General features: G+C 37.1%; 4 protein-coding genes and 1 pseudogene across 4 annotated transcripts; 4 read left to right on the forward strand and 1 right to left on the reverse strand.

The window, feature by feature from the left end:
* Positions 1–6977: 6977 nt before the first annotated feature.
* LOC127215519 (olfactory receptor 2H2) lies at positions 6978–7919 on the forward strand. Its single transcript, XM_051175935.1, has one exon. It carries the CDS (start codon positions 6978–6980, stop codon positions 7917–7919), a length of 942 nt encoding a protein of 313 aa, XP_051031892.1.
* A 5662-nt stretch (positions 7920–13581) lies between these two features.
* LOC127215517 (olfactory receptor 2B6-like) lies at positions 13582–14532 on the forward strand. The gene has a single exon (XM_051175933.1). It carries the CDS (start codon positions 13582–13584, stop codon positions 14530–14532), a length of 951 nt encoding a protein of 316 aa, XP_051031890.1.
* A 12120-nt stretch (positions 14533–26652) lies between these two features.
* LOC127215518 (olfactory receptor 2G3-like) lies at positions 26653–27603 on the reverse strand. The gene has a single exon (XM_051175934.1). It carries the CDS (start codon positions 27601–27603, stop codon positions 26653–26655), a length of 951 nt encoding a protein of 316 aa, XP_051031891.1.
* A 9319-nt stretch (positions 27604–36922) lies between these two features.
* On the forward strand, positions 36923–37891 carry LOC127215522 (olfactory receptor 10C1-like). Its single transcript, XM_051175938.1, has one exon. It carries the CDS (start codon positions 36926–36928, stop codon positions 37889–37891), a length of 966 nt encoding a protein of 321 aa, XP_051031895.1. The 5' UTR covers positions 36923–36925.
* A 13612-nt stretch (positions 37892–51503) lies between these two features.
* Positions 51504–52469, forward strand: LOC127215524 (olfactory receptor 10C1-like; annotated as a pseudogene).
* The last annotated feature ends 9232 nt before the right edge of the window (positions 52470–61701 follow it).

Here is a 61701-nt window from a genome sequence, read left to right on the forward strand (position 1 = left end):
AATAAATAGGACCTCCTGAAACTGAGAAGCTTCTGTAAGGCAAAAGACACAGTCAATAAGACAAAATGGCAGCTAACAGAATGGGAAAAGATCTTCACCAACCCCATATCTGATAGAGAGCTGATTTCCAAACTATACAAACAACTCAAGAACCTAGTCACCAAAACACCAAATAATTCAATTAAAAATTGGGGTATAGAACTAAACAGTGAATTCTCAATAGAAGAATCTAAAATGTCTGAAAGACACTTAAGAAATTGCTCAACATCCTTAGCCATAAGGGAAATGAAAATCAAAATAACTCTGAGATACCTGTCAGAAGGGCTAAAGTAAAAAATACTGACAATATTTTATGCTGGAGAGGATGTGGAGAAAGGGGAATGCTCCTCCATTGCTGGTGGGAGTGCAAACTTGTACAGACACTTGGGAAATCAGTACGGTGATTACTCAGGAAAATGGGAACCAGTCTATCTCAAGATCCAGCAATTCCACTCTTAGGCTTATATCCAAAGGATACACATTCATACAACAAGGATATCTATTTAATTATGTTCATAGCAACATTATTTGTAATAGCCAGAACCTGGAAACAACCTAGATGCCCCTGAACTGAAGAATGGATACAGAAAATATAGAACATTTAAACAATGGACTACTACTCAGCAGAAAAAAACAATGGAATCTTGAAATTCTCAGACAAATGGATGGAACTGGAAAAAAATATCCTGAGTGAGGTAACACATTCACAGAAGGACAAGCATGGTATATACTCACTCATACATGGATATTAGACATAGAGCAAAGGTTTATCAGATTACAATCCACGCCTCCAGAGAAGCTAGGAAATAAGGAGGTCCTCCGGAGAAAGGAAAAGAGACAAGAGCCCTTGAACAAATTGGGATCGTGGGAGGAGTGGGAAGGAGGTAAGATAAAAAGGAGGGGAGAAGAAGAGGGGGGAAACATGAGGAATCAGGAAGATTGAGTATGGAAATGAATAGAGGAGAGCCAGAAAAGAGACACATCAATAGAAGGAGTCATTATAGTTTTGTCGAAAATCAGGTGTTCATATGTGTGTGGGTTTATATCAGGATTTTCCATTTGATTCCATTCTTTCTTGTCTCTCTACATCTTGATTCTCTCTCTCCTACATCTCCCAGAATCCTCCTTGTCTCCTAGTCCCACCTATCTTGCCTTCCTATTTGCCAACAGTGCTTTATTCATTAACCAATAAGAGAAACATATATACAGAATGACATCTCCCATCAAGGAAGGTGTGACAAAGGGGTGGTGGGAGATGTCATTCTGTATATGTTTCTCATACTGGTTGCTCTCGGTAAGACCACATGGATATACATAAAAATGGGTTAATAATTAAGACAGAGCTAGCCAATAAGAAAGTAGTAACTGGCCAACAATATAATATCAAATACAGAGTCTCTGTGTGTTATTTGGGGCTGGCTCAGCAGTGGGACAAGACCAGGTGGCAGGCGAAAAAACCCATACTCCTTACAAAGGGGTCAAGACCACGATGGGAAAATCCACAGAAACAGATGACCTGAGCAAGTGGGAACTCATAGACCACAGTCTGACAGCTGGGGAACCAACATAGGAGCAAATCAGACCCCATGAAAGTGGATGTCAGCAAGGAGGACTGGGCAGTCTATGGGGCCTCTGGCAAAAAAAAAAAAAAAAAAAAAAACAGGATGTATCCCTTGTGCATGAATGGACTACAGGAGCCCATTCCCCATGGAGGGATACTTCCTTAGCCTAGATACACTGGAGAGGGCCTAGGCCCTGCCCCAAATAACTTGACAGATTTTGATTACCCTTCACAGAAGGCATCACCCTCCCTGGGGAGTGGATGGGGGATGTGGGGGGGGGCATGGGAGGATGTGAGGGATAGGAAACTGGGACTGATTTGTAAAATAAGATGATTTATAATAAAATAAAAAATTATTCATAAAAGAGACAAATGTTTTAGATAAGTCTATATTGTAGAAAGAGCAGTAGGTTTATGTCTTTGAGTCAGTATAAAAGTTTGGGGATTGAAACAACCAGTAGAAGGTATTAGGGTCATTAGTAAGCTGGGAGTTAAGGGAGACAGTGATTGGAATAGATTGGTATTGTGAAGGGAAATCCCAGAGTTAATTTGTCAGATTTAGAGATGAACAGAGAGGCTATAGCAAGAGTTTGTAGACAAGGAGGCCAACTGGGGACAGTGTTTTCTAGAGTTTTAGAAAGTCAGGTGAGAGGGACAAATGTCAGTCCTACACAATGTTTATGTGTCCTGGAAATGTTAAGCTGGAAAAGTTTGTATAGTTTTGGGAGGCAGAGGGCAGGTGTCAAAAGGAAAATATTTTAAATTTAAGGAATTGTTTATGGATAGGAGGACAATGGTCAATGAGGGAGATCCAGAAATGACTTGGAATACATAATCTATTAGAACTGAGTATTTAGGGATCCATGAGTGAAAGAAGTTCATCATGAAGGCAATGGTAAAGAGTGGAGATGGGCAAGGTGGTCTAAAATGAGGTTTTTTAGTGTTGGAGTAAGAGAGAATCCTAGATAGATGACTTGGGGAGAGGAGAATTGAGTTTTAGAATGTGAAATCTGGTAACCTCTGAAGCTGAGGAAATTGAGGAGTGAGGTGGTATCAGATTGGCTATAAGAGAGGGAAGGTCTGCAGAGGAGAAGATCATATATATACTGAGGGAGGCAGGAGGAAAAAGAAGACAGTCAGGCCACGTCTGTAGGGCCTGGAAGGGGTAAGGAGAGATAATGGCAGTGTTTATGAACTGAAGGTTCTGGACCAGGAGGAAGGTATTGTTGTTTGTTTTTGTTTAATATGGGAGTACTGTAGGGTGAGGAGGTGGAGTTTGAGGCCTATGCATAAGCTGGTTAAAGGTACAAAGTATTGGGTTTGGACATATGAACAGAAATGGCTTTGGGTGTGGTATGAAGCAAAGGAAGAAGAGGTGGTATAAGAATACAGTGGGATTGATTATAGAAGTGGGCAGAGGGCAAGAGAGGCTTGATATGAGAAGTAGTGAGAACCTAGGCTCTTGGGAGTGCTTGGGATGGACTTGAACTGTTGAGTCAATATCAGCAGAGATCTAAGAAGGATAAATTATAGTAGGGAGTATGACATAAATGGGAGGGTGTATCAATTAAAATGACAGAGTCTTTTTCATTACCTAGACAGTAGTCTTAATTTCTGATGGTCTTGATGACTGTGCAGTTGTTGTAGGTCTTTGGTTGTCGTACAGAGCAGTAGACCTTTGGCTATAAGATTCAGGTCTAAGAGAAGTAGGCAGGGACAGGCAGAGGCACAGGATATCTCAAAGAGGGAAGGCAGGGACAGTTGAAGTTGTGGAATGTCTCAGAGAGTGGAGGGGTATATATCCTTCCTTCAGTCTATGCCCACCCACAAAATTGTAAAGAGTTGTCATTTGGGGGGATGAGGAGTACAAGGGCTATTTTTTAATATTATGATGGGCCTTGAGCTAGGATGGAGATCTGAGGACCTCCCCTGGCTTCAAGTGGATCTTAGGGGCCTCTGTGAAGAAGTGGTTATCACCCAAGCTCCATCACTAAGAGGGAACACAATGAGTCCAAGGAAAAATCTGAGACCGTCAACAGGATTTTTGGACTATTTGAACAGACAGATACTGGCAGGACAGCCACCAAAAATGAAAGGAAAACTGCCAACCAAACCAAGCTGGCCATCCAAGGGTTTCCACCTTGGCCACTGAAGGCCAAAGACAGAGAAGAAATGCCAGACATTTGCCAGTCACCACCCAATGTCTTGCAGAATGTTCGGGATGGGTGGTACAGGAATACTCATCAACTGGCCACTGTTGGATTTAGTCAAAGAGAACTGACTGTCCAGAAAGTGCAAGACCTGGTTTGTGAGTCCTGTAGACATACTTTGAGTTATGATCCAAGTCACAGAATTATAAAGGAAGGTTGGTTCCCTGGAATCAGTAAAGAAACCAAATTCTCAGCACAAAAAGATTTATTGCTAGGAAGGGGAAAGGTGGGGGAGGCAAAGCAGCTGCAGCAGCAGCAAACAAGAAACACAAGATGCAAGAGCACAAGAGAGAGTGTTTCTATAGGAGAGTCTGTGCTAGGGTGAGTAGGGTAATTGGCCATATTAGGCAAATAATAAATTTTGGTTGTTGGTCTTGGTGCTTTGTTTCAGTAATGAGTTGGTGGTCAAATATGGGAATACCCCTTAGAGGATAGTTTTAGCAAGAAAGAAGAGAAGGGATAAAAAGGCAAAACCTGTCTACAATATTTGCCATGCTTGGGCCTGCTAGAGTCCCTTCAAGTTTCTCATCTAAATCCATAAGTAAGAGAGAATATGAGTGATGGTGATGCTGGTATATGCCAGAAGTTATCGTGATTATTCAACAGTTCAGAATCCTTGGTAATCTGACTGATGGAAAATTTATTTCCCAGATATTCTTCTAAGGTATTTGCTTCTGAGTCAATTTCTAGCAATCACTTAAAAAAAGATTTATCTATTTATTATATATACAGTATTCTATCTGCATGTTTGCCTGCCCACCAAAAGAGACCAACAGATCTCATTACAGATGGTTGTGCAACCACTCAGGACCCTTGAAAAAGCAGCCAGTGCTGTTAACCCCTTGAGCCATCTCTCCAGCTCTCCTAGCAATCACTTTTTATTTAGGTGTTTCTAAAAGCAGGAATTTAGCAAAAGAAGTAGGTGAAGTTAAATAACTTGGCAGTGATACCAAGTCAAATGTAAGTGGAAAAAGGAGAATGAAATAAGTAAATAGGAAACACAATATAGAATTTTGATAGTCAGGTTTTATGGAATGGTTATATATTTTCTCAGGACCATCCAGAAAAAGAACTTATGTACCTGAAGGAAAACTGGCTAATACATTTATCCACTTGCCACCATCTTCAGTTGAGAATTTCCCTTGGGTCATTAAGTCTCAGTGCTTCTGGAAAACTCTTGTTCGCAAAATGGTCTCTCATGGTTTGAGACCTCAAGACACAGAAAGGAGTATATACTGGGTCCCTAAAGCAGACCACTGTCAGTGTGCCTGCAATGAATGTGAGTTCACAGAGGATTCAGTAGTTCTGCTAAAGTAAGACCATGACTCAAACAATGAGCTACATCTGAACCAGAGACATCAACTTCAAGAGAAATGTACAAATGCCATCTTTTACATTTATTACCTTAATGGTGAGAAGGACTATATAAACTCCCTGGATAATTCTAAGAAAAGTCAAAAAGGTGAGTTGAAAAGGCAATCAATAGATAATTGATAATTTCTGGAAAATAATCTGAACAGGAACAGATACAGAAAACTCTTGAATTTTGCATAATGAAAACAGTTAGGCTAAGACTGTCTACTAATGAAAATTACATTATATAAATAGTTGTTCCTGGGAAAATATATTTACTGGAATGATTAATAATTAATTAGGAAATTGGAAAGAGAAAGTAGATAAATTGATATATAGTATGCAAGAAATGCAGAAATAGAGACACCTACTCAACAGAGGAAATAAAGACAGAATTTGGATAAAACAGAGACTAGTAGTCAGTTATTATTAAAAAAAATAACAGAACCCAAAGAATAAAATGAGACTGTGGATGTGGATACGGGAAACAAAATTCCTCAAAACAACAATTAACCTATGACTATGTTACACTTAACAAGGAAAGTACTAAACTACATCACCACTGTTCAAAAATTCTAGATAATATAAAGGATAAATGACACTAGAAAGACGACAGTAACAAAGACAGTATATAAACTTTCAAGAATGCATGGAAGGGTAAAAACTATGAATAAAGTAAATAAATTATGATAAAATTTGAATTATGCATGTAAGTGCTCTAGAAAAAAAGAAACTTGTTCTGGGGGCAGCCTGCGCTTTAATCTTTTTAATTATGACAAATACTAACTAGAAGCTAATTCTGCTTCTAGTATAGGGATAAAGTTAAAAATATGACTGTAACATAGTTTAAATACTAAACCATACAACAGTCTTTCCCAGAAGCAAGGCCCAAATGCATATGTGGTATTAAGTTACTTGTACCAAATTGCTTTTTATTGATTTAAAATGTTTTAATACTAATTCCAAGTTTTGGTTTATCAAGTTTGCTTTTATCATTCTTTATCATCACCATGTAAAATATATGAATACTCTACTATATAAAATTTAGAAATTACTATTTCAGTGTCAAATTTGCTCCCAAATGGAGAATGAGGAATAATTATATAGATGGCCAAGTGCCAATCTTCATGAATTGAAAGGACATTAAATACAAGTATATCTGATTATATTGCAGACACTCAGTTACTTGGATGTTGAGTTCATTTATTTGAAGGGTTTTTTGGTTTTCTCTAAGGAGACAGTGAAAATATGAAGCAGACAATCAAATCCAATCACAAGATCACACAGCATAAAAGTGACTAAGTGATGACTCAAGCTTGGAAATTAAAAAATAAAGTGAAAAGGAGGAATTAAAAAGGCAAAAGAGATGTGAGGAGAAGAAGCCAAGGAAAAGGAGATGAAAAGTACAGAGCAGAGATACAAACAAGAGGAAGTAAAATGATAATAAGCACTGTATAGTTTGTATATTCAGTAAATGTAGTAAACACTGAGTCTTAAATAACAAATTTGCAGCATATTTAATATTTATCAAAGTGGTTTTATTAGGAAGTAAGTATATTTTACAGTTTATCTTGAGGAACTACAGATACAAATTATCAAGTATTTTTTTAAAAAAAAAATGAATGGTAGATATCAAATAAACTATTCACTCAATCTATTATTTCTCCCCTAAGTATTACAGGCTAACTTCATATTTTTAGTAAAAAGGAATAAAACAATTTGCACTGACTTGCTTCCTGCTTGCTAGAATTTTCACAAGCTTTTGAGCAACCACTTTTGTGTCATCTATTGAAGAGGCAATTGTCCCGGAAAACATGGCCACAGTCTGCAATGACAGCCATGGCAATTTCATCCTCTATGGCTTCTCAGACAGACCATATTTAGAGAAGATACTTTTTGGGGTCATTTTGGTCTTTTATTGTTTGACTCTAGCTGGAAATACAGTTATAATTCTTGTTTCCTTGATGGACCCCAAACTCCAGACACCTATGTATTTCTTCCTTTCCAATCTTTCCTTATTAGATATTTGTTTCACCAGCAGCTGTGTTCCTCAGATGTTGGTTAATTTGGGAGATCCAGATAAGATTATCACCTATTATGGCTGTGCCACTCAGCTCTACATCTTCCTGTGGCTTGGTGCCACCGAATGTGTTCTTCTTGTTGTCATGGCTTTGGACCGCTATGTAGCAGTGTGTCATCCTCTGAGATATACAACTATCATGCACCCCAAAGTTTGTCTGCAACTGGCTATGCTTGCTTGGGGTTCTGGCCTGATTCAGTCTCTGATCCAGTCTTCTGCTACCCTCCGATTGCCCTTTTGCTCCCACCGGGTAATAGATGACATTGTGTGTGAAGTTCCAGCTCTGATTCAGCTCTCCAGTGCAGATACTACCTACAATGAAGTCCAGATGTCCATAGCTAGTGTTATTCTCCTAGTGTTACCTTTGGCCATTATCCTTTCCTCCTATGGTGCTATTGTGAAGTCTGTGCTGAAAATAAAATCAACTACAGGACAGAAGAAAGCATTTGGCACCTGCACTTCTCACCTTCTTGTTGTCTCTCTCTTCTATGGTACTGTCACAGGTGTCTATCTGCAACCCAAGACTCAATATGCTCATGAACAGGGCAAGTTTCTCACCCTTTTCTACACTGTAATAACTCCAACTCTTAACCCCCTCATTTATACACTGAGGAACAAGGAGGTAAAAGAAGCAGTGATAAGATTGGGGTGGAAAACTTGGAGTTCCCACAGATAACTGAAAAAGACTGCATATGATTTTCTGTTTCTTTACTTAACAAGACAGAACAATCATAACTAAAAACTCTTGAGGTAGCTCCCCTACCATGTCAAGAATAGTTTCATTTTATTTGTGGTGGTGTTGGCTTTATTCATCAGTTACTGGCTAGACCCTCAATTTCTTCAAGGTGCTGATTCAGGCACGATATAAATTATTTTAATAGTTATTTTCTTGCAAAATATAATGTAGTTGATTTGTGAAAAAGAACCACAATACTTACAGAATAAAGCATCAAGTAATATGTTTCATACCTTTCCACTCTTCCTGTTGTACCTGGAGTTGAAACCAGAGCAAACACTTTCTTTGACCTACACCACTGGTCTCTTTTTATTTACTTTAAAAACATTAAAGATCTATTTTTATTCATGTGAATGAATCTGTGTGAGTATGTCATGTGTGCACATGTGTCTACAGATGCCAACAGAATGTTGGATCACCTAAACCCAGAATGACAGGATTACATGAACTCAGGTCCTTGGAAGAACAGTAAGTACTCTTAACCACTGATCCATCTATTTATCTCCTCCTACTTAATTTAACACATTTCACTAAGTTGCCTAGACAGGCCTTGAATTTGCTGTCCTTAACCAGCCTCTCAAGTAGATGGAGGTCAAACACCTGTGCTATTAGGACAATTTCTTTTTTTATTCTAATTTTCTGATGTTCAAGTAATCCTTTCAACCAATCAATCCCTAAAGGTTTCTATGTTTTTGGTAGAGACTTAAAAGATATGTGCATCTACTTCTGTACTTTGAATTAATGGTATGTGTTCTGAGTTATGTCTGCCTCATTACCAATGTTGATATATTGTACACCTGTCACTACTCAACCCAGAACTGTTGTCCAAGACTAACCATGCCAACATGGATTTCTTGTGCTGTTACTCTAAGGCACTATGTCCTCATTCCTCAATTTGAGTTTTGGCCTTTTTTGACACCAGTTATGGGGTTAGAGTTAGATATTTTCCTCCCTTGTAAAGTCCATATTTTAATGAAATAGGTGAATTATCCAATTCTTATTTTATATGTTACAGATATTTATGTGCTACGTACTTAGTGACAATGACACATAAAGTATAAAACATCAATGTTACAGAGGTTGTCACCTTCAAAGGCAATGATAAATATTAGACAAAAATCATTACCCTTTTGGGTGGAAGTCTTGTTTACTAATACTACATGAAACTTGACTTTTATTTGTCATCCTACAACACAAATCTATATGTTGTTCTTTTGTCACTCTTAATATCTGCTAGTTCGGTTTAACTAAAATCATGCTGAAACTGAATACTCTCTTGTACAGAGTTTTAAAACTTGTCCTGTCCTCAAATGCACTGGTGATGAGGTATGTGCAGATAGAACTTGAATAGCCACCAATCCCATGATTTCCCAAATGACCTGCACCAATTTCAGATTGATAATTGTTGGAGCATGAATAATTTCAATCCCTTTATAACTTGGTTAGCAATCTTTATTAAAGATGGCTATGCTCTCACAGTTAGATGATAAATCACATTCCTAGATTTAGCAAAACAAAATTGTTCATTTGTTCACTGAAAGATATATACAAGTCCTTTCAACAACATGTGCTCCTAAATGTAACTAAAAGTATAATTGTTATTGTACATCTTCTGTTCATACATGGAGAGAATAAATGCTATGTGAAAAAGCATGAATGTTAGACAGAAACCAGTCACACATAGTAAGAATTACATGCTGCTTATAGCCAAAATTTCAAAAAAAAAAATTTCAAAAGAGGGCAACCTGACTGGAAAGAATATCAGGGAGCACTGAGAGTCAATGACAGCAGCTAGGGGGCATCTTCAGATTTAAATTTACCCTTAAATCTGGAATTGCCTTCAGTGTGTATTACACACACACAAAAAAGTTAGATTAGCCAATAGAAGAGTCACACAGACTTCAATAGCTTTCTAAATAACCCATGCTGCTATTCTTCATATTTTCCCCCATGGCCAAATTTCTTATTTCCATGAATTCTGCTTAATTGCAACAGAGGGACTGGCTCCCTAAGGTCAAAATTTCTAACATATAATGCACTAGTCTGCAAGTGTTAAAAGATAGATTATAGGCAAACATGACTTACAAAATAAGAAGAGTCGATTTTGTGGTGAGAGATACAACTAAGGTTCAGAGCTACAAGGAACTACAGAAAAATCATTGACTTAAAAGAGAAAAATGAAGCCAGCCTAAGAAGTGAGGTACTCAAGGAACCCTAGACACACCTCCCATTAGGATGAAGAGCCACTATTCTAAAAGAGGTGATCTTATTTTTATTTATGTTTTTCAAAGTACTGCTTAGTGAACTGTAATGATAGTAAAAACATTTATTTTGCAAGTAGTGGGTATAGGCAACATGGGAGAGAGGAACAACAGGGATTAGGATTACAATAAATTAAAACAAAATCATCTTAAATTTGAATGTCATGACTATGATATTGAGTTTAGATTGATTATTAGTTTCACTCATCAGGAATAGCCAAATGAACAAGAAAGTTATGCCTGGTATTTCTCCTAAAGTATTATTTCATAAGAAACCAACATATACTTGGGAAATGATTAAAATAATCAAGAAATTGGATCCCTCTTTACCACAGTCATAATTCTATATGTGTTTTAATTCAGAAAGAATGTCCATTGGGCTTTAAGGATTCTACATTTTTTATTTGCACCACTTACCCCTTGTAAATGCTCTGTGAGTTTATTAGCACTCTAGTCATTTGGCAAAAAGCAAAACATTGAAAAGACAGGTTACTAGGAGCTTCCTACCCAGAGAAATACGACCAACCACCTGACACACAACTAAGTCCTTTTCTGCTTGAAAGTGAAAAAAAAAAAACTCATTTTTTTTTTCTATGAAAGAAAGCATAAGGGAAACTTTTTTGAATGATTTATGTCAACTCTTCATTTAAAGTAGACCTAATTATTATTTTCTAAGTAAACATTCAAACATACCTATCTTAGAAACTGGCTCTGAACAATAAAAGCCATTTTAAAATTTTTCTCAGGAAACACCATTGAATTTAGAATATCTTAAAATGTCTTTTTGCTTTGCCTTAAAATTAGTACTGGATCATAACCTTTAAAGAGGTAAAAGTCATGTTTGGCTAAGAATAAAATGTTGCCATTTCCAGATATTCTATATTGTCCAAAGACCATCCATGGAGACTATATGTCTTACACCTCTCCTTTTATGAAATATTAGCTCTCATGCTTAACTCAGCCAAATCTGAAGGGAATGTTTATTGGTATATGCAAAAGAAATACTTGTTTTATCACCATATAATCTGGTAACTCAAATTATACTTAGAATTTTCATCTCCTCAATTTATCAAATAGTTCTACTTTTATCTATTATGAAAGTGATGAACCACAAGGAAACTGGTGACCAAAACATTCTTTGCCATTATGGGATAGTAATCAGTTTAAAAATTTTTACTTTGAAAATTTTGTTTTGTTCTGTCTCTACTATCTCATCAAGCGATTGAATTTTTACAATATCCTTCCTAGGCAGTTTTTCAGTTATGAGGGTTATAAAGTTACTAAGATGCAATGCATGAATGCTTTCTCAAATCCAACCAACAGCTCCCCTGATGACTTCATCATGGTTCCTGACAGAAAAAATTTAGACTACATTGCCAAGCATTACAAACATCAGTAATAAGGACTACAATGATTCTTGGAGAAGAACTATGATTAATCACAACTATTGTAATTGATTAATAGTAAAAATATATAATCAGTAAATGAAAAGTGGAAAAGAGGAACATAGTTATAAAATAAAATTGTTAATAATATGAAAGGCAAAGAACACATCATTTTTTTCATATTTGTGTTTTCCTCATGCTTTCTATTGCATATATCTCAAAAACATGAGATCCCTTCATCTTTTATGTGCTGTCTGCTTCATATAATAAGATATTCTGAGATAATTATTTTTTGTTGGATGTACAATAACAGCATGTAAGATCTGACAGAACTAGAGTGGAACAAGTTTATTGGGGTTCTGGAGAGGTGGGAAGAGAACTCAGGAGATAATGAGTAAAGGGTGAGAAATTTCAGTGAAACAAGAGAGATAAGCATGAGCTCTATCATAGAAAAGGGGTGCCTATGGGTGAAAAGATACCCTCTATTATTGAAAAATGCTAACAGAGCTGATATAACATGTTTTCAACAAAGTTATAAGGATATAGGGTCATATGAATAAGTCACTATATTTAGTCATAATGCAACATAGTTTTTAATTATTTTATAGACAATATGTACAATGTTGTCAAAAATAAAATAATAATAATAAAGAAATTCACTTAAACCTGTCCAAAATTCTACAGTAAATGAAGGGATAAAATTATACATATCATTACCTTGAGATAAAAACTATTCCTAAATTACATTAAATATTATCTCTACAAAAAACTTTTACCAAGAGTTACTTTTGTATGATAATTATTGATATCTTAACAGTAATACTGCATTTATATAAACTTACACTTAAAGTGTGTGATTTGAGTAATTTTTTTCATATTAAACCATGTGTTTATTTTATGAAAAGGAGAATGAACCACACAAAGAACACAATGTGAAATCAATTGTGTATGTGTATATAGTCAAAATTTTGGTGACTCTCACAGCACAGACAAGCATAAGAGTTTTTAAAAATATTCTTCACAACTTTTCCCACTTTGCTGCATAAGGCTGAATATACAAGCATACATTCTAGCTTTGAGAAGAATAAATGAAAGTAAAGCATAATTGTAAGAAATTATGTGAGAACTTCCTCATGTGGGAGTGTGACTAAATGGGAAATAATGAGACCATCTCTGGAAACTTACTTTTGTAGTTTCAGTTATTTGACTGCCTGTGTATGTGTGTATTTACATGAATAACAAACGACATATTTTATACTATCAGTCTTAGTGACATTAACTCCTAATTATCCTGTGACTAAACATCACTGTGGATTAATTCCACATACACATTGTCCTGGGTCCTTGAAGTTTTATCCATTGTTTTAATTATAATAAGCAAAACCTCTTTAACTGATATGCCATTCATAGGTAGCAATTTCCACCTTAAATAATACAAATTATTATGAACCTGAAGGAAAATAGGCTCAATTAAGAGAAATAACAGTCAAAAATATCTTGATTAAATTACAAATTTAATGAACCTTCAGTGAGGTTTTCATTTTCGTCTGTCTTAATAGGTCCAACACCTGAAAACAAGTACCTTATAATATTTATAATACTATATTTACTTTTCATAATTTTTTGTTTTGCTTGGGAGCTTGGGGGAAGCAATGAAGAGAGACAGAGTTTCACTCTGCAGTCCATGCTGGATTCAACCTTTCACGTCACCATACCTTGTTCTAATTTGACTTTCTAAAACCATTTACTTCTAAAACTTGTGGATAAAAGTACAGCTGACAGACTATACAAGCAAGATGTTAATACTTTTTTCTTGTGGAGGAAATAAAATGAAATTATTCATGATCTTATTTGTTTCAGAAGTGCCTATCCAGTTTCTTTACTACATGAAACATTAAGGATAACCAGGACCTCAAAACTCTACTATTGATATTTTCAGTAAATGGAGTTCCAACAATGAGAAGGCTCAATAGCACCTCTCATCACACAAATGGCTTTGTTCTGGTAGGCTTTTCTGAATGGCCCCGACTGGAAATGGCTCTCCTTGTGGTAGTTTCCATCTTCTATATACTGACCCTCTTTGGGAATTCAGCTATTATCATTCTGTCCCGCATGGATCCTAAACTTCACACCCCCATGTATTTTTTCCTGGCTAATCTTTCCTTTTTAGATCTCTGCTATACTACTTCCACTGTTCCCCAGATGCTGATAAACATACAGAGCCATAAGAGAAGCATCAGCTATGTGGGATGCATAGCACAGCTGTTCATCTTCCTCAGCCTGGGATCTACAGAATGTGTGCTTCTCTCCATCATGGCCTTTGATCGCTATGTGGCTATTTGCCAGCCTCTACGTTATACAGTTATCATGCATTCTCAGCTATGCCAACAGCTGGCAGCAGTAGCCTGGATAACTGGTTTCAGCAACTCCTTGGTGCAGACAGTGTTGACTTCTTTGTTGCCTCGTTGTGGCCAATTCCAGATAGAGAATTTCTTCTGTGAGGTACCTGCCATGCTTCAGTTATCATGTGTTGACACCTGGGTCAATGAGGTAGAGATGTATGCTGCTGTGGTTGTCATAAAAGTTATCCCCCTTGGGTTAATTCTTTTCTCTTACATCAATATTGTCAGAGCAGTCATAAGAATACAATCTTCTGAAGGTAGGAAGAAGGCCTTTCAAACATGTGGGTCTCATCTTCTGGTGGTCATCATGTTCTATGGCTCTGCCATCAGTGGATATGCATACATGGCACCCAGGAGCAGCTCAGCTAAACTGAAGGGCAAGCTTTTGGCACTCTTCTATGGACTCATAACACCAATGCTGAACCCACTTATCTATACCTTGAGGAACAAGGATGTCAAGACAGCTGTGAAAAAGATACTTGGAAGAGAACAAGAGCTTAGGTGAAAGCAGGTCCTATTGAAATCCTTGGTTCCACAGTAGAATTACAAACAACCATCATTCCTCCAGCCAGAAAAATTGAGCCTGAGGAGGTGACTACTTGTTATTGCTTATGTGTAATAGTCAAATAGTTCAACAAGTATGGGAAATAATACATACAGGTTTGAGGAAATACTAAGTTTTGTTAGTAAATATTGTCCTGGAAAATGATTGTTTTTTAAATATTCTTTCTTAATACCTAACACATTAAATTGATGGGAGGAGTATTTTAGCAACCTTTTTAAAAATGTACAAAGGCACCTACTTGAAATTTAGTCATTTTGAGCCATAAACAACCAAAGTGAAACTATCATTTCCTACTTCCAAATATTTTTATTTATTATTAAATATTTTATTTATTTATTAAATATTTGTATTTAATAAATATCAAATATTTATATTTAATCTTTTAATCAGTATTTTGAGGTTATCTTCTTAATGAATGAGTGGCTATGGTAATGATCTGCATTGTTGTGGAACACAATAATAAAAACAGGATCCCATTAAATCCTTCTGACTATGCTACTTGCCTGATCTACTAACAGTCTCCCACAGAATATATTTTTAATTTCATGTTGCAATATGTAATAGATTTACTTCCATTGTGATTTTTCTGTGTGTAAGGAACAGAGCACAATAGACTGAAGAATATAATTGTTTACATGCTCAAATGATTTTTTATTCCATTTCTTAATAATACATAGCAATTATCACTCTATGTAATTACCATTATAATATTTGTTATTCAACAATACCATGGTTATTATTAGGCTAAAGTTAGTACCTTTTTTCCAATATCTTTGGGGGAAATATTGCATTTATTTTATTTATGAGGAAGTTATGAGGAAGTTTTTAAAATTTTTTATTATTATTTTTCATACAATATATTTTGAGCATATTCTTTGCCTTCTCCCAACTCCTTCTAGGTCATCTCCACCTCCTTATCCACCCAACTCTCAAAAGGGATGAAGCCAACTAGATCACATTGGATGAGCTTTTGATATGTTTTTTAACTTTCTTCTTATTTACTCTTTGTCTTTTACAACATGCGTCTCAATGCCATTCATTTCCCCATCCCTTCGTATCTACCCTCTGCCTTTGCATCTCCTCCCACCAAAATAATATTTAAAAGAAAGAAAAAAATGAAAACTCAATCTTGTCATGGAAGCTATAGTGTGACATAGAGAGTCATATAGTAAACCCTTTTATCTATACATCTTTACTTATAAGTATTTATTCTTCATTACAAAGACTCATTGGTCTCGCTTGAGACCTCCAATTTTTGCTATACTAAAGATGCTGTGCCCTCACTGGGACTCCTCTTGGATATTCTATTGTGGAGATCCTGCAGCTTTGAGTATGCAGGACCAGCCCCTGCAGTACTCCAGCAGTGAAGGGTGGAAGTTGCAGTGTGGTCTTGAATTCAATTTGCAACTATTTTTTTTTCTGTTTCATTTATATTTATTTATTTTAATTTATTATTTTATATGTCGATCCCAGTTTTCTCTCTCTTCCTCCCTCCTTTCCTCCCTCCCTCACTTTTACCCTCTCTGCCCTCTCACATGCACCTTAACCCCCTCCCCTCCCATCCCCCCACCCCAATTCCATATGTAGGGGAATGCCATCCAGTTGGGGTCATGTAGATCTGACAGGTCATTTGAAGTAGGGACTAGGGCTTCTCTCCTGTCTATAGATTAAGACGGTAATCCCTCCATGGGGGATGGGTTCTCAAGGTCCTTTTGGGCACCAGGGATACATCCTGGTTCCACTGTCTGAGGTCCCTTAGACTGCTCAGTCCTTCTGGCTGAGACCCATATTCAGGGGGCCTGAGTCAGTCCCATGCTGGCTTCCCAGCTATCAGTCTGGGGGCCCGTTAGCTCCTCCTTGTTCAGGTCAGCTGTCTCTATGTGTTTCCGCAGCCTGGTCTTGTCCTCCTCATCTGCATCTGGGTTCTAGTTCGACTCAGTGTTTATGTATGGGTGTTTGCTTGTTTCCAACAAGTATTAGATGAGGGCTCCATGGATAAGTTAGTGTTGATCTCACTATCTGGGAAGGGCATTTATGGTAGCCTTTCCACGAAAGTCAGATTGTTAGTTGGCAGCAGTCTTTTAGGTCTCTAGACCTTTCTTTGGGTTCAATTTTCTCTTCAAGCCAATATTGGCTCCCTCTTTTATGTTCTCTCTGTCTCTCTGTCTCTCTCTGTCTCTCTCTGTCTCTCTCTGTCTCTCTGTCTCTCTCTGTCTCTGTCTCTGTCTCTCTCTCTCTCTCTCTCTCCTGCACTTGAAGAAACCATCCTGAATGTGGTAACCCAGTCACAAAAAGAGGAACATAGTATGTACTCACTCATATATGAATTTTAGACCTAGAGCAAAGGATCACCAGCCTATAATTCACACCACCAGAGGAACTAGGATACAAGGTGTATTTTAAGAGATTCATATAAAGTCCCTCAAGGAAGCGGGAAGGGACAAGTCCCCCCAGAGCACAGAGGAAGTGGGGGGGGGGAGTTAATGGAGAGAGAAGTAGGAGAAAGAGAGGGGGAGGAGAGGAAAACACGTGTGAATTTGCAACTATTTTATTGAGAACTTTTGCATCTATTCATAAGGGATGTTGCTCTGTAATTTTCTCTTTTTGAGGGATCTTTGTGTGGCTTCAGCACCACACAATAGTGGCTTAAGAAAAAGAATTAAGGAATGTTTCTTCAGTTTCTATTTTGTTCAATAATTTAAGGATTCTTGGCATTAGTTATTTTTCTAGAGTCTGGTTTTGAATTCTATTCTGAATTCATGTGGCCCTGGGTTTTGTTTTGTTTTGATTTTGATTGCTTTACTTTTGTAAGTTTGTTTTGTGGTTGGTTTTACTCTTTGGGGTTTTTCTTTTGTTTGGGAGACATTTAGTTACTGCTTCTATTATAGTAGGAGGCATAAGTCTGTTTAAATTGTTTACTTCTTGATTTAGCATTGGCATGATATATAATACATTCATTTTTTTAGGTTTTCAAATTTGGTGGAATACAGATTTTAAAAGTATATTTTATGAGTCTCTGTGATGGGAGATGTACTTCCATATGGTATGAATTTATGTTTCTTTTATTGGTTGGTGAATAAAGCTGTTTTTTTTTATTTTTATATTTTCTTATTATCTTTTTATTATATTTAAATTAGAAACAATCTTATTTTACATATCAATCTAATTCCCTCTCCCTTCCATTCTCCCATACCCCCATCCACCATTCCATCCCATCCTCCATCTATTCTCCAGGGAGGATGAGACCTTCCAAGAGGAATCATCAAAATCTGTCAAATCATTTGGGGCAGGGCCTAGGCCCTCCTCCATGTATCTAGGCTAAGGGAGTATAGCTCCATTGGAAATTGGCTCCCAAAGTCCATTCATGCACTAGGGATACATTCTGGTTCCACTGCCAGAAGACCCATAGACTTCCCAGTCCTTCTAGCTGACACCCATGTTCAAAGGGCCTGGTTTGGTCCTTTGGTAGTTCTCCATCAGTCAGATTGGGAGTTTCTGCTTGCTCAGGTCAGCTGTTTCTGTGGGTTTTCCCAGGGTGATCTTGACCCCTTCCTTTAGCACCCCTTCCTCTCTGAAACTGAATTCCAGGAGTTTGGCTATGGATCTCTGTCTCTGCTTTCATCAGCTACTGGATGAAGGCTCTAGGATAGCATATAAGGCAGTCATCATTCTCTTATAGGATAAGGGCATTTAAGGTAGCCTCTACACTATTGCTTAGATTCCTAGTTAACATCATCCTTGTGGACCTCTGTACAATTCCCTAGTGCCAGATTTCTCTTTAAACTTATAATGACTCCCTCTATTGATGTGTCTCTTTTCTTGCTCTCCTCTATTCATCTCTCCATTCAATTTTCATGATCCCTCATGTTCTCCTTCCTCCCACTCCTCTTCTTCCCTCCTCTTTCTCCTACCCACTCCCCTCCATGCTCCCAATTTGTTCAGGGGCTCTTATCCCCTTCCCATTCACCTGGGGACCATGTATGTTTCTCTACAGCCCTCCTTGTTTCCAAGCTTTTCTGGAGGTATGGATTGTAAACTGGTAATCCTTTTCTCTGTGTTTAATATCCATATATGAGTGAGTACATACCATGCTTGCCTTTCTGTGACTGTGTTGTCTCACTTAGGGTGGTTCCTTCACGTTCTACACATTTGCCTGAGAATTTCAAGAGCCCATTGTTTTTTGTTTGTTTTTTGTTTTGTTTTGTTTTTTTATTTTTTTCTGCTGAGTAGTACTCCATTATGAAAATGTATCACATTTTCTGCATCCATTCATCAACTGAGGGGCATCTAGGTTGCTTCCATGTTCTGGTTATTACAAATAATGCTGCTATGGACATAGTTGTACAGATGTTCTTGTATGAATGTGAATTGTTTTATTATTATTATTTTTAACTTTTTTCATTTACATTAGAAACAATCTTATTTTACATATCAATCCCATTTTCCTCTCCCTCCCATTCTCCCATACCCCCACTGACTCCCCTCTCCCATCTCTCACTGCCCCACTCCCCATCCACTCCCCAGGGAGAGTGAGACCTTCCATGGAGGATCATCTGTCTGTCAAATCATTTGGGACAGGACCTAGGCACTGTCCCTTGTATTTAGGCTGAGAGATTATCACTCCACTGTGGGATGAGCTCCCGAAGTCCATTCATGCACTAGGATAAACTCTGGTTCCACTGCAAGAGGCCCCATAGACTTCCCAGGCCTCCTAACTATCACGCAAACTCACGACCCTTAGTTCAGTCCTATGCTGCTTCCCTAGCTGTCTGGATGGGGTCCATGAGCTCCCACTTGCTCAGGTCAGCTGTTTCTGTGGGTTTCTCCAGACTAGTCTTGACCCCTTTGTTCATCACTTCTCTTTTTCTACAACTGGATTTCAGGAGTTCAGCTCAGTGCTCAGTGTGAATCTCTGCTTCTGCTTCCATCAGCTATTGGATGAAGGTTCTAGGATGGCATCAATCTCAGTCTAATTATCGGGAAAGGGCATTTAAGGTAGCCCCTTCACTACTGCTTAGATTGTTAGTTGGGGTCATCCTTATAGATCTCTGAATATTTCCCTAGTGCAAGATTTCTATTTAAAACTCTAATGGCTCTCTCTATTATGGTGTCTCTTTTCTTGCTATCATCTACTCTTCCCCTGACTCAACCTTCCTCCTCCCTCATGTCCTGCTTCTCCCCTTCTCTTTTCCCCTTCTCAGGTACACTGATGATCAAGGTTGTTGAGTACTTGCTTAAATGTCTTTTGGTCATTTGAAATTCTTCTGGTGAGAATTCTCTTTTAGTTCTGTGTCCCATTTTTCAATTGGGTTATTTTATATTTTGATGTCTAGTTTCTTGAATTCTTTATAAATTTTGGAGGTCAGCTATCTATCACATTTGGGATTGATGAAGATCTTTTCTCATTCTAAAGGCTGTTGTTTTGTTTTATTGATAGTGTCCTTTGCTTAGGGTGAACTAGCATGGGTAGGCAGGGGAGGAATTCTGGAGAGCTTGCTCTGATGATGAGGGTGAGGCAGATCTGGTGGGCTGACCAACCCTGCTACCATCCAGGCCCAGGACCAGGGCTATGAGTTGGAACACCCCAACATCCACCCCATCTATGATCTGCTGGAGCACATGAAGGGGCTGGTCCTGCATCTCCAAAGCTGCAGGACCTCCATGACATAAGCAACAGTAGGATGTCCAAGAGGATTCTCAGTGAGGGCGCAGAAGAAGCCAGAGGCCTCGAACCAGACCAATGACTCATTGCAGTAAACACTTGCAAGTACAGCTGTGTGGACGAAAGGGCACACTGTGTGACTCGCTGATTCATACTTAGCCTTTTGCATTGAGACTTTCCCCCTTTATTTTAAATTTTATTTTGTTTGGTTTTGAGATTGAAGAGGCAAATGGCAGATGCAAACTGATGGGGAAATAAATGGGATTGGGATGATTATGTGAAATCTACAATGAATTAATAAAAACATCTATACATGGGCAATCTCCATTTGCTACAGTATATGTAATTCAACTACCTGTGTGTATGTAATTTGGATTCAACTATCATTGAAAACATAGAGATCTAGGAAAACATGTTTTTAAATAGCAACCATGTACCTCTCCTCCATTTTGGCTAATGACCTCATCAAGATGGAAGCAACCATATGACTGGTCATCACCTTTACTAAGGTTAAAGAGTACATGCCATGTGACTTAACCACCATCTTAAGTTGAGCTCATGAGATAAACAATTATAAAATTTTCTAGACCTACTGGGTTCTCTGCTTGTCATTGTCTCTCCTTTTTAGACTACAGAAGCAACAGTTCTCCAACATATTTTAGATTGCTATGAATTTTTTAAGATGACAAAAATTTAAGGTTATATTTGCTACAGCATGCTATGTATGTGATTCAACTCTGCTTTATAGTACAGAATCTGTCCTATAGAACGATAAAAAATTTGTAAGGTTATAAAGGTCTATTCAGATTAACAAAAGATTTAGAGATTTAAACCTAACTACTTATGTCTTTGCTAATTGTTCAACACTGGTCTTCTAGAAAATTTAGATGAGTAATGATGTATATTTGACAAATAGGATATATTTGATAAATAAGATTTATAAATTCCTAAGGTATACTCAAGTTCACAGTAATTATAGTAATAGCTTTTTTACTTTGCTCACTTTGTTAAGCTTTAGATATTTGGATAAACTAAGTCATATAAAAACTGTAATATTTTATAAGGTACACTATAAAAAGATCAGTAAAGTTGCCAGTCTCCCTATGAACTGTATTTATAATTAAAAGTTTTACTTTGTAATTAATATAGCTTCAATTGGAAACTGTTATTTTTTTAATGTTCAGTCTTAGCGAGAATAAAGCTGTAAAACTCCTAATCTTATTTTTTAAAAAACTAGAAATGTATTATAACATGTTAAAGATAGTTAAGACATGCAAGTTGATAGTTCACTTTATAAATGATCAAATTCTTTAATGTGCTCAGAATTATATTTGTAGCCATGCTAAGTGCTAAAGTAATTAACTACAGGAATAAGCTTTATTTAGCCTCCTGTATATGTTTTCAACATGAAACCTAAAACAAGTAACTAAAAGCAAGCAAAGTTTGTTTAGTTTAGATATACTTAATAAATAATGGTCCTCAAAACTTTCAGAGATCTATTGGATATGGCATTTAAAATGTTTAATGGGAAAAGTGTCCTGTAACTTGCAGATACCAAAGTCTCCAAAGATGATGGGGCACAATGAGTCAAACTGGACTGTGGTAAGAGTAACTATTGAGAAAACCTTTCCCATGCCTTGCATGCAGCCAAAGCTCCACAAAACTGCACATACTGGGGTTGATTGCTCTATTCTGCCTGTTCAAAGTAAGGTCAGTCCCCCAAGTGTCTCCTCTACATAAAATATCTCTCAGATCAGGGTTTAACAGCCAAAGGCCTGTGCTATTATGTATGACAGCTAAAGATTAAATACTATCCTGTATGACAGCTGAAGACTGGCCACTTCTGCCCCCAACAAACCCATGGAAGCCTTGGGCAACAGGTCTAGATAAGTCTCTCTTATTTTAATTGACACATAGGTCATTTGGATTATACATCAGCTATAATTTATCTTTCTCAGATCTCTCGTGGTATTGACGACTAGGCTAATGATAGCTTTCTACTTTAACAGCATCAAGCATTCTAGCTCCTCCCTCAAGGCTTTTGGCTGCCTTCTTAGTTCTTTTTATAAGTAAAAATCAGGCCGGCCTCACTGGAGAGCTAGCTACTACTAGGTCTCTGGTTGATAAAGGCATAGTTTATCTTGCCAGCAGACTCTGAAAAGAGATAAGCTTACAAAACAGGTTTCAAAGTAACTTTCTTCCTGTTCCTTTGTGACACAGTTTGTTTGTTGAGTCGTTGACTGTTTATAACTGTGGCAATGAGAACATTTTCTGTAGAGATTTAAATGCAGATTTAAATTTGCCACATAAGAGTTTTCTTGCTTTCCCCTCCACTTACACTCTACTTTTTTAATTACTCTTTAAGATATTTCCAACTAAATCTTCTTATAGATCACTGGTAGTATCCATGAACTAATATTACTACTTATATGATAGAAAATAATCTCATAGAAAATAATATAGCTGACAGTAAAAGAATGATCCATTGTCCCAGCTAAGATTTCAACAGAATCTAGCACCTGTCTGTATAACAGTGACACAAATGTTATGAGAGTAACCAACCACTTTTAAAAATTAGATTATGGAACCCACACCCAACAGTGCTAAAGAACATAGAAATAAAATTACTCTTAATGACAAAATACAAAGGAAAAAAAAAAGAAAGAAAGAAAGAAAATTTGACCCACCAAACCTGTTCTCCTGAAGTCGTGATGCGATGGATATTTCCCAAGTCAGACAAGCCAGGGTAGCTCATCATCACCAGATCAACCAGATTTTTAAAAAAATAATTATTCATTCATTCATTCACTAATTATGTATACAATCTTCTGTCCACATGTATGCTTGCAGGCCAGAAGAGGGCACCAGATCTTGTTACAGAAGATTGTGAACCACCATGTGGCTTCTGGGAATTAAACTCAGGACATCTGGAAGAGCAGCCAGTGTTCTTAACCTCTAAGTCATCTCTCCAGCCCAATACTTTTATTGCTAATATATACTCAAACCCAGAATATGCTAATATTTAATGCTGATATGTAAATCATCAAAGTTAAAATATAACACTATTAAAAGTTATGTGATTATTTTAATGTAAATGTAATATAAAGAAGTGAATTATAATAAGAAAATCTAAAATCTGACAGCTATATCGATTTAAAATATATCTGTTTTTTGCAATCAAATTAACTTAGCTTAAAGTCATCTTTTATAATTAGTTACAGGTTACTTGAACAATTATCAAAATGGCTTTCATGTCAGTAATTACCTAGAATGCAAACAGATAAAATTATTTGCTATATCTGTTAGATGGGTAACTGAAGGGATTCATCTGTAAACTGCAAGGACTCTCTTGATTTGTTGGGACATTTGGACATTAAAAATGAAGTGTTAGAAGAATATATTCCTTGAAAGAGGAAGCAAAAACATAGCTGCAGTAGCTAAACTTCAGACTTTATACTTAAAACAGACTTTAATTTTTTGAAACTGTAAAAGAGAGTCATTATTTAATATTAAACAGTCAATTCAATAAGAACAGTGGAAGCATAAGGTACCTAGGCTTAGAGCATCTAAATATATAACTATGAATGGATTTTAATGAAGAGAGGGACTGGAACACAGAGATAAAATAGCAGGATCTTTAACCATCCTGGACAGATTATACAGAAGAAAGGAAAAGGCAGATTTAAATCATGTTGCATACCATGATACTAGTTAGCATCTAAAAAGCAATCCTTCCCTCGACTTGAGAATACACATGGACCTCAAGTGTCCACGACATGCTGTCTTAGTTTGCTTTCTTTTGCTCTGATAGAACACTGAGAAAAACAGCTTAGAGGGAAAGACTTTTATTTAATCTTATACTTCCAATTAACAGTCAATCATCAAGGGAAGTCAGAGCAGGAATCTAGACACAGGAACTGAAACAAAAACCACAAAAAGCATGGTGCTTGCTGGCTTCCTTCTTGGCTCATGTTCAACTATCTTTTTTTTATAAAACACAGGCTCATCTGACTAGGATCAATACCACCTGTGTACTCTTGTCCCTCTTTCATGAATTAAAATCAAGAAAATTCTCCACACATGTGCCTACAGGCAAATACAATGGAGGCAATTTCTCTATTGAGGTTCCTTCTTCTCAGATGTCTGCTTCTACTTTGTTTCAATTTGTCAAAAACTAACTAGTACAAACATTATCCAGTATAAACAAAGTTTAGGACAGAAACTGTCTTAAGTAATAAAAACAATGTCAAAATTATTTAAGTATCTTCTCTGATCACCATGGCACAACACTTAGAATTAGTAATAGGAGAATCTTTGTAACAGTCACAAACAAGGAAATTAAACTGCATATTCCTTCACCTACCCATTAGCCAGCAGAAAAATTACAATAAAAATTTTAATAAAAGGAATGAGAGTAATAAGTGTGCATTAATACATGTGCCAAGTAGTCTAAAACAAATTTAATAACAATTTTTTGAACCCACAACAACAACAACACAGGGAAACATAACATAACAAAACCCTAAGAATACACCAAAAAGCAGGTCTGAGAAGGAAGTTAATAGTACCAAATATCATCAAGGGGCTGCAAAAAGGTGCCTCAACTGTGAAGGGTGCATACAATCTTTGCAGAGGACCTGAGTTTTATTTACTTTATTCTCAGTTCCCACCTGGGCAACACCAGCTCTGCTGAATCCAATAACTTGCTGGCTTCCTTGGGCATCTGCATGCATTTGCACACAGACACATATATGCATTAATAAAATACAATAAAAGGGTTTGTCAAAAACTAGAGAAACAATCACTAGAGAAACAATCAAGCAAAGATGCTGCAAATGTTAAGAATTATGGTTGAGTCTTCTATTTTGGTCTGCTGGTCTGTCATGCTTTTTGAATACTGAATACTTCATACTGTCTCAATTCTTACATCTTTGTATTAATTTTAAATTAAAAATTAAAGTGCTGTAATTTTGTTTGAAAAGTGTTTATCTATTGAACTCTTGGCTCATTATCCTCCCTTTGATTTTAGTTAATAATGTTGGCTATGTAACCACATCCAGCCTCTTGGAATCAGATACAAAGGGAAGGACCTAGACCCTGCTCCAAATGATATGACAGACTTTGAAGACTCCCTGTGAAGTCTTCTCCCTGGGGAGCAGAAAGGGGATGAAATGGGGGTTGGTTGGAGGAACAGGTGAGGACAGGAATGTGCAGGAACTGGGATTGACATGTAAAACATGCTTGCTTCAAATTTTAAAAAATTACAAAAAAAATTAAAAAATAAAAAAAGGAAGAGAAGCAGTGAATAGTTTGTAAAATCTATTGTAAATGTAAGTGTGTAATACCAGCAAGTTAGCAATCTAACTTTAAACAGGGCAGTCCTGTGAAAATTTACTTCAATCAATTTCAGTAATCAAGCTTACTTTTTAATGTTATTAATGGATTGTGTAATTTGACATTTGGTTAAAGATAATTAGGGTGACTTTTACATTTAGATTTATATGGCTTTAAGAAACACACTTTCTCCTCAATCTGCCAAATTTATAATTTTATAAGGTCTTTTACCTCTAAGTATCCTAGTTATAGAAATGCAAGTGAACATCATTTCACATTATTTAAACATTTAAAGAATATTATAAACTAACTAGAGAAGGATGAATCTGAGAACCTAGGAATTCACTATCATTTTATACTTCCACAAATTTCCTGTCTGATTCTTCCTGGAAGGGAATGGATTTCTAAGATCACCTGATTTTTAAAAAAAATCACCTAATATTCTGAATACAAATGTCAAATCTCAGGAATCACCATCTAATGGACATAACTTGATATGTAAAATTGAAATTTTAGTGAAAAATCTCATTTAGCAAAAACACAGGTTGTAAAAAAAAAAAAAATCCACTATCAGACCCACTGGAGCCGACCAGTAAGGAGGGAAAAACCCAGGTGTTTGGCTTAGACTAGGGCATTACCAGGAGACCTTGGTTCAAGGATAGAGGAAATCATATTTCACTAGGTACACATGAACACACTACTAAAGAATGGCTCAAAGACTTATAGCTAGCTGTAAACACACTTTATACAAAAGAGACCAACCAATAGACATATTTATTCTAATAAAACAAATCCAGAATTCTTAATAAACGAGTAGCTATAAAAAAAATTGTAGGAGTCTTGATAACAGCAAATGTCTTCAGTTTATTAGATAATGTGATTATCAGGAAGAAAACATCTGTCTAGATGGTACATCTCTGAGTGTGATAACTACAGGAGTGGTTTTATTGCTGGTAGGCTCCAGAGAGGTCTGTGAGTTTGGTTTTGGATCATCTCTGTCAGGGTGACCTTGGATAATGTATCTGGACCAGCACCTTCATATTAGTGAGAGCAGATTGATATCTCTACTTCACAAGAATTTTCTCTCTGGCACCATCTTTTCTCACTAGCCTTTTCAAAGCCCCCTTCACGTCTTTGTTTCTTAAAGTGTAAATGAGGGGGTTTAGAGTAGGAATAACCACAGTGTACAAAAGGGTGATAAACTTCCCCTGACTATGTGCATAGGAGCTGTTAGGCTGGATATAGACAGCGGTGATTGTGCCATAAAATAGCACTACTACCAGCAGGTGGGATCCACAGGTTCCAAGAGCTTTACCCCACGTGAGAGCTGACTTTAACCTCATCAGTACTTGGGCAATGTACCCATATGATACCAAGATGAGTGACAGGGGAAGGAGGAGCAGCACCAAGGAAGCCATGAACAGCTGCACTTCATTGGCATGAATGTTTACACAGGCCAACTTGATCATGGCAGGAACTTCACAGATGAAATGATAAATCCTGTGGTTCCCACAGCGAGGCAGGCGGAGAGTGATGGTACCCTGAATCAGTGTGTTTCCCACACCACTCAGCCATGCTATTCCTGCAAGAGACTGGCAGAGGCGCGGGTGCATAACAGTGTTATAATGAAGTGGCCGGCAAACAGCAGCATAGCGATCAAATGCCATAACTGCAAGGAGGACACACTCAGTGGACCCCAGAGCCAGAGACACATAGAGCTGAATAGCGCAGCCTGTGGAAGTTATTGTCTTGGCTGGACCATGGAGGTTCCACAGCAGCTGAGGAACAATGCTGGTGGAAAAGCAGATATCCACAAAAGAGAGGTTGGTAAGGAAGTAGTACATGGGTGTTTGGAGCACGGAATCCAAACAGGAGGCAAGGATTATTGCTGTGTTGCCTATCAGTGTCAGGAGGTAGGAGATTAACACCACCACAAAGAGGATCTTTTCGAGCTGTGGCTGATCAGAGAAGCCCACCAGGATGAAATCGCCATCTGAGCTCTTGTTAACTGTCATCACTGTGCTCAGAAAAATGAGGGTGACAAGTGCAGAAATGCACATTAGATAGAAAGAAAATGGAAAGCGATCAGAAATCTGCTTGAGAGACATGGACCCTACTGGTGGAAGATTGGCTATGTTCTGTATAAGAGATAGGCAGGAAATAGATGGAGGAGAGATAGACAGACAGACAGGCAGGCAATAGATAGATAGGAGGTAAGTAGAAGATGATAGATAGATAGATAGATAAATAGATAGATAGATAGAAGATGGATGGATGATAGATAGACAGACCCATGTTTCCAGGAGGAAAGTCAAAGAATACAGAGTACACTGAGAACTTAAAGGTACAGAGGTACACAAAGAACTACAAACAACAAAGAAATGAGAGTGAGAGAATTAGTCTTACCCAGGGAAGAGTACACCAATATGTTAACCAATCACAAATGGTCAGCCCTGAAAATACATACAAGTAACATTATACAGTCTGACCAGCATAAATACAAGTGGATATAGATATTCCTAAATGCATGTATGCATATATAACAATTATTGAAAAATTAGGACATAAATTTGAAAGAGAGCAAGGAGGGAGTTTGGAGGAAGGAGAAGAAAGGAAGAAATGACATAATTATATTACAATCTTAAAAAGAAAAGTGAAAAGAAACTCAGTTTTTCCAAGTTGTCTCATTTGTTCTTTCAGGAAATCTATTCTTTCCTTCCCTCGCTTATAAGATTACCCACAGAAACTAGAAAGAGAGTTGTCAAATATATAAATAGGTTCTTGGTAAGTATCCCACTGTGTCAGTAGGAACAGTAAAAAAGATGCAGTAGGGGAGAAAAAGTAAAAGGAAGTGATACTGCACTTCTCTACCTGAAATGTGTATTTGCAAACACCATACTAAGAACAAACTATACAACCATAGTGATTTAATTGCTTGTTAGACATCATGTATGGGCTAGTCTTCTGCAAGTGTTTTTATTATAATATGAAAGTATGGAGTCTGGAATATTTTAGAAGTTAATATAGAGTACTCTTATTAGTTCCGGATAATTTTAGAGTCATTTTATACTTGAGTGTTTTATTTTTATGTTATGGTAACTAAGACTCAATTTTCACTTTCAATAGCCACCTTTGAACTTGTGTTTTATAAACTATTTTCCTTGTTGTACTTCATAGTATACAAACAATAGAGAATACAAGTTCAATTGATTTATTGCTGTATTTATATTTTTTAAATCTTCCTTTGTGTATATACATTGAACATATATATTGAACATGCTACTGTGCTACATAATGTCATTTTCATATAAATGTGTATTGTATATTGAGCAAAAACCTTCATTTTTCCATTTCATTTAGTTTTTAATCAAAGACTTTTTATGAATATCCTACATAGAAAGCCTTATAGCTGACCACTTATCTTTTGTCTGTAACCCTTCATTACTTAAACTCATATGGCCATAAAAATAAGATAAAAGTATGATTTCATCAAGGTAAAGTTATTTTTCTAAAAATGCCAATTTCCCATGCTATCATTTAATTCAAACTCTGCATAATTTTCATTCTCCTTTCTGTTTTCAGAATTGCATAGAATATAACAATATGCTACTTCTCACCTAATCAAGTTTTAATTTCTTTATTCATCCTCTGTCTCTTCCTAAGATTATTTTTATTATGCTTACCAACTTCTACCTACCTGTCAGTTCTATTTCCTTGGCATCCTTCCTGAAGCCCTGAGTTACTTTGTTTGTAACCATGTAAATTTACACATGTGCCCATTTAACAGAGCAGGCCGCATGTCCTAAAAGGGAAATGAAATGCTCAATGAATATAAATGTTTCTTTTAAATACCTTTTAGTGTTTAAAATGAACAACTACTTTTAAAAAACAGGATAGACATAAATGTTCTTTTAATAACATGCTACCTTATCATCCTATTAAATTATTACTCTTACTTTTCTCTCTTTTAACTAGCAAAACTTGTTTAAAGAATCTATTAAATAGTATGGTAAAATAGTATAATGTTTCTAAAAATAATTAATTAAAAATTAACATTTGTGTTTATTTATATAACTATTACCATTCATATGTATTGAAAATATAATTTTTCTAGATTTGTGAATCCACATTGTTCATTCATGGTACTTGAATGTCCTTAAGAATTTTGTGAAACCATATTTTAACATTATAATGGTGTAAAATGAAATTTCCAGAAATGTATTTTTGCTAAGGTAGCTGCTGTATATTGTTTTCAAGTTTTTCCTCTATTAGCCATTGTGTCCAACTGTACTTACATAATTCAACCTTGTTGAGGAAATAGAAAACATAATAATTTTAATTTATTCACATTTTAAGTGTAAGCATTTATTATGAAAACAATGCTTTTAATTCCCTATAATTTTTCAGAAAAAAAAAAAAACCAGTGATTTAGAGTCAAGAGAGCATGAGTAGTTACCATGCATACACCTAAAAACAGAGACATGTAGACTGTTTCCTCAGCAGCACATGTACATCCAACACTATTACCATGTTAGGAAGGACTTCATATTTTTAAGAAATCTAAGTCATAAGGAAATTCTTCCAAATATAGAAGCAATTTTTCTGTTTTTCTCTATCTTTGTTTTTTATTTCTGAATGTATATTCTTCAAATTTAAGGTGACTGCAAAATATAAATTATTTCAAATCCAATCTTATAGTGAAATTTAATTTACTATATTATTTAGAAAATTTTTAAATTGCTTAACATGCCAAGAGATATGTGAATTATTAGTTGAGTTATTTAGAGAAAGCTGACTTTACAGTTTATGAAAGTAATAATATTACATTCTTAGCTAGATATTGTGCTTTGGAGAAATGAGGAAAAGAAAAAAAAACTGTGGTTATTATTTCTTCACCTCTGAAAATGTTGTCTCCTCATCTTCCAATTAATTTCATTGGCTGAAAGCATGTTGCTTTCCAGAAACTCAAGATTCTGAAAATGAATCTTTGAAACCAAGACCAAATATCAAATATGAGTGCTTTGTCCAGAGCCAGGGGATACTGAAGCATGTTACCACAGCAGCACAACCTGGATCCTAGGGATCCCTATATTCCTAATAGGGCAATTACCAACAGGCACAATTTTGACCAAGAGCAAAATCTTCTGGGAAAATGTATTGCAGTCACTGTTTCCACACATTTAGGTCTTTAATATGAGATGTTTCCAGGCTGTCAAGTTACATGCTAGTCTAAGATTGTGAGGAAAGTGAGAATAAATTTCACTCTGAGCAAGTTTCTAGATGAAATACCTGATTCTCATGGAATAATCTCCTTTATTAACATTATCAATATTCTCTGTATAATCAGAACATAATCTTGGAGATCCCCTAACCTGGATACAGGCAAATATATGACATGTCAACCATTGTACTAGGGATGGATTTTTCATATGTGGATTCTGTTGGAGATAAATGAGTTATCCACATTATTTAATTTTTATGAAAAGGTTCTGTGATCAATAAATTTGAGAGGCCTCACATACAAACCTCTTAAAAACTCACAAAGTTCATTGGTACTTTTTTCAAATTCACAAAGCAAAGCACATTGGCTAGAGTTGCTTGAGACTACTTTGTTCCAAATCATTTGCTTAAAACTATTTTCTTAAGTAATCTTGAGTAACACATATTAAGAACCCATATAAAACATATATTAAGACAAGTGTAGAGAGATGTCATCACAGAAACATGCTTTTAGAAATTGAGGGAGTACTGTCTTATTGACACCAGCCATAAATCAAGGCTAATAAACATACAAACAGCACAGATTTCATGAAGAACATGAACACAGAGATAATTCTTCTCTGTGATAACTTTCAGAATATTCTAAAGAGAAGACTCGGTTCATTCAATATCGTATCTTAAAACAAACTGGAAACAGGCATATGCATTAGAGAAAAGAAAGATGACCATTCCACAAAAGAAGCTGTCATTTTGAGACATATTTAAGGAATATACCTCTCTCAAGGTCTTCAGAGCAGGAACGGGACATCATTTGATCACTGTTGAATAGGGTCTAAATTAGCAGAAACTCTCTAATGCAAACACACTTTTAGATAAGCTATTAGGCACTGGGAAATGTTGATTCATTAATTAATACCTGTTAGATATGCCTCTGGTACCCTGGGTTCCTTGAGTGAAAAACCAAGGTGGCTAATTTTGTGTCAACTTGATACAAGCTACCATTGTCTGAGAAGAGGGAACCTCAATTGAGAAAATGTACCCACCGTATTAGCCAGCAAAAAAAAAAAAAAAAAAAAAAAAAAAAAAAAGCCTGTTGTGCATTTTCTTGATTGGTAATTAATGTAGGAGGATCCAGCACATTGTGGGTAGCGTTATCCCTTGACTGGTGGTGCTCTAAGAAAGCACACTTAACATACCATGGTCAAGCAAGCAGGTTTGCAGCACTTCTCCATTGCCCTGGCATCAATTTTTGCTTCCAGGTTCCTGCTTTGAATTCCTTCCCTGACTTCTCTAGATGATGAGCTGACTAAAAATTGTAAGATGAAATAAACCACCTCTTTCCCAAGTTATTTATGTTCATGATGTTTGAACTCAGCAATAGAAGCCCTTAGACACAGAACCTAAGCCAGGCAGCCAACTGGATGGCTCCCATGTCAAAATTGTCAGCTTCAAACATTGAAGTCTTGAGAAAGTCACAGAAAAACTACATTTGCTTGCTGCTGAAGCATAATGTCAGCTCCAGAAGGTACTATTGTAGCCATGGCTGCCTCATACAATTTGAGCCGGACCTTGCCATCACAAGCTCTGATAAACTTCAGATACTACTCATTCTTAGATATTCTTAACTCAGGCCACAGCAGGGAGAACTGTGGTAATAGCTTGCTTATACTCTAGCATGTAAAGCTTGCCTAAAAACCAGAGGGCAGAGATAGTCACTAATTAATAATAGATGCCTGGAGGAGTGTAGAGACAGGTAAGAAGTGATATGTCTAGGCCAAGAGAGGGAAGGGATAAGGCAGAAAGGAGACAGAAGCTCAGTCTCTTTTTGGCTGGGAAGTTGGGTAGATAAGGTGGCTGTGGTTTTGCTCCTTCGTCTCTCTGATATCTCAGTATTTTCTCCTACATCTGATTCCACACTTTTATTATTAAGACTTATCAGAACTCGTGATACAGAGCACTTCTCTGCCAGCCCAACAGCAGGCCCATGATTGATTCAAAGTAAGTTCTTTCTATGTAAGGTCCATCTCAGAATTTCCTCTCAGAACTCTTTTGCTGTATCATAAAGATTCTGCAAGTTGTGTGTTCACTTGAATTTGATTCCAGGAACTTTCAAATTTCCTCCCTGATACCTTGAATGGTTCAATAGTCTTTCAAAAGTATCTTGTTCTATTCAAGGTGGATTTGTAGTTTCTGTGTGTTCTATTTATTTCTAGTTTTATTGTACTATAATATGGCATAATAAGAGGAAATAACTTTATTCTTTTGTTTTTATATTTCCATTGTTTTAAGATGCCCAAAGACCTAGAAACAAATGCTACCAAAACTGTTTAATGTAGAAACAAGATCTGAATTTACCTATAATGGTTCCATAGACTAAATCGGTGCTCATTTATAAGAGAAATAAGTCCTTGAACAGATGAGTTCTTTGATGTATTCTGCCAACCATTTAATAAAGGATAAATACTAACATTCAAACTCCTCCAAAAGATAGTAGAACATGGACTATGGCCCTCTCTTTTTTGTTGCCCAAATCAGGTCAATAGTACGTCCTTTCATGAAGCCAAACAGATCTCTCATGGAACTAAAACTAAAACTAACATTGCTTGTAACAAGAATAAATTAATAACAATAACCTACCACACAATACTAGAGACCAAGGCAGCAGAGTAAAACAATTTACCCACTATATGATTTTTCTAAGTTATCAATAGGTGTATGATATCAGTAACATAATTATTGCAAATGATGTTTTCATTTCATAAAATGTTCCAAAATGTTTTCAGGATTTAAACAAAAGCAGATGATAAATTAGTTACAGAAGGGAATAACCAACATCTATGGCCACAGTCAACTCACTATGATGAGACGAAATCTTTATTCAGCTACCACTAACAAGATAAGAACATAATATTCATCAACGTAACTCTAAACTGAAAGTGCCAAGGTATGAATAAATGCTCTTGTTTGTGAGACTTGTTCTCCAGGAGATGTGGCAATGCTGTTACAGTAGAAAGATGATTAGGTTATTGGGACACTCCCCTTGTGGATAGAGTGACTCAGATGTTCTGCAATAGAACTATTTCTCAGGAGAAAGGGCTGTTGCAGAGTGAGGCTCCTCTGCACAGAGCTGTTGCCCGATCTGTAAAGACTCTCAGGAGGGCAATGAGATGCCTCCTGAAACTCACCAGTGAGAAGAGATTCTGAGTCTCCTGGGGAAAGTAAAATGAAAAGGACTCAGAACACAGAAAAATTTTAGTATAATATGCTTAGGGTTCATTATTTCTCAGGAAAGGAGAAAGTGGAGAAGTGTCTTTGGAGTAGCAAGGCATGAACACACACACACAAACACACACACGTGTGTGTGTTTGTGTGTGTGTGTGTGTGTGAGAGAGAGAGAGAGAGAGAGAGAGAGAGAGAGAGAGAGAGAGAGAGAGAGAGATACTGGGGTATGACCTTGAAGGATATGGTGCTCTCTCCTGAGGCACTATCTTCTTGACATCAGACATGGTTTCTTACCTTAACATTTCAGTACAATGTAGAGATAAGGATGGGGATGGTGTCTGTCTCCTGTATGTTATAAGGAAAGGATGGCAAGAAAACCAGGAGTGGCTAATCAGAAGCAGATACCACCTAATTATTTCGTCAAGTACTGTAATTGGAGGTACGTGGCACAGTTAATTTATCAAGACTAGGCTTGGGAATAGTGAATTAAAATATATAAAAGATATCTGATACTCAAAACACTTTCTGTACTTGTTATTCTATATGGTTATTGTTTCCTTCTGTTAAGGCTAATAAAATTTGTGCACACTTGAACATTCATCTCAGAAAACAGCTGTCTATTGTTAGTTGCTTTTTAGTGATAAATTAGAATTCACTTGTCACTGTGATACTCATGTTATGTGGTAAACTATAATCAAATGATCCCACTATTAGACTAAAGTATCATTCAGCTGTATAAATGGTCCATGGTGAGTAAATGTGGTGAAACAGGGAAGCCAGGAATGAACTTCCTAATAATCTTTTCCTGATCAATCTACAGAAGTTGTGTGTGCTATTATAGAATTTTAGAAATATTCACTACACTATAGTGAAACTTTCACTTCCTGATAGTTTCTACATACAGACACTGCAGTGTTTCAGAAACAGTATCTAACACTGTGTTGTGACTTTAAAGATCAGATAAGGGACCAAACCCACCAATGAAAGTTCTAACCTCATGACACCAGATAAAATGAGATTTTTCACCTGCGCCATTCACAAAGCAGAACCATGTAGGATGAGCTTGACTTGGATCTCTGAGATATGTAAAGTATCATGCCAAACCAAGACTGTAATAGATAAAGATCCTCTCATCTCATGCACCATCTCTTGTATATATCCAGTTATCAAAAAGAAAAAAAGAAAAAGAAAGAAAGGAAGGAAGGAAGGAAGGAAGGAAGGAAGGAAGGAAGAAATGAAGGAAGGAAGGAACACAATTGTTGGTATCAATCTCCAGACTTTACCAATGTTTAGTGCATACTTTATAACACTGAAGGTTGATGTATAAAAGAGAGCTGAGTATTGGTAGGAAACAACTTCAAACCACTTCGCTGGAAAGATGGGGAAAATTATATCTTGCAGTGTTTACAAGGAGCTAATGAATCCAAAATTTATGTCAAGAAAATGTACAAGATGAGAGGAAGATGGGATATTTGTATCAAAGTGTTCTGAATCTTATTTATTTATCAAGAATCTTGTTACTCCTTCTGAGTAACTCCACAGATTGAGATGAAAATATATCATTTTAGTTGTGTTTCCTAAGTTGAGTCCCTGAAAATTTAACTAAGATTCAAGACCACACTCTTCATATGGCAGGCTCTCCATACAAATACAGAAACCATTACTAAAAGGTAGGGTGTTTAAGAAAATATTTCAGATTAAAAATTAGCCATTTTCTTTGTTGACTTTTTGGTCTTCTGCTTTGTTCGATCATACACACATTTTGTTAGTACATAATAAATGAGAAATGTGAATATTTGCGCTAATATAGCATAGCTAAATGTTTATAATACTTTAAAGTCAGTGTAAAATGTATCACATCAGAGTATTCAGGGTTTCTGCAATTTTTACAAGAGCTGAGTCCCCTGAAAGTCCAAGTAATCAAAGACTTCCTGCTTCATGCTCATCAGAACTTTAAGTCAACCCATGTGTTTTCTATCCTTAAGTTTTTAGAACTTCTGCATGTAAGGGTAAATGTACTCTAACAGATTCAATAATGTATTATACACAAATATATCCCCTCAGAATAGAAGATTTGGGCACCATTTTTATATATGTATGCATGTTCTAATTTTTTTCTTTTCCATTATCCACAATATAAAAAATACAACATAAAGAACAATTAATAAATAGGAACAAAGTTTATGGATTATGGCATGAAATTCCCCCAAATAGCTGTGCACCAAAAGTAAACATATGTGGCTGTGTGTAGGTATACAACCATGTTCATGTCCTGTGTAGCTGAGAAGCATTCAACACCTGACCAACTGTTTTATTTTTTTATTTAATATTTTTTCTTATTTTACATATCAATCCCAGTTCCCCCCTACCAGCCTTCCATCCCCCTGACAGACTCCCCCATCCCATCTTCCATCCACTCCCCAGGAAGGGTGAGGCCTTCCATGAAGGATCATCAAAGTCTGACCTGACCAACTATTTAAGTGATTTGGGGAATTAACTTAATTCTCATTGCAGGAACCTCATGGGAAATATTATTTTTCTCCACCCCTTTTATAAGTGGTCAATTTGAGGAAGAGAGTTTGAGCAAATAATGTTATGCAGCATTGTTACCAACACTAAGATTTTAACTCATACACAACATCCCCCAGAGTGATCTCTTGTTCTAAACCCTTGGACACTTGGTATAATGCTCAGTAAACTTTGGAAAATCACATGATGTGGTAAACAAAGAGTGAGATATGAAAATCTGTGAGAGTAATTACTTCTCAACTTTACTTTTATGACTGCAGGTAAAGATTCTGCCGCTGACTTAACTGGCTCTAAAAGTATTAAATTGAATTATTTCCCTCATCTTAAAGAATCATTCTGGTGACTTGTTGCTCTCTCTTCCAGGAGATGAATGTCAGTTGCTCTCTGTGGCAGGAGAACAGCTTGTCTGTCAAACGCTTTGTGTTTGCCAAGTTCTCTGAGGACCCTGGAGAATGCTTCCTCCTATTCACCCTCATCCTCCTCATGTTCCTGGCATCCCTGACAGGCAATGCACTCATAACCCTTGCCATTTGCACCAATCCAGCCCTACACACTCCCATGTACTTTTTCCTGGCCAACTTGTCTCTCTTGGAGATTGGCTACACTTGCTCTGTCATACCCAAGATGCTACAGAGCCTTGTGACTGAGGCCCGAGGGATTTCTCGAGAGGGTTGTGCCACACAGATGTTTTTCTTCACATTATTTGGAATAACTGAGTGCTGCCTGTTGGCAGCCATGGCCTTTGACCGCTGCATGGCCATATGCTCCCCACTCCACTATGCAACCCGAATGAGTCGTGGAGTATGTGCGCATTTGGCAATGGTTTCCTGGGGAATGGGATGCACAGTAGGGTTGGGACAGACCAATTTTATCTTTTCTTTGGACTTCTGTGGACCCTGTGAGATAGACCACTTCTTCTGTGACCTTCCACCTCTCCTGGCACTTGCCTGTGGAGATACATCCCATAATGAGGCTGCAGTCTTTGTGGTAGCAGTCCTGTGTATATCCAGCCCATTTTTACTCATCATTTCTTCCTATGTCAGAATACTGGTTGCTGTGCTGGTGATGCCTTCACCTGAGGGACGCCATAAAGCTCTCTCTACCTGTTCTTCCCACCTGCTTGTAGTCACACTCTTCTATGGATCAGGGTCTATTACCTATTTGAGGCCCAAGTCTAGCCACTCACCAGGAATGGATAAACTCTTAGCTCTCTTCTATACAGCAGTTACATCCATGCTGAACCCTATCATCTATAGTTTACGCAACAAGGAAGTCAAAGCAGCACTGAGGAGAACTCTGGGCCTGAGAAATATTATAACAATTAATAAGTAACAGGACTATGCAAAATTGTTCACTAATAAGAATTCACAAAGATCCAGAGTAAACAAACAAACTGATACATTTTTCTATCTGATTTATATTGAGTATCTTTGTAATTTTGAAGGTAGTTCTGTACTTAGTGTTATTTTCTAATTACTAATTCTGAAATGATGTTAAATGATTGGGGATGTCCTTCTGTATATATGTTTCTCTTATTGGTTGATGAATAAAACACTGATTGGCCAGTAGCCAGGAAGAAAGTATAGGCAGGGCTACCAAGCTAGGAGAATTCTGGGGAGAGGAAGGCAGAGAGAGGTCTTGAGGGGTATACCATATAGCAGCCAAGAAAACAAGAGGTCTGGGCATCATCAAGTAAGCCAAGAGCTCATGGAGATATACAGATTAATAGAAATGGGTTAATGGGGGAGGGCCTAGGCCCTGCCCCAAATGATGTGACTGACTTTGATGATTCCCCCATAAAAGGCCTCACCATTTCTATGGATCTGAAGATGGATGGTATGAGGGTCAGTGGGGGGGGCATGGGAGAATGGGAGGGAGAGGAAACTGTGATTGATATATAAAATAAGATTGTTTCTAATTTAAATAAAAAAAGAAAAATAGAATGGTTTAATAATTAATAGAGAGCGAGCCAGTAAGTAAGCCTAAGCCATCAGCCAATTAATGTAAGTCTCTTATCTGGGTCTAAACATCTATAGGACCTGATGGGACAGAAACCCCATGCACAGTCAAATACTAAGAAATACAAGTAAAGATTCAATACAGTAGAGAATATTCTATTACATTTTAATTCAGGATGACAATCTAAATTGACTAGTTATATCTCAGAAGTCTTGCAAACTCTAGCCCTTGGTGCCCCTATGACTTCTGCTTTCTATCCAGACATATCTCACATGACTGTTTATTACATAGTCTCTGTATGCATGGTCTTGTTTCAGTCTGTATCTCTATTTTTATAGTGCCACATACTATAAGTCCATGAATTCTTTTGTAAATTATATACACCAAAGTGTGTAAACATTACAATAAACTGTGCTATTAATATTTGAAACTATTTACTTTAAAATATTAAAGAAAACATGAGAAATATTTTCAAGAGTTTCCATGACAGTTTTTAAATGTTAAAAGTATCATTACCCTGGAACCACAGGCCAGTCAGGATAGGTAAGCAGGTCAGTTAACTGCATATCGTCACTTCTCCCTCATTTCTCCAAGTCCCATGCTCAGTCTCATTCCCAGCTCTGCAACAGAACACCTACTGTAATCTCCCCTTCCTCTCTGACTCCCAACCCCAACAATTCTCCTACAATATTTCTTCACCCAACTCATCCCACTATCCCTGCCTCCTAACATCAAAAGGCATTCCCTGAGAGGAACTGGTCCTGGCTGTCAGGGAAACAGATAGGGTAACTATAGATCTTCACCTCTCCATCCTGTCTTTCAAATCAAGCCCCCTTTCACACCCCCAGCTCTACAGTAGACCACCTGCTTCAGCTTCTTCTCCATACCTATCCCCAAATCCATTGGAACACATAGCTCTTCCTCTCCAATACTTCTTCCCTCACTCATCACTTTATCCCTGTCCCCAAATCCAGCAGGCATTCTCTGGGAACTCACATGCTATTCTTGCCAGGGAAAAAGTAATCTAAATGTGGATCTTCAATGCTCCCTCCTCTCCAGTAAATATAATCCTCCAGTCTCACATCTCTGTAGCAGATCATCTGATAAGGCTTCCCCCCCCCTCTCTCTGTCTGTCTCTTTCTCTGTCTCTCTCTCTGTCTGTCTCTCCCTCTGTCTGTTTCTCTCTCTCTGTCTCTCTCTGTCTCTCTCTCTCTCTCTCTCTCTCTCTCTCTCTCTCTCTTTCTGTCCCTATCTCCAGTGGATCATGCAGAGCTTCTCCAAACTTCCTCCTCCACTCGTTCTCTTATCCCAGACCCAACTCCAGCTGGCCTTCTCTGGGAACCTGTCAGCCAAGCCTGACTGGGAAGCAAGTAGTCTAGTGAAGAAGGCAAGTGAGCTTCAGGCTTTTACTCGGCCTTCATCTTCCCCATATCTAATCCCCCATCTCATCCCCAGATCTGTAGCAGACTACCTGTTGTAGCCTCTCCTCACTCCTTGCCCCTATTCCTAGAGGACTGAGTAGATCCTGGTAGAACTCACTGCTTTCCTCATTCTAGTGGGTTCTCTCTGCCCCTCTATCTTAACCTATCCCCATTCATTAATGTTAGCTCCAAAAAACTAGAAACACATTTTACCTGGAACACCCAATGACAACATTTATCAGGATCCCAGAAGAATTTCTTACTAGGCAACACACAGCCACCACACTTTCCTAAGAACGAGAGAGGGCAACAGTAACCAAGGAATAAAACATCCATCTTTAAAATATATATATATGTGTGTGTGTGTGTGTGTGTGTGTGTGTGTGTGTGTGTGTACATATATATATATATTTATCAGCATCTATAATCGCAATCTTTCCCCACTATAAAATATAATCAATAAAAGTCAGGACACTATATCTCCTAATAGACCCCAGCAACTCTACCATAGAAGTCTCTGAGCATTGCAACATAGTTGAAGCACAAGAAAAAGAATTTAAAATAGCCTTAATGAATATGACAGAGGTCCTTAAAGAGTAAATGAATTAATCCCTTAAACCCAGTCACAAAAGAGGAACATGGTATGTACTTGCTCATATATGGATTTTAGACCTAGAGCAAAGGATCACCAGCCTATAATTCACACCACCAGAGGTGAAAGATTTTAGTTTGGAGAGCAAGGAATTAGGAAAGGGGCAGAAGAATAATTCTTGCAAGTGAAATATAGAAAATCATAAAGAATGGACGTTGACAAGGGAGGAAAAAATCAGGAATTATGAGAACAAGAAAGGTTACTATGGTGATGGGGCTAGTGGTTATATGCTAGACTGATCTCGTTAAATAGGGCTAGTGACAGCCAAGAAAAAGCCAGAGTATGAAAGAAGTTTCTCACAGGTCTTGGCCCACAACAAGGAAATAGGTCCCTAACCCTGGAACAAATGATTCCAGATGAACAGCCCTGTCTGGGTCACTCCTGGCCAACAGTCTAGGGACTTTCCAAGTCATTCTATGGTTTATCCTTTGAATAAGAACAGGTCATACCTGGGTGATCTCTCAAACATGAGATCATACTTTGTAATCAGTCACCTTGTGCCCCATGCATGTATGCTGATTTGCGGCTTGTCTCTATAAAAAGAGCCTGGAACCTTTGAGGTGTGTGCATCTTTCCCCGAGATTGCTGACACCCGAGTGCACTCATTCAATAAACACCTCTTGCTTGTTGCATCTCCTGGTTTTGGTGTTTGTGTCATGGGGCTCTCCCACCCGCCCACCAGGACCCCGGAATTAGGGTCCAACATTGGAACTCGGATACAAAGTGTATTCTAAGAGATTCATATAAGGTCTCTCACAGAAGGGGGAAGGGACAAGTCCCCCAGAGCACATGGGAAGGGGGGGCAGTGAATGGAGAGAGAAGTAGGACAAAGAAGGGGAGGAGAGGAAAGCATATATGACTAGGAAGATTGAGTCAGGGTAGGAATAGAAGACAGGAGAGAGAGAGAGAGAGATATGGAGGGAGAGAGAGAGAGAGAGAGAGAGAGAGAGAGAGAGAGAGAGAGAGAGAATGAACATAAAGGAGAGAGCCATTATTGGTTTGAAGAGAAAACTGAACCTAAAGAAAGGTCTAGAGACCTACAGGACTGTCACCAACTAACAATTTGAGCAACCGTGGAAAGGCTACCATAAATGCCCTTCCCAGATTGTGAGATCAACAACTAACTTATCCACCATCATGGAGCCCTCACCTAGTACCTGTCGGAAACAGAAGCAAACACCCACAACTAAACACAGAGTCGAACTAGAATCCAGATGCAGATAGAGAGGACAAGACTAGGTTGCACAAACACATAGAGACAGCTGACCTGAACAAGGAGGAGCTAACGGGCCCCCAGAGTGATAGCTGGGAAGCCAGCATGGGACTGACTCAGACCCCCTGACTATGGGTCTCAGCCAGAAGGACTGAGCAGTCTAAGGGACCTCAGACAGTGGAACCAGGATGTATTCCTGGTGCACAAAAGGACCCTGCAGACACATCCCCCATGGAGGGATACTGCCTTAACCTAGAGACAGGAGAGAAGTCCTAGTCCCTACTTCAAATGACCTGACAGATCTACAGGAGCCCACCTGGATGGCATTGCACTACATGTGGAATTGGGGTGGGGGGATGGGAGGGGAGGGTGGTCAGAGTGCATGTGAGGGGGGAGAGAGGGTAAGAGGGAGGGAGGGAGAGGAAGCTGGGATTGACATGCAAAATTAAATAAATAATAAATAAATAAATTTTAAAAACACAAACACTGGGAGAAAATGAGTGAAACTGTTCAAGACCTGAAAGTGGAATAGAGTCAATAAAGAAAACCCCAAATGAGAGAAATGTGGAAACAAAAAATTTAGAGACTCAAAGTAGAACTTCAGAGATAAGCATCACCAACAAAATACAAAATATGGAAGATATTAAGTATTAATCTAAATATTAAGTAAAAAAAATACTAGTACAAAACAATGGATACCCTAGCTTGTAGAGTTCCAGAAAGTCACTTAAAGACTCTATCAAGGCTAATGCATATTATGAATTAATAATCTGTGGTTCTGGTTCCTGGGGGCTGAAAAAAATCAGTTGTGATTAATATAAGATCAGAACCACTAAAGTAGAACCTTTGCTTTACTCAGGCAGCTGATGCTGGTCAGCTGAAATGGAAAAATTAGCAATGATTAAGAAAAGGCCAGCATCAGAGGAGTAATAAGAAAAGAGGTCAAGACCAGGCTACAGAAACCCACAGAGACAGCTGACCTGAACAAGGAGGAGCTAATGGATCCCCAGACTGAGAGCTGGGAAACCTGCGTTGGACCGACTCCAGACCCCGTGAACGCAGGTCTCAGTTAGAAGGCCTAGGCAGTCTAAGGGACCTCTGACGTGGAACCAGGATGTATCCCTGGTACTCAGAAGGACTTGGGGGCACATTCCTCATGGAGGGATACTCCCTTAGCCTAGAGGCAGGAGGGAGGGCCTAGTCCCTACTCCAAATGACTTGACAGATTGAGGTGACCCCTCCTGGAAGGCATCATCCTCCCTGTGCAGTGGGGGGGGGGCGGATGGGGTGGAAGAAGGGTGGGGAGGCATGGGAGGGATAGGGAACTGGGATCAATATGTAAAATAAGAAAAAATAAGAAAAAAAATAACCAAGAAAGAAAAAAAAAAAAAAAAAGGAAAGATTAAATCTCCTGGGAATTTTTTTCTCAGAGCCAGTGTAGTAATGATGGCACAAAGCTTGTGGTACAAACCAATATATGATTTGACTTAAGGCTGATTCCACAAGATGAAACCCATATCAGACACTTCTTGTGAAACCAGATAGCCCAGAGATAGCCCAAAGACTACTGGTCTTTTTAAAAAGTGGCAATAAAATGACTCCTAATGAAATTCTGCTACACTCATAGGTCAGGGCCTTGCTCAGCCATCGTCAGAGATGCTTCCTCCTGCAGCAGATGGGAACAAATACAGACCCACAGCCAGACATCATGCATAGACTAAGAAACCTTAGGACACTCAGCTCTAAACGGGATGTCTCCATCAAATGCTCCCTTAGAGTGCAGGGAACCCAGAGGAAGAGGAGAAAGAAACAGTATGAGAGCCAGAGGCGATAAAAGACATCAATAAAACAAGGCTCTCTAAATCATTCTGAGCAAAGCTTGTATGAACTAAGAGAGACTGAAGCAACATATGTAGACCCTACATGAACTACACCAGAGGCAAAAGCTCTCAGTTCCTGTCTCCTCCTTTTATTCCTTTCTCTACCCAGCCGTATAAGTTGTCTCCTCCTTAGTGCTGGGATTAAAGGCTGGTGATCCCAGGTGCTGGAATTAAAGGCATGAACACTGTTACTCTTTTAGACTGATTCAATCTCATGTAGCCTTGGGTGGCCTGGAACTCAGAGCCATCTGCCTTGTATCCTGACTCCTGGGATTAAAGGTGTGTGCCACCACTGCCTGGCTTCTACAACTAACTAGTATCTCTGCTTTGCTATTTTGGTCTTCAGTGACTTTAATAAATCATAAACAATATATCACCACAGACACTTTCCAAGCATTGCTGCTGGAACAGATAATGATTCAACTACTGCCCACAGAAAAAATTTAGAGATGTAGATTGTTAGAAAAGTTAGAATAAGATATTGTTAATGGCTTTGATAAAGAAAATCTTGGGAAGTAATTTGAAGTTTAGAAAAGCACACTTTTAATAGTTAAGTGAGGGACTCATTGAGGTCAGGGAAGAACAATGGTAGCCAGTTTATTACTAGCTGACATGCCTTTCTTGCTAGGACTGGATGGTGATCAAAGGTGATGATTAGTTTCCTGATATGATTTAATATTGCACCAATGGCACATCATGCCTGGGATTGCAGCATGTGGGGTCCAGCACTAGATAAGACCATTAAAGTATTTTATCTCTAAGCAACCACCATAGCACCACTTGTCTTTATCAAGAAGGAGTTTCATAGTCAGCTTAAAATTACTTTCTCTAGGTCTTGCAAAGACCATCTCCAGAAATATGCTATTATCATGTATGTATGAAGGGCAACCAGAGTGATGGCACTAGCTTGTGTTATTTTGGGGGACTCCCACGGCCCCTCCCACGGTCTATTAATATGTAGGGAGGTGTCCTATACATTGCACTGTAATTTTTAGTTAATAATTTATATTTTCTGAAAGTGAAATTGTGTACCATGCAGTATAATTCCATTTCATTTCTTTCATTTAAATTTGTATTTTGAAATTAAAATACTAACTAGTGGTCTTTTGAAAGGGTTTTCTTCATCTGTAGTTTCAGTTAATACACACCCTCTACCCTCTCAACTTTCCCACCCCACCTCCATCTACATTTAAACCTTTAACCCCAGAATTTCATCTCTTCTTTCACATTCAATGATACCTCGTCATTTTTAATTGGGTTGCTAAATAGCAGACTTCCATGTGTCTTTATGTCTTTTCATATGAACTTTCTTCTTGTTAGCTCTCTTGTCCACCCATTTTCTTTAGACTTCCATACTCCTTCCTGCTTAACCCTCTCTACCTTTCTGCTTTCATGTTATATCTAGTATTCTCCTCCCTGAAATGATCTCCCCACAAAAAAAGGCCCCTTTATATTTTCTTGGATTCTATGTGTGCCCCAAGTTAAATTCACAAGACAAAAGATTTTAAGCTAGACTCCATCAATGAGAGAAATTGCAGACTTCTTTTTTTTAAATTTGTGCTTGAGTTAATCTCACTCAATATTATCTTTCCTGTTCCATCTATTTACTTGCTTTTTTTAATGATTTTATTTTTCTTCATAGCTGAATGATGGTCTTCTAGGTTGATTGCATTTTTAGAGCATTAAACAACATATATATATATATGTATATATATATATATATATATATATATATATCACACACACACACACACACACACACACATATATGAATGCCTCTGTGGTGGTATATAAAGCCCATTAGACATATGCTTGGAGTGTTTATATCTAGGTCATATGGCAGAGCTATTGTCAGTTTTTTGAGAAAACTCTGGGCTTCAACGTGGCTTCACTAGTTTATATTCTTACCATTGGGATATAAAAGCCCCACTTTTGTCATATTAATGCCAGGATATTGAAGATGTGGTAAAGGAAGTCCACAAACAGCTGAATAAAAGAATAATAAATATTTACTTGGGGAGCACTCATACAATGGAGGTAAATAGCCACCATAATTTTCTGTCCCTGGAGGCACAGGATGCTGCCATGCCCAGACCACAACCCAGAGAGAGAGAGCAAGGCCCCTGCTCTTCCTTATAAGGGATCATATCTATACACCGAAGTTACACTGTAAGGTCAGTACCTCAACTATATTGTCAGAACAAGATGCCACCAAACTTCCCCTTTTTGTCTAAAAAAGAGAGTTTTAAACTTGATACATAAAACTATACACAGGGCTGGAGAGATGGCTCAGCCGTTAAAGCTAGGCTCACAACAAAAAAAAAAAAAAAAAAAAAAAAAAAACTATATACAATGATAAGAAATACCAAGTATAGTCCATGAGAAATAAAGGTAAAAACATATACAAATTTAGAACTACAACCAGCAAGAGCAACATTAAGCAAGAAACACATACAAAATGTCTAGGGCAAGGGTAATGGCACATTACAGAGATTACTACAGAGATTACTCCAATAGCTGTCCTATTCTGGAAAGTCTAAGTCTTGAACCTAATATGTTCTAGCTAAAATAAAAGATGATATTAGCATTGACTATCTAGTCTTCAACCTCATCAAAGACCTGAAAAAGAATATATTATTATTTGGGTAAGCAGAAAATTCAAGCAGGTAACTTCCTAAAGGTGCAAGAAATGCCAGAAATATTAGCTACCTAGACTGTCACCTGAGGTCTCACAGTAATGTCAGGGCAAACAACTTTGCCTAAGGCCTAGAGTATCTGACAGATCATTATCAGAAACAGGAAAATTCAAAAGACTCCCCTGTCTTGGCAAGGTTCAGCAGTCTGTCTTTGCTTGTATCTTGCATGTTGAGTTAGGACAACATGGCCACTGTCAGCAGTCAAGGCAAGGGCAGTTCTTTGTCCAATAGGTCAGTTTTGCCAAGAATAAAATGAACTCCAAATGGAGTGTCACCAGTACCCATTATAGTCTCTGGAATAGCTCAGTGCTGCCAGGAGAAATTGTGTCTCATGTCAATAGAGTCCTAAATTATTAAAACATTTAAATGCCATATTCTGTAGGTCTGAAGATCATATGCCATATTCTGAAGATCAAATATCTATGTTTCATACATCTCTGAGCATTTAGAAAACCTGACTAATTCTCAAAAACATATATCGCTTACTGACTGAAGGTTCCCATATATAATCTTTAAAAAGATGTGCAGCATGAGGAGAATGACCTCAAAACTGTAACTATACACACACACACACACACACACACACACACACACACACACACATATATATATATATATACACACACACATATATATATATATAAAATATCAGTGGTAGAACTGTATAGTGCAATATGACAAAATATTCTTAAATTGGAACAATATACAAAATATTTTCATTTTCAGCATATGTAGAAACATACATATATACAATATGATAAAAATAACTTTACACTTGTGTGCAAAAACATTGTAAACAGAACAAGGAACCTACACAATATGACAAATATAATTTCAAGTTTAAAACAATGTACAAATTATCTAAGACAGTATACAAAATTAATTTTATAGACTATGCTGTCATTTGTATTATTGAAATTGGCCATTATGACTGGGTAAGGTCAGCTCATGAACTGGTTAACTAATTAATTAAACCTAATTGAACTTTTTAAATGTTTCTTAGAAATTCACATTTCTTCCTTTGAGAATTTTCTATTTGGTTCTATACTCCTCGCCTTTTAAAATTGCATTATCTCTTAATATTTAGGCTTCAAAAATTTCTTTGTATATTCCAGACCAGTATTTCTCAACCTGTGGATCATGACCCACTTAGAAGGAGCACATCAGATATCCAGAATATCAGATTTGTAACATTAGCAAAATTACAGTTATGAAGTAATAATGAAATAATTTTATGATTGGGGATCTCCACAACATGTGGGACTGTATTAAAGGGTCACAGCATTAGGATGGTTATGAACCACTGTTTTATATAGTAATCATCTACTTATTAATAACTGACAAAGGTTTTTTTTTTCCATTACTCTGTGGGCTACATATTCACTTGCTTCATAGTTTCCTTTGCTTTATAGCAGCTTTCCACCAAAAAACCCCCTACAGTTTTTAAATACATTCAACAAAGTTGCAGAGCACAAAATTAACATACAAATCAATAGCTTACTTAAAGAAAAATAGACTTAAAGAGAAGTCGTGGAAATAATCTTATTCCCAAAATCCCCCAAAACATCTGGAAATAAACTTAACCAATAAAATGAAAGCCCTGTACAATAAAAATTTAAGGCACTGAAGTAAGAAATTGAAGAAGACACTAGAAGATAGAAGGGGCTTTCCATGCTCGTTGATTCAAAGAACCAATATTTTGAAAATGATTACCTGCCAAAAGCATTCAACAAACCCAATGCAATCATAATCAAAATCCCAACTCCATTTTTTACAGACAGAAAAAATCCAAAAGTTTATGTAATGGTACAAAATACTGAGGTTAGCCAAAGAAATCCTTAAAAAAAATTAAAGGCACTGCATGAGGCATCATCATAACTGAGTTCAAATTACACAATAGCATGGTACTGTCACAAAAACAGATAACAGTGAAATAGGAACTGAGGACTCAGCTATAAACACATGCTTAATTTTTTACAAAGAAGAAAAACTGACAAAAAGACAGACTCTTTAACAAACATATTGGAAAAACTGGACTTTATAATGCAGAAAAATGGAATTCAGTTCTTATCTTTCATGCTGCACAAAATCCGATTCCATATGGATCAAGGACCTCAACATAAGACTTGATACCCTGATACTATAAGAAGAAAAAGTATGTCATTTACTTCAACTTATAGACATAGTTGAAGACTTTCTGAATAATACTCTAGTAGCCCAGCAAATGAGATCAACAATAAACAAATATGATCTAATTTAACTAAATGTACTTTGCAGCCTATTGGCCATAATTAGTTATGGATGCCCTTAGATGTGCAAGAGAAAAAAATAACTTCATTGTTCAATTCCCCATAAAACTAAGAGAATTCCTCTTGGTTTTATATCTCTTTTTCAAAATAGTAACTGCCAAGATCTAAACCATAATTAAATTCAAGAGATTACTGTTTCCAATCAGGAAAAGTATATGTAAAAGTATGAACACTAATGTTTAAGGCTCAGACAACATGTACTACATGTGAACTGTCACAGACAGCACTGTGTCTAGTCATTGAAGATAATAGAATGTCCTACTCAAGAGTCACAATTATTTTTCCCTACCATTCCTCTTTTACTTCAACAATACCTTAGATACTCAGTTATTGTGCAATAAATGTTCAGTACCTTACTCATATCTCCCTCACTAATATTCAACTTTTAACTACAAGTTTTGTTGCACATACTTTTGATAGAAATAAGTTGGACCATTGCCAAAATCATATGTGACTAGGAAAGTGCTAAATTTATTAATTTAAATATTTACAGTAAACATGGCAAACATAAGTTCCATCAAAAGATGACTTGAAAGTTAATTATGTAGTTTTCATGAATATTTTGATGACTCTTGGGAAAATAAAAAAATAATTTAATATTTTCCCTAAAGGTCAAATAATATGTCACAATACTACATTTCATTTCATGTCACAGGATAAGGAGAGCTTACAATAGCAGTTGCCATTAAATCGCGTCATTCATTGCATTTAGTGCTGATTTGTCCACTAATTACATTTACTTCTTTTCCTTTCAAATGTCCAGAACTTGCCAGCAAACACAGAGATATCCAGTCCAACTCTCAAGAGGGGACTCAGACTGCCCTCCTGACATCCTCCAGTGAGAAAAAATGTCATTCTCCCTAGAGAGTGAGAGGATAAGGACTCAAGAGTGCCTATCGCAGTGAAATATATTTACATCCATTGTTTTTAAGAATGTGGAAATCTGGAAATCTCAAATATACCATTGTGTGACTATCACACCCCCCATATTTGTGTGAGTATTTCTCTCGGGTGTGTGTATTATGCTGAATTATTGCCTCAAAGGACGTGGTGTTCTCTCTCCTGGGACACACAATCCTCCTGACCTCAGGTGTGGTTCTTTACTGCATCAAAGGTTTTTAATGCACAGACTTGGAGATGAGAATGGGGACCATGTGAAACCCTGCATGTTGTAAGGAGAGCATCAGAGAAACGCCAGAAGGTAGCTAATCAGATGCGAGGCAATAGCCCCTTCTTTTGTGAGGTATGTGTCACAGCTAAGTTGTCAATACTGGGCGTGAAGAGGTGGACTAAAGTAAAAAAATGAATGGCTTTTTAAGGTTTTTTTCTTTAGTTCTTATTCCTACACTCCATCTCTGGGGAGTGTAACACTCAACTCACATTCCTGACTTCTTTGTCAGAAAATAGCTTAAATTCGTGGGAAATCAACATATCACTTATTGCTGTGATTTGTAGACACCCACATTACATCATCCACTATTATTTAATGGATTGATTCAAAATTTTTTACTAGGTTGAGCAAAAGTGCTACTCACCTGCAAAATGGTCCTTGGTGAATGATTACAGGGAAACTAGGAAATTAGGGTATAAGACTCCTAATAATAGTTTCCCTAACAATCTCAGAAATTGTATGTACTAACATAGAATTTTAGAAATAGTGTCTACATGATGGTGAAGATGAATACTACCTGAGAATTTCCGCATACAAACACTGCAGTGTTTCAGAAATAATGTCAATGATGTATTATGCTTCCTTCAGCTCACAGAGGATAAAATAAACACTTAGGCAAAACAAAGATGAGATAAGGAACTGAGACCACCACTGAACATATCTAATCATGTGACACCAAAGGACAATGAATCCATTCACCTGGATAATTCATAAAGCAGAACCATACCACATGTGCTAGTCTTTGTAAGGTATAATATAAATCAAATTCAGTGAGATACTAAAAATAATTTCATCTCATGTACCATATCTTGCCTATATTGACCTACCACTAAAGACACACCACGCCAGTGTTTACTGTCTACTACACTGTCTACTACACACAATCTTTATAACATTGAATTTCTATGTATAAAACAGAGCTCATAATTGGTAGGGGAACACATTATATCATAAATACATGTGAATGGCTTCTTTCTGTTGTTGTGGCTTATACACTTAATACTACAGAGGATAACTATACAATGCCCCTGACTGCCTCCACATGAGGCATCTCAGGGCAAGCAGTTCTGTATTCTTATGAACATTTTATTGTGTATTTATAGTTGACTTCAAAAATGTTTGCAGCTTTAAGTTGAAAGAGTTCAAATTGATGAATCTGAAATTGTACTCTAAGAAAATATATGAGGCATTTTCTAGTGCTTTCTTCTTTCTGAATAGCTGAGGCTCTAAAATTAATAAAATGTGGTACTGCAGAAATAGTTTCAGTGAATAGTGTGTTTTCTGTACATTGTGAGGAGGTGAGTTTGGATCCCCGGTGCCCATGAAAGGCTGGACAATCCAGTATATATATGTAATCCCAATGTTAAGGGTATAAGAGGCAAAAGCAGACAGATCTGCAATTCAGTCAAGCAAAAACAAGTAGCTCCAGGTTACGTAACAAAGTTTGCTTAAAAAAAAAATAAGGTAGAGACTGACCAAGAAAAATATTTGAAGTTGACACCCCGAAATGTATAAGTGCATGTATGTACATACATTACATATACATGCAACAGGCAGGCAGGCAGGCAGACAGACAGACAAAGTCTGAATAATTTCCTTCATCTGCAAGAATCCTTCTGGTGACTTGTTGCTCTCTCTTCCAGGAGATGAATGTCAGTTGCTCTCTGTGGCAGGAGAACAGCTTGTCTGTCAAACGCTTTGCATTTGCCAAGTTCTCTGAGGACCCTAGAGAATGCTTCCTCCTATTCACCTCATCCTCCTCATGTTCCTGGCATCCCTGACAGGCAATGCACTTATAGCCCTTGCCATTTTGCACCAATCCAGCCCTACACACTCCCATGTACTTTTTCCTGGCCAACTTGTCTCTCTTGGAGATTGGCTACACTTGCTCTGTCATACCCAAGATGCTGCAGAGCCTTGTGACTGAGGCCCGAGGGATTTCTCGAGAGGGTTGTGCCACACAGATGTTTTTCTTCATATTCTTTGGAATAACTGAGTGCTGCCTGTTGGCAGCCAGCCTTGACCGCTACTTGGCTAGATGCTCCCACTCCACTATGCCACCTGAATGAGTCGTGGAGTATGTGTGCATTTGGCAATGGTTTCCTGGGGAATGGGATGCACAGTAGGGTTGGGACAGACCAATTTTATTTTTTCTTTGGACTTCTGTGGACCCTGTGAGATAGACCACTTCTTCTGTGACCTTCCACCTCTCCTGGCACTTGCCTGTGGAGATACATCCCATAATGAGGCTGCAATCTTTGTGGCAGCAGTCCTCTGCATATTCAGCCCATTTTTACTCATCATTTCTTCCTATGTCAGAATATTGGTTGCCGTGCTGGTGATGCCTTCACCTGAGGGACGCCATAAAGCTCTCTCTACCTGTTCTTCCCACCTACTTGTGGTCACACTCTTCTATGGCTCAACATCTGCCACTTATTTGAGACCCAAGTCTAGCCACTCACCAGGAATGGATAAACTCTTAGCTCTCTTCTATACAGCAGTTACATCCATACTGAACCCTATCATCTATAGTTTACGCAACAAGGAAGTCAAAGCAGCACTGAGGAAAACTCTATGTCCTGCAGAAAATTCTGACAATGAACAGGTAACTGTAGTAACCACAAATCATGAAGGGTTGCCCTCTGAGAAGTGTGCATAGCATGCCTGAGTAAACAAACAAAAACTGGTGTGCTTTTTCTAGCTGTGTTATAAGAACCTTTACTAATTATCACTTTGTTTTAGAGTACTCTCTTACTCAGCACTATTTTTAATTGCAAATAATGGGAAATGTTTTCTAATAAAGAATTTTAGTAGGTTAGTTCAATACTTAAATATTTCTGTCTAGACAGAGTTTAAATGAGCTATGACATCTCAGAAGTCTTAAGAAGTCTCTGTATATTTTCTCAGTATTAAACTTGTGACTTCTGCTTTTACACAGGTTCTCACAACATGGCACTTAATTCCTTAATAATTCTAAGAAGCAGGATATTTTCTCTCAAAAAAAAGTTTTAAATTCTTCAGAGGGTAATTATAGGCACATAACCTAGAATTAGATATTTCTTTTATGAATTTGTTTATAAAACATGTAAACACCTCAATAAAGCATACTCTCATCTTTTGAAAATACGTTCTACAAAGTATGAGAAACAATTGTTAACATTTGTCTGTTATGTAAATGATTTTTTATGGTTTCTCTCCAGTATGTGTTCTTTAATATTTTTTGAGATGATTGCATAGTGAAAAGACTTTACTACATTGATTACAGTCTTGTGTTTTTCCTCTCAGTATGTGTTCTCATACATCTAGTAAGCATAGTATGTCTTCCAAATACTTTACCACATTGACTACATTCATAGGTTTTCTCTGCCGTGTGGCATGCAAAGACTTCACCATACTGAACACTTCTGTATGGTTTCTCTCAGTGTGAATTTTTACATGGCTCTGAAGATGTCTTGTATGTCTTCCTAGAATTTTGACAATGATCTTCTATATTATGTTCATCCCAAATATACCCTGTAGCAACGAGGTTCCTGTAGGTGTCTAGCATCACATCTGTGTAGAGACACTTCGGAGAAGGATTTAGCAAAGCCCACTCTTCCTGAGTGAAATGGATGTGCACATCATCATAGGTCACTGCATCCTTGCTCAGTCTTGATAAAGGGTAGAGCGGCGTGGTCCTTCCTCAGCTTTGTATGCCAGACTTTGTTGACTCCTGAATGAGGGTCTTATCCTCTCTGACATGCTGCAGCTTCTGTGCTCATCCATGCTCCCCTCCACAATTCCCCACAGCAGCACTCACAGAGCAGCAGTCAATCCTCTGGCGCCTATTCTCACCTTAAAACCAAACCTGCAGCATGGCTCCAGGAAGTCTCCCTATGTAAATGATTTTAAAGGAAATATTAGTGACATTACAGTAGAAGAAAAAAAGTAAACTAAAATTTATTGGTATATTTGTAAGATTTTCTAAAATTAATGAATGTATGTATATGTAGATGAATCTTGACTCATACATTTGGAGATCCTACAACAAATTACTTGTAAGTGATATCAGCTTGTTACGCTGCAATTCCATGTTTCTCAGCATATCTAAACCCATTGCTTGGATTGGAAAAGCTAGTATGTGATATATTATCACTTGCTCTCTGCACCATTAGCCCACTCCACCCTCTAGGCTTTGGGCACCCAAGGCCTGCAATTGTCAGCAGAAGAGTAGCTTCTCCTTTCCTATAAGACTCCTAGCTGAGTAGAATAAAGAACTCCAGCCAGGTGATTCTCAACATCATTGTTTCAGATAAACACACATATAAGACATATATATTTATGACATATGTAAGTATTGAAAACATGAAGAGAAAGGCAGAAATGTCAGGAATATATGTTAGGTGGTACCAGTCATTATTACACCTGTGCTTTCTGCCTGTTGAATTGGGTCTTACAAGTGATGGAAGACTAATGTAAAAAGTTAACTAGTGTCAGATAAGAGGATTCTGGTTGTCATTCCCTAAGAAAGGAAATCAAAGCTCCTTGGAAAAGAGGTCAGTTTATTTAAAAAAAAAGTTGTAGACAAGATGCAGAGAACATGCAGGATGCTGATAAGACACAGGAACCAACATGAAGTCAAAGTTGAAGCAGTTTGAGCATGAAAGCAATTTTTTAAAAAAAATTACCATTCACAAAAACTGTAGTACTCACTGCTGCAGGCATGATTCACCAAAGCAAGGGGCAATAATTATCCACACCTTAGATTCAGTGTTCTGAACCTACTTACATGTGGTAAGGATCATTAAAGCAGAAGTGTTTGGAGAAAATTCACTAAGATGCTAAAATCAATGCCTAAAGTTTTGAAGAGACACAGGATATCTCCAAAGTCTCTAAATATTTCTCCTATGACTTCTATTACAAAAGATAAACACTTTACAAGGAAATACAAAAGGAAACTGCTTTAAAATAATTTCTTGCTACTTCCTTAACCAAGTGATAAAGATGCCTTTGCACCCTCCCTAATGCTGAACTGAGGCAAACAAAGCAGGAAGCTCTTTTGTAATATTTATGCTAAATATGCACAATCTCAATCCTAAAAGACGAGAAATCACTAAATAAACCCAAATTCGAGACATTCTAGAAAAATAACTGTTGATTTCTCTTCAAAGGTGTGGTCACAGAAGATAAAAATACGAATAAATTATCACACACTGGAATAGATTAATGTATATAATAACTAAAGGCCAACTTGAATACTGGATTGGATCCTGTAACTGAAGATATGCAATAGTAGAAACATTGCTGTTGTTATAACTAGGTCAACTTCTCAGGGGACTTATAGTATTATACTTTTTTCCAATTTTCTGATTTTCAGAATTAGTATTATAGATTATAGATTATAAAATTTGGGAGTTGGGGTAAGATATAAAACATCTGTACTGTTTTCCTGTAAATTAAATCTGGCATTCTTAAACAGTTTAATTCTTTCTAAAAAAAAAATCAAAACATTTGGTGTCTGAAAAGATGCCTAGAAAAACCTGCAGCTGTTCATTTGCCCATGAATATGCAAATCTACAACAATGCTGATAGTGCAGACATCAAGGGAATGGGTGATCCTCCAAAAATTAAATATCGTTCAACTACCAGCTTTTCAAAACCAGAAGAATCCTTGTTAACCAACATACATACCATTGCATGGTATAAACAATAAAATTAAATGCAAGATTCTTACCAAGAGGATTCATGTGAATATGGAAGCACTCTAAGGAACAAAAATACCTTTGTAAAATGCATGGATAAAAATGATCAAAGAGGAATAAAACCAGATAGCAAAGTGCCTGGATTCATCTGAAGAGAGATGAGGGGAAGAAGCCTGACCTGCTAGGGCTGCATAATAATGTCTACAAAAGGAAGCCTGTAAAAAACAACAAACTAACCAGAAGCTACAATATTTACTGTAATACTTACAAAGCATAACAAACGCATGGAAAGTATTGGTTTTTCAGTTTATGTGAGTATGCTAACGTTTACTAACTTGTATATTTATTAAATTTTTGAGATGGATAGGTTTGAAATGGTTCAGGTAATCATCACTTTTCATGTATTTGGTTGTCCTGAGATATCAACAAAATGCTTATTTGAATGCAATTACCACTAAAAATATTAATGTAAAACAAATTATGTCGACCAAGAAATGTCATTCTTTTGAAATATGTTTTTATGTGTAAGAGTGTTTTGTCTGTGTGTGTATCTGGGTACCCCATGCATTCCTGGTGCCTAGGAGGTCAAAAAGAAGGTGTCAGATCCCCTGGGACTGAAGTTACAGACAGTTGTTTGCTGTCCCATGGGAGCTGGAAATTGGTCCCAGGTCCCTCTGGAAGAGCAGTCTGTGCTCTTAATCACTGAGCCATTCTTCACCTCCAATAAATGCCACTTTTTATAGATACAGTGCTGATCTATATTCTGCATAAATTATTTTTCTTCTTCAATGCAATAATTCAATTTTAAATACATATACAACTGATTGTTACATTCATGTAGAGTTAGTTATTTGCATCTAAGTGATCCTTTTGTATTAACCTCTGCTAAAATCATTTTTAAAAATCAGTGTTTAGGAAGTGTTTTATAAGTAAATATGTAGATTTAGGCAAAAATATGAACTTATTAAATTTTAAAGAGGCCAAAAATCACTACACAGACTATTAGAAGAGATGAAATCTTTATATTCAACATAATGAAAAATCATCTTACACATTCTATTGTTATAGCATAAAGGAATACATTATATGAATACCAAATACCATACTATTTTATTGTTTTTAAAGCTTTATTTATTGAAAAACCTTCTTCATAAACTTTTATAATTAAAAACAATTTTATTTTGGAAAAAACCTTTTACATGTTGAAAATAGCTGATAATGCTTAAAGTTGCATTGTGTATTTTGTTGTAGAGTCAATATTTGGATGTAAATTAGGTTGATGAAAACAGCTATTTCAGACTCAGAAGTGATACTTCAAAGGAGTTATCTTTTACCTTATTTATGTGTCTTTCCTTTCTTTATTCTGAATGAAGTCTCATCTCCTTTCATCACTTGTCTATAAGTAACACTGATTAATCAGAAAGTGCATGAATGCATCTAAACACCGAAGCCCCCTGATGAAAAAGATAAGGATAAACGTTTCCAAATAAGACAGTTAGTAGAGGCTTTCTAGTAGATCTTAACACTTGAAACAACATGTAAAGAGAAAATTCACTGCCTAGAGTACTCTCTCTCACACAGTACCACAGTAGCAGTAGGAAGCATTCTCAGGTGATCTAAAAACTTCTGCACCTACGATCAAAACTGTGCCTCCATGAAGTTGAAAATGTACTTCTATTACAAGAAAATCAGCTTGTCACCTATCAGTTATGTCATCTGTCAGTCATTAGAGCAATCAATAGCCATGCTTGATGAACGTGAACAAAAACGCTCTCTTCTTACATATGTATTCTTGATTGACCTTCATTTGTCTTACTGATCTTGCTAAGATTTTAAGCACTATATTGAACAGGAAGGAAGAGGGTAGACATCCTTGTCTCATTCCTGATTTTAATGGAAATAATTGGTAGTTTCTGGGAGTGGAAAATTTATTTTCTTTAAGGATGTGACTCCCTTGTAGGTAAAACAAGTTCCAGTCAATGGTAACACAGCCCAGAGTTGATATGGACACTAGGATAGATCAAAATGTGATGTCAAAGTTGATGACACGTGCAAAGCTGTCTAATGATGTCATATACAATTATCGTCTAATCACTGTCGGACAAGTAGTGAACTGAAATCAAAGTGATGACTATAGCCATAGATTATGAGCAATACACTAGATAAAGATATACACCAAAATAACCTATCCTAGAATAAACAAAGATTTTGAAACACTTCAAAGAGAAAGATTTTAAAAACAGGTACAGTAAATTAATCATAATTTTAAACATGAACAGTAATATATATAACTCTCAGTATTGTTTTTTGTGCAATTAATTGTTAAAAGATGGATGAAGTAATAACTTATGGAGGAAATGTTGATCTTTTTAAAATAATCCAATGATCTTTTTTTTGAAAGTGTATAAATTTCAGAATTGTAGTTTAAACTACTGATTAGCAAAGATTAAGAAACATAATCATAAAAACTATATCTTTTAATTTTAATTTTAGGACACCCAAGTGCTGTAGCTGTTTAAGTATCCGATGTAAATAATCATCCCTTATCCCAAGAAACCTTTCCAAGGAAATAATATAATTTCCCCATAAATATCCTAGTTCAAATGCAAAAAACTTCCTAGGTCTTGATGTGTATCCTAGATGGATCCAGTTGTGAAATGGTTCACTTTGACAAGATATTCCTTATTTTCTTTGGTGCCAATAGAATATACTAAAATGTGTGCTAGAAATATGTGCCAAGAACAAGCAGTTTCAAGATCTAGTGACAATGGTCTTCCTTTTAGAATTACATAAGAAGATGGTAATGACCAAGACAGTTACCTTGCTTAGCGATTATCTAACTGTGTCCCCAGTGCTCTGATGGTGGATGTTCTTCTGCATATGTTTCTCTTATTGGTTGATGAATAAAACACTGATTGGCCAGTAGGCAGGCCAAAAATATAGGTAGGGCTACTAGATAGGGACAGAAGCTGCCTCAAGGGAGACACTATGTAGCAACCGTGAAGATCAGATGTGGGGAGCTTCTCTGGTAAGATAAGATTTAATAGTTATGGTATAATAATTAAGAGAGAGCTAGTCAATAAGAAGCCAGAGTACTGGCCAAACAGTTTATAATATAAGCATCAATGTGTTTATTTGGTGATAAACAGCGGGAGGGGACCAGGAGAACATAACTCTGACCACAGCACTCTGATGCTCCAAAATTAGCAATGGCTTTAGATATCTAAGCACATTCATGTTGGAAAAAAATGATAATGATGAAAATGCAGTTAGAGGATACAGAAACTACTGGAAGAAAGACAATGGGTGAAGGCCCTCATGCACTTAATTTACTCTGTATCCTCACACCTGCTTTCCTTGTCCACTTCTGTATCCATGAATCATTCCACATTTTCCAAAGAAGACTGAATGGCAAAATCCCTTCCCTCATCATTCACATGAGTTTGAATTAAGTAGGGATGAGGGATTTTGCATTCTAAACAAAGAAGGTTGTCGATAGATTAATAAAAACCCAGAGACAGATATTGGGAGTCAAGTTTCAAGTTGACAACAAGGAATGCAAAGAAGCCAAGCAACTAGAGAGTTCTTACCTCTGCCAAGGCTAAGACTAAAGAGGGGCGATCCTGTCCTCAGCATGACTGCAGACTGCAATGCTCTCCACCAAACCTCAGGCTGAACTGATCCTCTGCCTTATATTCCTCGCTAGTGCTGGGATTAAATGTGCTGTAAATTCAAGTACTGGGATCAAAGGCATGAGTTGTGTTTCTCTTTTAGACTGATTCACTCTCCTATTGTAGCCCAGAGTGGCCATGAACTCATAGAAATCATCTCATGACTTCTCATGCCTCCTGTACCTCTCATTATTAACTGTGTGCCGGGATTAAAGGTGTGGCCACCATGTGTCCTCTATGGCTAACTAATAGCTTAGTGTGTATGTGTGACTAACTAATTGGCTTAGCTTTTACCTAGGTGTGTAGATAATTATTGGTAGCTCTACACACTAGTCTTCAGCAAACTTTACTTGTTGGATTTACAAACAAAATATTACTACAGAAGGTAAACCAATTTTACATAACTAATAACAATAAGAGTACTGTAGTTATATGTAAAAAACAAAATACTTTGTAAAGCTGCCTGGCCTCGAACTCAAGAAATTCCACCTGCCTCTGCCTCCTGAGTGCTGGAACCAAAGGTGTGCGCCACCACTGCCCATCTCCAAATGATATGACTATATTTTAATGTTCCCCATGGAGGCCCTCACCCTCCCTGGGAAGTGGATAGGGGTGGGGTGGGGGAAGGTGGGAGGATTGGTGGGGGAGGCATGGGAGGATGGGAGGGGAGAAGGGAACTGGGATTGATATGTAAAATAAGAGTGTTTCTAAATAAAAAAACATTGCTTTGAATCGTTATAAAGGGAAACAGCAATGATTTCCATGAGATCTTAAACAAACTTTTGTTTCTTAGAATATGAAAAGGAATTGCCAACCTTCCAATAGGAAGACAATCCAACTGTACAATCTGTTGGGAGGATTATATATATATATATATATATATATATATATATATATATATTCTTGAAACACACAAACACACAAACATGCACATGGCGGCACTTACAGAGGGCAGTTATCCAGTCTACACTAGGGTATGTAAAAGTAAAATCCCATGAATATGGCAAGTGCTTAGAAATTTCTTATCTACCTGAGGGCTAGACTTTCCTAACTGAGGGGAAAAACATACGGAAACACACATGCTTTCTGTTGGCAACTTTCTCTTTTATTTCATTTCTAAAATGCTCTCTAGGGAAATCTCTGTCTCCACACACAGCTACAGCTGCACATTGTATTTTACATAGCTCTCTTACCATACTTTAGTACTTTGCACAATCACCTTCCTAGCTAAGCTCTTTTAACAGCTCTCTCTCTCACACTCCCACACATACTTCTACATCATTCATTCACTGTTAACTCATCAATTTATCAAAATAATGGTAGTACGTTCTTTCCCTGGAACCCAGGACCTTATTGATGGGTCCCTTAGCCAGATTGACAGTACCAGGCATGGAAGGTTCCCTCTGGTTGAATAAATCATAAATCTAATCAGACAGATTTTGGTTATCCCCCAAACATTGTGCCACTATTGTACCAATGGGCAATCTTCCAGCCAAATAATTATTGTAGTTCAGACTTTTACAGGTTATAAGACTGTTGATACCTTTGCTCTCCTGACAACCTTCATAGCCTTTTGAAGTATGCATCCTCTCACGGAGGAATTTTCTGGTTACTTTTTAGATTTCCTCATGCCCTATGATAAAAGTGGGCCGTGGTGTCTTCAGCAATAGGTCTTACCATCAAATTCTGATAGACAATTAAGAGAAAATGCCAATACCATGAGTTGTTTTGGGGAGCTCATTAACCAACAACTCAAAAGGAAGTATACATACCTGGGACTAGTGTTTGTTTGTTTGTTTGTTTATTTGACAGTCTATGGTTTCTGAAAAGCAGTATACTCTGATTGTCTGTTGCACACTTTACAAATATCCACAAAAACAATGCTTAATGCAAAATTGTAATTTGGGTAACATTAAAATAACTTAGTATAAATGAGCTCTTCATAACACCCAAATTGAACATACTGTCTTTTCTTTTGAATCATAATCAATAATTAAATTATTGATTTATAAACTCATAGGTTAGTCTGAGAATTCTACTATATTATTTATATTCTGATACCAGTAAACTTCACAAATGCATTTGGAAAAAAAAGCTAACAAAACGTTCATCTGAACTAGAAATAAAACTACCTAAAGTGTTGAGTAAAATACTGTAAGTCCAATATTTCATATTCCTGATGCTAAATTTGACAACCCTATGAATCACCTATTGTTCAAAAATAGTCAGTATTATTTCTCAGAACTATATTACACTGGAGAACTCCTTTAAAACTTGTCTTTCAGTGAAATATTTTCCTTTAGTTAAGTATTAATTTTCAGCCATAATAATTATCGCAAATATGTTTGAAAAATAAAGAACACAAGGCATATTAATTAGCTTGATTTATCTGACTTCATCCTACTATATTAGTTTGCATATCCACAAAAGGCACTTTATTAGTTTGTATACCCACAAAATCACATTAAGGGACCCTGCAAGTCTCTGCT

This window comes from Phodopus roborovskii, unplaced genomic scaffold, assembly GCF_943737965.1.
Source record: "Phodopus roborovskii unplaced genomic scaffold, PHOROB, whole genome shotgun sequence".
Taxonomy (NCBI): domain Eukaryota; kingdom Metazoa; phylum Chordata; class Mammalia; order Rodentia; family Cricetidae; genus Phodopus; species Phodopus roborovskii.

Bases quoted from the DNA above. Each gene is read 5' to 3' on its own strand.
- LOC127215519 (XM_051175935.1), top strand. From the start codon at position 6,978: ATGGCCACAGTCTGCAATGACAGCCATGGCAATTTCATCCTCTATGGC.
- LOC127215517 (XM_051175933.1), top strand. From the start codon at position 13,582: ATGAGAAGGCTCAATAGCACCTCTCATCACACAAATGGCTTTGTTCTG.
- LOC127215518 (XM_051175934.1), bottom strand. From the start codon at position 27,603: ATGACAGTTAACAAGAGCTCAGATGGCGATTTCATCCTGGTGGGCTTC.
- LOC127215522 (XM_051175938.1), top strand. From the start codon at position 36,926: ATGAATGTCAGTTGCTCTCTGTGGCAGGAGAACAGCTTGTCTGTCAAA.